The 72,089-nt window shown below is 37.9% G+C and overlaps 2 protein-coding genes across 17 annotated transcripts in view; both read left to right on the forward strand.

The window, feature by feature from the left end:
- Positions 1-160, forward strand: part of LOC135222681 (protein tweety-like) — a 241,845-nt gene extending 241,685 nt beyond the window's left edge. For all 12 annotated transcript variants that reach the window (XM_064260849.1, XM_064260857.1, XM_064260847.1 and 9 more), the window contains one exon: positions 1-160. This exon is cut by the window's left edge and continues 3,509 nt beyond it. The gene's annotated coding sequence lies outside the window, so the exon portion shown is untranslated.
- A 25,364-nt stretch (positions 161-25,524) lies between these two features.
- LOC135222684 (translin-associated factor X-interacting protein 1-like) lies at positions 25,525-47,793 on the forward strand. Of its 5 annotated transcripts, none has more exons than XM_064260862.1 (17): positions 25,525-25,655; positions 26,695-26,839; positions 28,372-28,524; positions 30,920-31,090; positions 32,007-32,159; positions 33,154-33,237; positions 33,596-33,664; positions 33,988-34,091; positions 34,610-34,785; positions 35,857-35,950; positions 36,660-36,800; positions 38,386-38,556; positions 40,840-40,918; positions 43,302-43,418; positions 46,079-46,231; positions 46,677-46,842; positions 47,267-47,793. In XM_064260862.1, the coding sequence occupies exons 2-17, from the start codon at positions 26,768-26,770 to the stop codon at positions 47,407-47,409; spliced, it is 2,046 nt and encodes a 681-aa protein (XP_064116932.1). In that variant the 5' UTR covers positions 25,525-25,655; positions 26,695-26,767; the 3' UTR covers positions 47,410-47,793. The 5 variants fall into 5 exon arrangements, with proteins under 5 accessions (XP_064116932.1, XP_064116936.1, XP_064116933.1 ...); XM_064260863.1 differs by having other exon boundaries at positions 25,593-25,655; positions 26,690-26,839; XM_064260864.1 differs by having other exon boundaries at positions 25,619-25,684; positions 26,690-26,839.
- Positions 47,794-72,089: the final 24,296 nt, after the last annotated feature.

Raw genomic sequence — 72,089 nt, forward strand, 5'->3', positions numbered from 1 at the left:
TTTTCATATATCCAATCAGAAAAATAAAAAAAAAGACTAAATACATAGACATTCCTTTGGAATAGTAAAAAAAATGTATAAAGCTCAATGTGCAAATTTCCACAGAATTTCTGGAAACTTTTATAATTAAATTGATTTGAAAATAAAGATAAACAGTAGATTTCACAATTTCATTCAACCTAACCTAAAAATAGGAATCAAATAAGGTCCAGGAAACAGGTTTTTGTAACAAAACACCAGTCAGTTTCTCAAGTTAAAGAAACGGGATTTAGATTTTATCTGTAGATTAACAGTATCAGTAGGACTGCCATACCTTAAATTAACACATTTTTGTTAGTTTACCAGCTTTACATTCTAATGTGATTGGAAATCAAGGTAGACATGATGACTGCTGATTCTTACTAGCTATGAACTGCTGTTCTGATCCTAATGAGAAGATCTTCATTCTCCAGATCCTTTTAAGGCCCCGTCCACACGGTCGAGCTTCGGTCGACGAACTTTGTTCTGTGACGTCAGAAGCGGAGAAACAGCGAGAAAAGTCAGAACCTCATCCCCTGTTTCTCCGCTTCTGACGTCATATCGAACAAAGTTCGTCGAGCAAAGCTCGGCCGTGTGGATGGGGCCTAAGACTAGATATGTGTGACCAAACATCTAAGCTTAAAAAAAAAAAAAAAAACAGACAAGAGGACTGGCAGTAAATGGGTGATATTCAATGCCACAGTCAATTTTCTCCTGACAATAAATCCATCACCTATTAATGGTAGGCTACCTATCATACAAGTACATATCGAAGTAGGAGGATAAGCAATCAAAGATTTTACATACACAGGCAGTCCCCGGTTTTATGGCATTTGTCTAGTGCCATAATGGGATAAGTGCCGGTTATCAGTGCCACAAGGGTTTTTATGGCACCAATAAGCAGTTATCAGCACCATAAGTGTTGCGCCACCTTATGGCACCATAAGGGTGCTTTTGGTGCTGATAACCGGTTATCAGCGCCATAAGTCACTGAGTTTCAGTTAATGGCTGTTTTTGCTTATCAGCACACCCCAGGGAACAGAAACCCCACCGATAACTGGGGACTGCCTGTAGCGCAAACTTCATTTAAAGGAGAGAACAATGATTGGAGTAAAGCTAGTTTTAATGTATGTACAGATTAAGTAAAAATGCAACCCTCTTGACTAAAGGCATTAAATGGGTTGATGGATGTATATACAATGCATGGTATATTCGAGGCATCATGGCTATACGTACCAAGAAAGATGGGGGTTTGGTAGGGGAAAAGATTATATGCCGACATTACCCTTGTATCAATCAATATATATGGAGGAAAATTTGAAAGTTAGCAACTGAAATAGTACCTATGTGATGCTTATCCCATTTTAGGTTAGTTCTACCAATGCTGCAAAGAAAACTTTTGTTTAATTGGACCCTAATGTTATGGAATGACAATTGTTCAATATTGGGCCTCTTTCATCAAATACACCATTCTTCTGTGGATGATGGTTTTGGACTAGTGCATACAGATATCTGTACATCAAAGAGCAGTCATAGGAACCCAAAATGTCTTTTAAGCAGTGAAAGCCCAGTACGTAAAGGACTCATATGCCATGACTGCATTATCACCACTTAAAGTAATCCTAAACCTATTTTGGACACCCAAGAAGGCTCCTTCCCTGGAGTATATGTTAAAACCAGGCCCAATATTGGTTGAGGCAATGAACTCATTCCAGTGGTTAGAATTGACGGTAAAGACTGTTCAGCAAAAAGTAATAAAAGATTATAGTATGTACTACTGGTTATCTCAAAAGGTTCGGAGCTCATTCCTCTAGCTCTGAACAGTAACTTCCTAAGTCTATTTATTTACATAAAATTAGGAACTGTTCAATCTTTGGATAATTGGGAAAAATGTCTAAACCAAAGAAATAGTTTATGTAGCGTGTAAGAAAAAATGGTCTACTCAGGAAAGGCAAATGCATGCCACAAGGACTTTTCAAAATTGTTCTGATGCTGTTTGATATGAGAGCACAAAGATGAGGCCTAGCCACTGTAAAGATTAATTAAACTGTCAAAACGTCCACAGGTGACGTTGTTGAAGGATCCTGAGAAACGGAAAGATCAATTATTTTCTTGGTAAGCTTAAGCACTGGTAGTCAAAGCTATTACTTGCTCCCTCATAGCTAAATGGAAACCATAATTACACAGGATAATAAAGAAATTGAAGCCCCCTGTAACTCTTAAGATTGTCAAGATCAATAGTTCATTAACTTATAACTGTACGATTATTGACTGATATTGTTTAAAGGCTATACAGTATTATTTAATGTACGGTAATAAATATTCTTAATACATACTGTATTAAAAGCAATAAGAAAAACTACATATAGTACTGTGGAGAAAGATGCTTCTGAAATACAGGAATATCCCTTATCAGTAGCAGATATGTTCCAGAACCAAGAACAGATAATAGAAAACAATAGGCAGACACACTATGTAACATATTACAGCATACAGTATGTTATGTATACCTCTCTCTCTTTGAAAGGAGAGGGATTAGCCAAATCCAAATAAGACTGTAGCAATGAAAGAAACACAATAAAGAACTTCTACAATCATCACCACTCTTACCGTTTTGTGTTGTTATTAGCGCCAAGATGCTGTTAAATAGCAAGACAACTTGACTCAGACAAGATGCCACTTATGTGGAAATTGGTATGCATGGGTATAATAATAAGGGGAAACAATTCATTTGCAGTATGGTGCTTGTTTAGCAGTGGCCCAACAATTTTCTTCATATGATCAATTATATCAAGAAATAAAATAGAAAGAAAGCAAAGAAAAGAATTTCTGGGTAGCCAAAGCAAGAAGCAAATACACAAAAGACAACTCACAGAAAGCAGTCATTAGCACAGATGGAAAAGTGATAAGGAAAGAGAAAGACATTACTAAGAGATGGAAAGAGTATTTTGAGAACTTCTAAATGAAGAAAATGAGATTTGTAAGGGGCAGATGTCTAATGAGAAACGAGTTAAGAGGTAAAGGAAGCTTTGAGGAAAATAAGGAGCTGTAAAGCTGCCCGGTCATATGGTATACCTGTTGAGGGTACGGCGCTGAATGGCCTTCTTGGCCCCAGTGCCTGGGCTTTAGCCCTGAATATCATACATCCATCCATACCTGTTGAGGCATGGAGGACGAAAGGTGAGGGCGGATTAGATAAGTGTAGGAGCAAATGAACAAAATTAAAGAAAATTATACGGGAAAAATGGAGAGACAGAGTCCGTACATACACTGATACCGATTTTCAAAGAGTTCGGAGACATGCAAAGTTATGTGAACTAGAAAAGAATTAAATCAATGGCCCAAATGCTACAAATAAATGGCAGAATTACGCACCATAGTATATCACAGACAAAGATAGGTGGTGAAGAACATACGACAGCAACTAGCTTTTATGAAAAGGATTGTTACAACCCATGGAGTATTCTCCTTATCTCATGTAATGGAGAAATACAGAGAGAATCAGAGGGTTCTACATATAATCTTTATTGACCCGGAAAAGTGATATCACTGAATACCTAGACAGGATGGGGAGAAGTTTGAGAGACAACAGAAAAAGAAGAGTAATTACTATAACATACACACATTACAACCATTATGAGACTTTATATATATATATATATATATATTATATATATATATATATATATATATATATATAAATATATATATATATATATATATATATATATATATATATATATATATATAACTAACACAGTTAAATGCTAATTTGGGATTATGTAAAACAGGTGAAATGCAGGTATTCTTGCTGATGTTAAATACAGCATTGTAGTAAACTCTATTCTACTCTAAACCTATTCATTTTTACTGAGATTTGTATTAAGCATGCAGTTTTGATCTCCATTCTTGTCGTTATTTATATTGGTGTGTACTATATGGTAATTTCCAGCACTGTAGCAGCAGCACTCCTATCAGCAGTAGAAGGAGTAGGAGGGGTAGGGGGAGGAGGAGTTGGAGTTGTAACTATACAGTAGTGTAGTAGTATCTGGAAAGGCCGAGGCATGTAGAGAGAGAGAGAGAGAGAGAGAGAGAGAGAGAGAGAGAGAGAGAGAGAGACTGATTGTTGTGTGGCAGTATAAGTTCTTGTCCGTGGAGTGAAGCACTGTGGCCAGAATAAGGCCTATTCAGCGTCGGGTGGAAAGGTTGAAACGCCTATTAGAAATAGTTCAAGTTTCTTTATTAGGATTGTATAGCATTATACGTATATGTTTTCAATTTCCGACGTCTTATAGGAAAACTAATTCATTCATATAGAAAATTGTTATATTTGATTATCTTTTTTCACGTTTCTTCTATTTTGAATAGTATTTTAGCTTTAAGATGCTTTAAGTGAAGACGATTATTGTTAAGCATTGTTCTTCAGCATTTTCCATTTTTGACTCTCCATTTTTGACATGGCAACTGTTTTGTCTCTCTCTCTCTCTCTCTCTCTCTCTTTCTCCAGATAAACCGAATAAGTTGTTTTGTCTACGCCAAATAATAAAAAGAATGGATAAGATAAAACCCGAGTTTGTAATACAAAGGATAGTATGATAATGGCAAATAAATTCTAGTAGAATAGATTTTACTAGATGATGCTGTATTTAAACATGCAGCTAGAAAATCTGCATTTCACTTGTTTTATCTTCTTCTTTCCCACCGCTATCCTTACATTAAGGGGTCGGTTGCCTGATGCGCCTTCTCCACTGTCTTCTATCAAAGGCATCATCCTCCACCAAACCTTTTCTCTCCATACCTTCCTTCACTTTATCTCGCCATCTAATTCTCTGTCTCCCTCTCGATCTTCTTCCTGTAACAGGTTCCTCCCAAGCCCTCTTCAGTCTCTCCTCGTCATCTGTCCTGAACATATGCCCATACCATTTCAATCACGACTCTCTTATCACCTCTGTAATTTTTACTAAGCCTGCCCTTCTTCATATTTCATAATTTTCCAATCTGTCAAGTAGCGATATTCCAACAATCCACTTCAGCTTTCTCATCTCTCTTCTCTCAAGTTTTACTTCCTCTTTCTACTTAGAGATCATGTTTCTGCTCCAAACATTAACACTAGTCTTATCACTGTGTTATATATCTTAACTTTTAGCTTGATTGGCATTTTCTTATCACATACCACTCCAGCTACCTCTCTCCACTTCCCCCATGCAGATTTTATCCTATTGTCAACTTCAGCCTCACATCCTCCCTCTTGGCTTAAAGTAGATCCTAATTATTTACACATTTCTGAGTAGAGGAAAAGACCCCATATAGACTCCACTTTTCTAGGCCCCGCCCCCCACCCCCCCAAGGGGCGTGGCTACCCCCCAACCCCCTCCCCCCTCCTGATTGGCTTATGTACGTACGTGAGGCCTTAAAAAGGGGCGGGGCAACCCCCAAAACCCCCCAAAAGGGGCGTGGCCACCTCGACCCCATATAGACTCCACTTGTCTGGGGGGGTGTGGCCACCCTGACCCCATATAGACTCCACTATTCTGGGGGGCGTGGCCACCCCTGACCCCAAATTGACTCCATTTGTATTATAAGCTCATGTACGTACATGAGCTCATAATTGACTCCATATGTATGATAAGTTCATGTACGTACATGAGCTCATAATTGACTCCATTTGTCTTACAAGCTCATGTACGTACATGAGCTCATATTAGGGGGGCGTGGCCTCCCCTAACCCCAAATCGACTCCACTTTTCTACCCCTGTGCGTCACATAAACTATAGGGAATAAAACCATCCTTTCAACCCTCCACTATTCTGGGGGTTGGGGGGCGTGGCCACCCCTGACCCCAAATTGACTCCATTTGTCTTACAAGCTCATGTACGTACATGAGCTCATATTAGGGGGGCGTGGCCTCCCCTAACCCCAAATCGACTCCACTTTTCTACCCCTGTGACGTCACATAACTATAAGGGAATAAAAAACCATCCTTTCAACCCTCCACTATTCTGGGGGGCGTGGCCACCCCTGACCCCAACATAATTGACTCCATTTGTCTAAAACAAGCTCATGTACATACATGAGCTCATATTAGGGGGGCGTGGCCTCCCCTAAAACCCCAAATCGACTCCACCTTTCCTACCCCTGTGACGTCACGTAACTCTAAGGGAATAAAACCATTCTTTCAACCCCTGACATACCCCCTGTGACGTCACGTAACTCTCCGGGAATAAAAACCGACATTTCAAGCCTTCACCCCAAATTGACTCCACCTTTCCTACCCCCTGTGACGTCACGTAACTCTCCGGGAATAAAAACCAACATTTCAACCCCTCACCCCAAATTGACTCCCACTATTCTACCCTGTGACGTCACATAACTCTCTGGGAATAAAACCATTCTTTCAACCCCTGACCCCAAATTGACTCCACCTTTCCTACCCCCTGTGACGTCACGTAACTCTACGGGAATAAAAACCAACATTTCAACCCCTCACCCCAAATTGACTCCACTATTCTACCACTGTGACGTCACGTAACTCTCTGGGAATAAAACCATTCTTTCAACCCCGACCCCAAATTGACTCCACCTTTCCTACCCCCTATGACGTCACGTAACTCTCCGGGAATAAAACCAACATTTAAACCCTCACCCCAAATTGACTCCACTTATCTACCCTGTGACGTCACATAACTCTTCTGGGAATAAAACCATTCTTTCAACCCCTGACCCCAAATTGACTCCACCTTTCCTACCCCCTGTGACGTCACGTAACTCTACGGGAATAAAAACCAACATTTCAACCCCTCACCCCAAATTGACTCCACTATTCTACCACTGTGACGTCACGTAACTCTCTGGGAATAAAACCATTCTTTCAACCCCCGACCCCAAATTGACTCCACCTTTCCTACCCCTGTGACGTCACGTAACTCTCCGGGAATAAAAACCAAACATTTCAACCCTCACCCCAAATTGACATCCACTATTCTACCCCTGTGACGTCACATAACTCTCTGGGAATAAAACCATTCTTTCAACCCCTGACCCCAAATTGACCACCTTTCCTACCCCCTGTGACGTCACATAACTCTCCGGGAATAAAAAACCAACATTTCAACCCCCAACCCAAATTGACACTTTTCTACCCCTGTGATGTCACGTAACTCTACGGGAATAAAACTTGACCCCACCCCGACCCCAAATAGACTCAGTTCACTGTTTTTTGTGACTCATGTCCCCTTTAATTGTTTTCAAAGTAACCGGGACGTTTTACCTCTCCTCCTCCTATAAAATCTCTAAATTTATATATGCACATTGCGAATATACTCTCTCTCCCTCCCTCGCTCCCTCCCTCGCTCCCTCCCTCACTCCCTCCCTCCCTCTCCCTCTCTCTCAGCCGTTACATTTTGTTTTATATATATATATACACAGCTGCTTAGATATTCAGAGTATCATGATAAAAGGATATTTGGCGACTGACTTCATCCACATGTGATATCTCCCCCAATAACCATATCAGAGTCAATGTTATCTGATGATGAATCACACACATATGAAGAAACGAGACCTTATCGCCATATTTGCCCAGCTGACTTCACGCCAACGTGAATTTTATTTTTCTCATGAATTTGAGTCATAATCTAGGTGGCGAACACAAGGACAAAGGTACACATTCAATTTTGTTTATTTATTATACCGAGTTTGAAAGAGGTTGAAAAATCAAATTACAGACGGAATTGTTATTTTATATTTATAACCAATCCTAAATACAGGGGAATGAATTAATATTCCATACAAATACATACATTAGAAAAAAACTGTACAAACACGAACGCGATAATATGCACATTCGCTTTTTCAAAAACAATACTTCAACGAAACATACTACGGCTACTATACATTTTCTAACCTGTTCCTTCACATCACAGCCCTTAGTATATACCACAAACATCTTCTCCAGCACTTTCCCCGACCGTGTATCGAAGACGACGACGTTTCATCTAAACACCTCAAAGCTTTTCCCAAATTTAGCTAACAAGTTTTTCACTTACTTGTACGAAGAGGTTGATGAAGCCATGGCGAGAGTTTCACGTCTTGATGTGACATCCTTCAAGTCATCCCCACATGACTCATTTTATCAAAATCAGTATCACGTGACTAAACAGCTCCGATATCATTGTTCCTAAAAATGTTAATAAGCCACCCACACACTCGCCATCTTGTTTTTCGCATGTCCCGCCCTCACCTTCCCACCCCCTCCTCCTCCTCCTCTTCCTCCTCCTCCTCCCTTTTTCCCCATATTTCGCCACGTTTCGATTTGCTTTTTAATGGCTATATTCCTTAACATCCAATCTTTAACCCCCGCCATTTCAATGAAGTTAGCGATAATTCGAAATATTATCAACGTGGGTTTTTTTATTCCCTTGAAATTCTCGAGCTATATCTAAAATATTATAACCTGCGAGCGGATGAGTTAAATCTCCTTCTTCATTCCATTCAACCGTGTTAGAATCTTGTAAGTGCTTAACAAAAGCCGTAACGTATGACTTTTGGGGTTCTTTAAAAAATATTGGAATAATACCTGTTAAATCGGGATTGCTCTTTTTGCGAGTCTGTCCCCTTTAATTGTTTTCAATGTAATGGGGGCGGTTTACCACCTCCTCCCCTCCAGTCACTGCACCTACATTTTCTATAGGAGGGGGAGGAGGAGGAGGAGGAGGAGGTCCGTGAGCGATATAGCCGGCATAGGTGGTTTTTGGATATTAGGGAGACGTGTCCGCTACTACTAACAGCTGCCGTATCCACTTGCCAGTACCCTCTAGGTTAATATCACCATCACAACCTCTTTTCTATTCATTAACCTCTCATAGGTAATGGCAGGGGATAAAAAAAAACGTAAAACTCCTTCATTTTCAATTTAAAAAGACTCCTACCAAACTCGCAGCAATAGGCAATAAAACCGATAGAATAGTCCCACCCCCCTTTACGACTTTTCAGTATATTTTCTTCTTAGATATGGACGTTGTTTTCAAGGACACAAGATGAATTTCTCGTCTACAATTTCTTAAGTGTTTAATAAACTTCTTATCTTGAGTTAGATTACCACAAAGAAAATTTCTAAAAATTTCCGAGAGAGTTTTTATTTTTACGTATTAAAGGTTGCTTACGGTTCATATCCGTACAATTTGAGATTCATCAACCCAGGAATTGAATTGACTCGGATAACCTTTCCAATGAACGTAATATTGAGTTTTATTATCCTCCTCCTTCCCAGAATAGTGATATCATACGTTTCTGGTAGATTTGTGCGAATTAATTCTTCACGATAAAATACGCCCTTTATTTCTTCACCCGCTAAATCTTCCAAGAAGTATACGACCGGATTTTGCCTTGTATCCACTTTTTCGGATTTTAAAAATTTCCAGAGTATTTTGAATTGTATATCCCCTCCTAAAAATTGCGTTGCGACGCTCATCGGCAATACGTACAACGTCCTCCAACATTCAAGAGCGGAAATGGCGGGGAGGATTAACGAGAACAGCCTTTTTATACATGCTCGAGAATTGGACGTTCAATGTCATCTCTATCCGTTAATGCGTGAACCTCTTGCGGGGTGCGACCCAAACTTCTATGGGGGGTATGATTATAACTCTGAACAATGTCGCGCAAGACGTTAATGTATTTTAAGGTATTCTTATGTGTGAGATATCTATATATACGACCCTTAATAGTCCTTATGACTCTTTCAGCTATAGAGGATTTTATTTCTCTCGAATAAACGCTATATAATTTTATATTTTTACTATCTAGATATTCTCTGACGTGTTTGTTATAATATTCCCTACCCTCATCGCTATTCAAACGTGAAATTCCCAAAAATTCGGGTAGATTCGATAACTTCTTCAAAGCGCGACGCATAGTAACACCATCCTTCTTTTTCAAGGGAACAACTTTGTAGATATCTGGAAAACACGTCAATAAAGACTAGCAAATATTTAAACCCATTATTATACCCGCCGAGCTAATTGGACATATCAGCTAAATCGGTGCTCGGCGATTACTCTCGGTTTAGTGACATGATTTTTCTTCTGGGGAATTTTTTTCGAGTGACTTTATGCAGTGTGTAAGACTTTTGTCCACGTAAGAATTCTTTAACATTTTCACGAGTAATTTTTGGGCTATTCAGATTTTTCGCTACTCTGAATAAAGAGTCCACACCGCTGAAACTACCCACACCCCGTGCATCTCCGTACAAAGTTTTTAGCAGTTTTATCCGTTTCTTTATCCATATTGGTAGCTATTTGATATTCCGTTTCACCCAGAATATTAGTTCGGAGCTGTAACACTTCAGGTGTTGACGGAGCGAAGTCTACTAACAAATAACCATAGCGGTTATGTGATAGGGCCTTTTTATATATGTCCGAAAAGCTTTTTGACGGCCAAATAACTGCCGACCTAAAGTTTCAATTTGACTAAAATCAACACGATTTTTCATTAGAATATAATGTGAGCAATTCAAGCTTATACTTCTACTAAACTTTCCTGAATGAAACATATTCTGCGTTATGAATATAACTGAAATAGATGAATGACGTCCGCTGTGAAGGCGTTAGTCACAATTTATTATCACTGGCCTCGAGGAAGCAATCATCGAGTATGAATAATAGACCTTTATTAACCTCCGTCTCCCTTTTCAGCGTAATCAAAGGGATTTAAAATTTCTTTGGATACTTTAAATTTGGGACCTATTTGAGGGATGCGTTTTCGAGGGGTGTTTCAGAATACCCCCGACAATATAAAATGTATTGGAAACGCGTTTCATAGAGTTCAATGATTTTTTGACATAGGACGGACTTGCCACTGTTACTAAACCCCGCGATGATAATACGAGCGGGATTAGCGAACGGGTCTAACAACTGCCCAGGGAAGGGACCTGTCGCGGCCATGATGTTAGCGCGTTTAAGACTATAGGTGTGTACTTTACGCGCTCCTTTTTATATACGTACAAGCCTTAATAATAATTAGGGTGAATGGAAGTTGACGGCAATAATATTTGTTTAATTTCCATAATGAAATACATACAGGTTTTTCCTACAATATAAAAATAGAATGTACGTAAAAATGCGAAGTATAATAAAAAATACAATATAATAATTCAAAATATAAAAAACTAACTGTGTATATGATTATAAAATAAAAATACACTTATATTACAATATAATATAATTAAAAATATATGAATATAAGATAAAATATATAGTAAAATATATAAACTATGACACCCGGTCAAGGTGTGATACGACCCCGTTTAACTGGAGGAGAGGGTGGAACCATTTCCCGTCGAGAAGTCAAAGACGTCGAAGAGAGAGAGGAATTAACATTGTATATTTTACTATTCTCTCTTCGACGTTTTGAACATCCTTTCACCCGTGGGAAATGATGTGATGGATGTAGGGTCGGAGGAATAGGAGGAGTAGGAATTCTCGAGGTGCTAGGAGCGGGAATATTTAAAATTGGAGAGATTGCCGCTACTACCGGCGCCACCACTACCCTCTCTAGCTCCTCCTCCTCCTCCTCCTCCGCTATACCCTCCTCCACCCCAATGTCTGGATGCCCATACGCCAACGATTTATAAGGTGTCACATAATATCTCTTGTCCTCTAAAGGACAGAGAGATACCTTTCGCTGGCTCGTATTGACACATCGTGCCTCCTACTCTTTGCAAATTGTTGCACACGAGTATAAGTAATCTCATTCTTTTCGATTACAGCTCGATACTGGTCAGTGGAATGGTCTTTTGCCGGCACCTTTGTACACCTTTCAAGGTGTTGCACGACTATTGTTTTCCGTCAGATACGAATAAACTTTAGGTTAACGCCGATGAATTCCCTCATGAGTTCAGCCCCCGTTTCAACCTTCACTAACCCGAGTTCCCCCTTACGTGACTCATCATACAATTCGTGAGTTTTGGGAAAATTACTCAAATCCATGTAGGGTTTGAGCGCACCCTTCAGTTCCCGATTGAGGTTATCAGTTCACCAGGGAAAAGATCAAGCTGTCAGTGTCTGGTATACAGGAGCTGAACTCGGTGTCCATACTGCTTTCGGAGAACGTCGTAATAGAACCGATACATCATATCCTTCGCCATGTCTAGTATACTGAAACCGATATAAATCGGGGATTCAGCCATAACAGACTCTTTGCAATGGTTTACAATGTACCTGTCGTTACCCAGTTTTTCCAAAGACTTGTACGTGTGTTTGGACACATTCCTGAGGAGAGAGGCTTCACCGGTGGTGACGACAGTTCGGGTAGAATAATTCAACGAATTTTTAATAGTAACACCGAAAAGACCGTTCATTATGATTTTGATTGTGTTCCTCTTGTCCGATCGGTCTCTTTAGCACGCCTTTCGGCATTCTCCAGAATATATTCCCTCAAATAAAAATCCTGTTTGAATTTGTACACTTTCCTTATTACATCAACTTCGAGACCGAGCCTTATCAACGTTTGTAATAAGGGAAGACAGATCAAGTGATTACGCATGGGTAAATGCGTACCCGTCAACTTGACATTTTTCTTGGGTAGCTTCACCTTGAACTTATTCATCAGGTTTTTACTATAGGGCGATAGATCCTGGTGAGTCACATTCATGTGATGAATGGCGAGAGGGAGATCATCCGTTTGTAGAGCAACATCCCGTCTAACTGGTTTGGTATCGAGCAGTATGAAATAACCGTATTCACCCTGTGAATCAATGGCGGTAATATCGCTAGCGACAAAACTTTCTAATTCGACAGGGGAAAGTTCAGTTATTTCACCCAAGGGCATTTTGTATTTACTCATAACTGTGGGATACAAACTGGTGAAATCAACGTATAATATATACGATTGAGGATCACCCACCCTAAAACTGGGATTTAACTCTGGATTATTAGCTACGCATTGCCTTCGAACTAGACTACAAAAAACCGCTGCGGATGTTTTACAAATTAATTGATAGAGTTCACCATTCGAAATGAGGGGGAGACGAATTTTAGAGGAATATAGGAAAGCATCGAGTGAGAGAGGTAGAAGTCAGGTAACGGGCGGGGTCTAGTCCGAATTGCGCCATGGCAGCCTTCCTCCAAGCTAAATAAACGTCGGCTAATAATCCCACATCCATTAACAAATACAAAATGGTGTAATCTAGAAGATTGGTGCAATTAGCGGTGTTCCAAACCTTGACCACGTGTGCATAGCCCCCGCTGGAAAGGGTTTCTCCCGTAAGTCCGAATCGAAAACACTCTAGAAAGGGAATATCTGGGCTTTCGCAGGATATTGAAACCCGTCACATAATCATAAGGGTAGTACTGTTTACCCGTACCCAAAACTAAATCGAGACAATCCCGAGAATACTGGATTAACAACTGACGTGCGATTTCGAGGGAACCTTTCTGTTTGATATGACTCGAGGCGAGACTAGAAAGGGTCCCCCTAATCACGTTGTTGCTATCCACGAATCTCAGATTGCCCGATCTGGCCGAGTAAAATTTACTACCCTCGCGTTTCAGAATTTCAAAATCATGCTGAGCCCCGCCTCTTTCAAGACCAGGGCGATGTCATATGACAAATTGTGTACGAACACTGTTAAAGTTGGCTCCTTAAATTGCATATTCAAATTACACTGTTGACACAGTGCACACACAAAGTTGTCCCGTGCCACAAAATGAGCGTGATGTCGCATTTTCGTGACTCCAGCCTTGAATTCGACGTTACATCCTTCGCAATGAGTGCTCGCTTCAAACTTATGGGTGGATTCAGGAGTCATATGTAAAGGATACGCATGCATTCGTTCACGCAATAACGCCCAGTCCCGGTTCATGTTCTGCAAACAATCATCAACGCATTTCTCTCCGTGACTTAGTCTATGGGTACAATATTCCCCCGTTCTACCGTCAACGATCACGTAGCAGTAAGCGAAAGCTTTCTGCCGAGATACTATTCTTGGATCGTCTTCTCCGGTCTTCGGTTGAATATTATACGCCTCAAAAATCCAGGAAGCCATGTGCGAGATTGGCAGCAGAGCTTTAACTTTAGTAAACTGTTTAATGGCCGGGTTCTGGGTATTCGACAGTGGTTCGAGCAGTACAGGCCTGTGTGTGTGCCTCACGGATGGTGGGACTATTAAAACAAAGTCAAAAACAATTGTAACACATACCACCCGCGTGCTCAATCCCCGCCCCTGCTTGAATCCGTGTCGGAACTTCTTCACGAATGCCAACTATCCTTAATCAACGCGACGTGGTCGTCAGTGATTAATAACAACGTGACCAAATGAGGGCTTTGGGGGGTTACCACCTTTCCTCGCCAGATGTACCGTCCAATGTTTTTTTCCGCTGTTTCCCATGACTAATTCACATAATTTATACAGATATATGTTGAGGTTATTCCCCTTTTCTAATGTTTGGAAGAGTCATGGGTCAACGGCATATGTGGCGAGTGTTTGATATTAAATTGTCCCCTCCCCATCCTCCTCATTAAGACACGAGGGAGGTTGTTAATACGTGTGGGAGGGTTATCCCGGAGTACAACGTACGCTTCTAACGCTGTAACGACACAGTTGTACCCGGACTGAATATTGATAACCTGATCACTACCGCGGACTCCCTTGGGATACACCTTGAAGTTATTAATATTCACTAACTCAACCCTATCCAGCGAGGTCATACACCAACCCGAACCCTCTGTACGGTTGAGTCTCTCTTCCAAGTTATTAGCTATAAACTCAATAGCCTCCTCCAGGGAGTCATAGATCGAGTCATCGTAGTGAGGGTGGTGGAGTACATACATAAAAGCACTTTTTTCATTCATGTCGCCTAGCATCCTCACGCTGGTGATAATAACGCACAAGTATAGCATAGCCGAGCGAATACCTCTTTCAAGGAAGTTACTGTGCACATCTTCGCGTAATCGGGCTATGCTACTACTTAACTTCATTGCCACGTCAATGTGTGACCCTACTGCAGCCGCATAATGAATGGTACTCACTACCTTATTACCCTCCGTTCTTTCCCTCGTGAGTGAAGATTCCCTTCTGGTTCCTACACCTCCACCAACGCGCGATGCTTCATTATTATTATTACTCCCCATCAAATCTTCATCTAATGGGAAGTCTTCAGCGAAGGGATCTGTAAAGATCATTTTAAATAAGCACCGGAGTGAACGTGTATGATAATAATAATAATAATAATAATAATAATAATAATAATAATAATAATAATAATAATAACAACTGCAAAAACCGCAATAATAATAATAATAATAATAATAATAATAATAATAATAATAATAATAATAATATTTTACCTGGATCGGAGGGTGGTGAGGATGATTCATCATGGCGGTTAGAGGCTTGGACATTTTCTTTAAGACGTGACAATCTGTGTGATAAATTTTTTATGAATATTGTTGTGGACATAAACATGAACGTGGGAGGTTTTTATGTACATATATTATAAACCCGATGCCCATTGTTAGTCATACAGTCTACATCAACATGTGCGCGCATCACATCATATACGTGAATAGCAATGCCTGTATAGTACATTTCCAGAAAATCGGGCGTGTAAATTTACCAAATAGGTTAGCCGTCCCTATATCATTACCGAAGGAGTGGAATATGAAGTGGGGCTAGTGGGAGTATCTCCCGAAATTATATTACGCTATTAAAACCAGGAGACGTTGATTTTTTTTTTTTTTTTTTTACTATTCATTTAACGCGATCCTATAAACGAGTCCGATGGGGAAACGCGTTTTTATACGTAATATATTTTGAAAGTCCATTTCGGGATTTGTTTGGGTGTGATATGAATGTCATGACTAGAGCGTTTAATACGCAAATTATTGAAACAATTATCTGAATTTTACGGTGAGCTATTCGCGGAGCTATCCGCAGGACGGTTTATTCTCATGGAATGATGACACGAAGAAAATGAGGGCATTCCACATATCGATGCAGGAGCGGCCAAAGTTGATATGATTGATTCCATTACGATTTAAACTTCCAGTGCTAAAGCAGCTAATATTTTGTTTGTTTCAATGAAAAAAGTCAGGTATTTATATACAGTTCGGGTGCGTTTTGAGACCTCATCACGGTAGAAAATAATTCCAGCAAGGCGTTGAATACGTTTACCTGTATTCGGGGTATCGTTCAACCTACCATCTTTGGGTGATAAAATGGTTAATCTCTTTAGACTGCTTCACGTTAGGATGTGCATGTGGTAAAGGTCCGCATAATGCCATTTATAAACCTTTAAATACCATTGAGTATTGGATTACATTACTACGATGTCTCGGATCAGAACGGTGAAAGAAATAAATGTTTACTGAAAATGGGGTTCTATCGTGCAGTCCTGCAGATAAGACCTAGATAAAACGCTATCGAACTTTTTCTTATAAATACCATACGTGACATATACCCGTCCATAGTATTTAACCGATATGGCTGGTGAACACACCATATATTTGAGCAGTCTCCGGCTGTTTAGACAAGTTTTATACCAAAATACACCTTCGAAATTTGCCAATAAAGATTACCTACACTATATTATTTACCTAATGGGGTTGAATATGAAGTAGGTTTAGCTTCGATCATGTTCCCGGGGAGTTATTACGCTATATTATCCAAGATGATTTATTCACTCTCGAATTTATTACAGGGGGGGGGGAGCGGCATAAACGTGATAGGCATACATATTTGTATAGACCAGAGAATAGCAATGTTAGCGGGGGATATGAAGAGACTCCGTGAGAGCTCTTAATAAGGACGTGCATGATTATTTGAAAGTTTATTACGGTGATAATTTCATAAATATTTAATAGTAAACGGGGTAAAGTTTTCATTGGGATGAAGATTTAAGGAGAATTAACTATACCACGTATCAAGAGAGAGAAATGAGAACGGGGGACGTTAAAAGTATATGTCAAATTTAGCGGAAAAGCCGCGAAATTATTAGGTTTTCATATTAATACCGGTTATGAAATATAGGCGGGCGTGAACTTGATGAACACATTTCCCTTGATTCTTCTACCTGATAATTGTGGGGTATTATATATATGTGTATACGGATATAGTCAACCGACAATTTTTGGCGGGGAGGACTAGTAAAATAATAATTGGACTGTTTTACTTTAGCAAGTGGTAGAGGAAAAAGGAATACATAATACAGTCTACAAATTGTTGAACACGACATCTGGATCAGATTTTCTATTCTTATCATGGATCAAAATGGTCACCTTTTACATTTCACTAAAGAATCGAGTGTTACTTGCCTGCTCCGTATAAAAACCTAGAGGAAAATTAGATGAATAGGTGCGTATATAATTCGATGTTCACCCTGGCATTCCTATATTCAGGATGAGCTGTGAGAATCATTCGATGACGTCGGTGTTAAACTGCTAAGACGTCTTAGTCGTTTCCTCTTAAACGTTTTTCGGCATATTCAGGTTAAAATAAGGATTTAACACGTGGAAGTTATATTGGGATGCGTGCTGAGACGGTCGACAGCGATTAGTGTATTGAATTTGTAAACTCTTTATGTGGTCAATAAATCCTTATGAATAATTATATAGGATGTTTTTTTACTATGCCCATAATGCATTTGAACGGAAAAACAGGGAAAACGGAGAAAAAGAGTGCGTGTTTCTATGGGAATCAGGAACTATTTTATAAATAAATATAAACACACTCGGTTTTTACATACCTTCACGGGGTTGCTCGTTTCCTTCAGTAGTGGGTGTGGCGAAAGTTGATCGGGGGGTTGCACTGTTGTGGGCTGCCAGTGGTAGTTGTGCATCTCCTGCTACTTCTTCTTCTTCTCCTGCTTTCATGGTCATGACCCGTTTTCACCCTTCCTAATAAATGAGTTTGGGGCTCCAACACCATAATAGTAATGGGTGGGGGTTGACTTGAGTGGCTACTTTCGTCGGCTGACAGTTCACTACTAGAGTTATTTCCCATATCATTAAAGGGAGGGAATAATGACTGTTTTATATATTCCGCTTCTTTCAACGGGTACATTATTTTATAAGATATCTATTCCATATACAGATGAATCTTATTGCTGTTTTTAATATTCTACTATACTATATGTTCAAGTAAATGGGAAAGTGTTTTTATATGCTACTTACTGAATAGTGACGGAGGGAAATGAACGTTTCGGTCAAGAGAAATACTTGCTAGGGACGGAGGGTCGGTGTGTGCACTACTCTATCACTTTGGGTAAGGAATAACATCATTTTCCCTTGTCGGGTTGTATTTATGGCGTCAGTTGGAAGTAATAATCAGGTGTGACATATGGTGTTTCGATGAAGTATTGTATTCCAAAGATGAAGTTCACGCCCTGTAGCGATAGAATTTATCCCCATTTGAGGAAAGATGTGTGGAAGTTTTTATATATGAGTTCATATGTGTGTGTGTGTGTGTGTGTGGACGGCGGCCTTTGTCGTGAGAAAATGATGAAGGCTTGTTTATTCGTGTCTGCGAGAAACATGACTGGAGTGATACTGATTTTGATAAAATGAGTCATGTGTGGATGACCTTTGGCGTGAAGGGAAATGATAAGACTGTTTTTTTTTTTTTTTATTCATGTTAGTCTGAATCATTGCTGGGAGAGGCTGATGCTTCGTCACAAACAGGTTTGTAATCAGTGATGATAAAGGGGGTCTTGGGTAGCGGGGCTTTCGTAGTCATTATCTCTTGAAGGATTGTCACATCAAGACGTGAACTCTCGCCATGGCTTCTCAGCCATCTTTTGCAAGTTAGTTTTTCGGGAACTTGTCGAAAATAAGTTCAGGAAGAGGAATATGTGTCTAGTAGTGGCCACTAAACTGTGTGACATGCAGGAAATTACGGTGTTGTGGCGGACGTTTTCATTCGAGCTTATCCATATGCCGAATTGGCAGGTCTTCGATATTCTCGCAATGGTGCATCATATGCCTGTCTTCGTGATAGGGGTATTGAAGGTTCCGCATTGTGAAAAGACCTGAAAATATCAACCATCTTGGGAATGCGACGAAGAAGTTGATCTACCCACCATAGCACTTATGAACACAATACGGTATTGGTGCCCCCCATTGAAGATAATGAATACGCGCAAAAGAGCGTGGCTTATTCCAAAGATGAAGATCACGCCGATCGTTTTGGGCAGAGATACCAAACAGATGAGTTCAATCACTTTTTTTTTCTTTTTTTTCGGTCAAGAAATTGAAGGAAGAATTATTTAATCACGTATGACTATGCAAATATGTTTATCTTTCCCCGATGGCATCGGTCAGAGCGGACTGGTTAATACGACTTGGTTGATCAATATTTACCTGTGTTAGCTACATTCATTGATTGAAATGAGCAAAATTGGTAAAATAGGCTGCGTGGCTATAATGAAAAAGAATTTATCCCTGTTGAGGAAAGGTGTGTGGAAGATTTATATATGAAAAAACCTTGTTAGCTAAAATTTAAAAGCTTTTGAGGTGTTAGATGAAACGTCGTCGTCTCGATACACGGTCGGAAAGTGCTGAGAAGATGTTTGTGGTATATACTAAGGGCTGTGATGTGAAGGAACGGTTAGAAATGTATAGTAGCCGTAGTATGTTTCGTTGAAGTATTGTTTTTTGAAAAAGCGAATGCGCATATTATCGCGTTCGTGTTTGTACAGTTTTTTTCTAATGTTATGTATTGTATGGAATATTAATTCATTCCCCTGACGGTTATTTAAGGATTGGTTATAAATATAAATAACAATTCCGTCTGTAATTTGATTTTTCAACCTCTTCAAACTCGGTATAAATAATAAACAAATTGAAATGTGTACCTTTGTCCTTGTGTTTCGCCACCTAGATTACCTCAAAATCTATGAAAATAAAAATTTCACGTTGGCGTGAAGTCCAGCTGGGCAAATATGGCGATACGTCTCGTTTCTTCATATGTGTGTGTGCTCGTGTGCGTGATCATCATCAGATAACATTGCTCTGATATGGTTATGGGGAGATATCAAAAAAACATGTGGATGAAGTCAGTCGCCAAATAGCCCTTTTATCATGAATACTCTGAATATCTAAGCAGCTGTGTATATATATATATAAAAAAAAATGTAACGCTGAGAGAGAGAGGGAGAGGGAGGGAGGGAGGGAGGGAGGGAGGGAGGAGGGAGGGAGGGAGAGAGTATATTCGCAATGTCATATATAAATTTAGAGATTTTATAGGAGGAGGGATGAGGTAAACGTCCCGGTTACTTTGAAAACAATTAAAAGGGGACCATGAGTCGCAAAAAACAGTGAACGAGTCTATTGGGGTTCGGGGTGGGGTACAAGTTTTATTTTCCCGTAGAGTTACGTGACATCACAGGGGTAGAAAAGTGGAGTCAATTGGGTTGGGGTTGAAATGTTTGGTTTTTTATTCCCGGCTGGAGAGTTATGTGACGTCACAGGGGGTAGAAAGGTGGAGTCAATTTGGGGTACAGGGGTTGAAAGAATGGTTTTTATTCCCAGAGAGTTATGTGACGTCACAGGGGTGAATAGTGGAGTCAATTTGGGGTGAGGGGTTGAAATGTTGGTTTTTATTCCGGAGAGTTACGTGACGTCACAGGGGTAGGAAAGGTGGAGTCAATTTTGGGGTCGGGGGTTGAAAGAATGGTTTTTATTCCCAGAGAGTTACGTGACGTCCACAGTGGTAGAATAGTGGAGTCAAATTTGGGTGAGGGGGTTTGAATGTTGGTTTTTATTCCCGTAGAGTTACGTGAACGTCACAGGGGGTAGGAAAGGTGGAGTCAATTTGGGGTCAGGGTTGAAAGAATGGTTTTATTCCCAGAGAGTTATGTGACGTCACAGGTAGAATAGTGGAGTCAATTTGGGGTGAGGGGTTTTAAATGTTGGAGTTTTTTTATTCCCGGAGAAGTTACGTGACGTCATAGGGGGTAGGAAAGTGGAGTCAATTTGGGGTCGGGGGTTGAAAGAAGGGTTTTAATTTTTTCCCAGAGAGTTACGTGACGTCACAGTGGGTTTAGAATAGTGGAGTCAATTTGGGGTGAGGGGTTGAAATGTTGGTTTTTTATTCCCGGTAGAGTTTTTAGTGACGTCACAGGGGGGTAGGAAAGGCTGGAGTCAATTTGGGTCAGGGGTTGAAAGAATGGTTTATTCCCAGAGAGTTACGTGACGTCACAGGGTAGAAAATATTTGGAGTCAATTTGGGTGAGGGGTTGAAATGTTGGTTTTTATTTTTTCCCGGAGAGTTTTTACCGTGAGTCACAGGGGTAGGAAAGGTGGGGAGTCAATTTGGGGTGAAGGCTTGAAAATGTCGGTTTTTATTCCCGGGAGAGTTACGTGACGTCACAGGGGGTATGTCAGGGGTTGAAAGAATGGTTTTATTCCCTTAGAGTTTACGGTGACGTCACAGGGGGTAGGAAAGGTGGAGGTCGAGATCGGGGTTTAGGGGGTAGGGGAGGCCACGCCCCCTAATATGAGCTCATGTACGTACATGAGCTTGTTAGACAAATGGAGTCAATTATGTTGGGGTCAGGGGTGGCCACGCCCCCCAGAATAAGGGAGGGTTTGAGAAAGGATGGTTTTATTCCTTATAGTTTATGTGACGTCACAGGGGTAGAAAAGTGGAGTCGATTTGGGGTTAGGGGAGGCCACGCCCCCTAATATGAGCTCATGTACGTACATGAGCTTGTAAGACAAATGGAGTCAATTGGGGTCAGTGGTGGCCACGCCCCCCGAATAGTGGAGGGTTGAAAGGATGGTTTTATTCCCTTATAGTTATGTGACGTCACAGGGGTAGAAAAGTGGAGTCGATTTGGGGTTAGGGGAGGCCACGCCCCCCCTAATATGAGCTCATGTACGTACATGAGCTTGTAAAGACAAATGGAGTCAATTATGAGCTCATGTTACGTACATGAACTTATCATACATATGGAGTCAATTATGAGCTCATGTACGTACATGAGCTTATAATACAAATGGAGTCAATTTGGGGTCAGGGGGTGGCCACGCCCCCCAGAAATAGTGGAAGTATATATGGGGTCAGGGTGGCCACACCCCCCAGACAAGTGGAGTATATGGGGTCGGGGTGGCCACGCCCCTTTTGGGGGTTGGGGGTTTTGGGGGTTGCCCCGCCCCTTTTTTAGGCCTCACGTACGTACATGAGCCAATCAGGAGGGGGGAGGGGGGTAGCCACGCCCCTTGGGGGGGTGGGGGGGTGGGGGGGCGGGGCTAGAAAAGTGGAGTCTATATGGGGTCTTTTCCTCTACTTTTCTGCCTGTTTTATAATCAAGCCTCTTCTTTCTTGTATTACTATTCTGTCTATCTTCCCTACTGCTCAGCAAAACCTCTGTTTTCTTCACAATCACCTCTAAGCCACCCCTCTCTAAAGACTCCTGCCACTCTCCAACCCTTCTCTATAGGTCCTCCTCATTTTCAGCAGTAATCACCACATCATTGGCGTACAACAACTCCCATCGCTCTTCATTCCTGATCTCTGCATTCAACACATCCATGACCAGCACAAACAAAAATGAGCTTAATGCTGACCACTGGTGTTAAATCCGACTCTAACTTCAAAGTTGTCTATTTCCCCCCAACTGCGGTTATAACTTTTGTGCGCATTCTTAGTATATATCATCTCGACCAGCCTAACCAACTTTCTGGGGACTTTCCTTTCCTTAAAAACACCAAACATCACTCTCGTGGATTTCTATCAAATGCTTTCTCTAGGTCTATAAATGCACAACAGAGCTGCTGGTTTCCCTCTAGCCTCTTTTCCTGTAGCTGTCTTACTATGTCTTACTGTTTTACCTAATCCCAAATTAGCATATTATTATGTTAGTTTTATATATATATATATATATATATATATATATATATATATATATATACATATATATATATATATTGTTGAAGCATTACATCTATCTACTGTACATGTACATCAACCCTGTGAATCTATCCAAGCATTACAAATGTGTGTTTGTTTGTATGGTGTTTTTACAGTGCATGGAACCAGTGGTTATTCAGCAACAGGACCAACGGCTTTACTTGACTTCCAAACCACGTCGAGAGTCAACTTCTATCACCAAAAATACACCTCTCTCACACCTCAGTGGAATGCCCAAGAATCGAACTCACGGCCACCAATGTGGTACGCCAACACTATACCGACCACACCACTGAGGCGCTACAAATGTGTGAAATGATTATATCATTGCATTTGTCAGATGGGAGTGGACAAAATATCATTATTATCATATGTTGAACCAGGCTTCTCAACTGGGAAGAATGAAAACGACCAGTCAAGTTCACCCTGGTGGTGGCGAGACTAGTGCCATCTATGGGCCGTTAAAATGATGACCAGGGAGTGTCGACGGACTTTTGAACTTGACTGTACATAAGAAGTGGTAAGGTCTGCTATGTTATATGGGCTAGGAGAGGCATCACTGAAGAAAACAGGACAAAACAATTCAAACGTCAGAAATAATGCTGCTCAGATAGATGAGTGGAGTAATGAGAAGAGAGGATGAAGAAAAGTCAATAAAGTATCAAAGAAAGTCAAGATTGAAATGGTTTGGGTACCTGATGAGAAGGGGTGAGGATGAGCAACATATTGCCAGTGAAACCATGGAAATGCATGCTTTACCTTAAACCTCATTAAAAACAGTTTGTTGAATTTCAGCAGTTAGGATTTCTTTTTCCTGTTAAATTTATGGCTGAGAAAGTCAGTATAAATCAAGCTGTTAATGAATAGTGTACAATGGTAAGGTCGGCAGTTATGAGTGGGTCCTTCGACAGCAACTTGTTGAATTTGAAAAAAAACTTTACCCCGAGCTTGTTAAATAGATTATTCTACTGCATAGGTTTTCTTAACCAAAGAATTTGCCATTAAGTGGGACTTGACAACATATATTTGAGATAACTCCAAGTTCATACACTTTTAAGGGCGACATGCAAACTGCACCCTGGGTAACACATAGTAACTAGTTTTTGACAATATTTGACACTATTTTCAAGGATATAAAAGGGAGCTTGGTGTCACAAGAATACCAAGAGCTGTCAAATGACAGAGTGATATATTACTTAACAGGGGCAAGTACAACAAATAGGACACAGCTGTTAGTACTGATAACTAAGTTTTATCCACCTCAGATTTTTCAAAGAGCCAGAAAAAAGGATTTTACTAATTTTCATTTATTTATGTACACAAATTTCTTTGCCATGACCTTTTCCCTATAAAAGGCGGTTTTCTGCAGACACTTACAGGATCAGGTTATAGCACCACACCTGGGCCGGGCGTGGATGCTCAAAGGAGTTACCGTACGTGCCGACGGTCTTTGGCTTTTCTTAGTGATTGACAAACCAAGTACTGACAGACGTAAAAAAAATTATATATTATATATATATATATATATATATATATATAATATATATACAGATATAGATTGATATATATATAGATATAATATATACATATATATAGAATATAGTATATACTAGACAGATAAATATAATATATATATATATTTAGTATTATATATATAGATATATATATAATATATATATATATATATATATATAAATATATATATATATATATATATATATATATATATATATAGATATATATATATATAATATATATATATATATATATAATATATATATATATATATATATATATATATATACATATATATATATAATAATGCTGTATATTATATATGCAACATATACATATATATATAATTACCCATATATCCATATATAATATATATATATATATATATATAATACACAAATATACATATACATATAATATGTATATATATATCTATATATTCTAATCTATATATATATACATATATATAATATATAGAATATATATATATACATATATACATATAATATATAATATATATACATAATATAGATATATAATATATATACATATATATATATATATATATATATATATATATATATTATATATATATTATACAAATATACATATCATATATATGTATATATATAATATATATATATACAGATTATATATATATATATATATATATATATATAATATATTTATATATATATATATATATATATATCATATAATATATATATACATATTATACATCTATATAATATATATATACATTATATATATATATATATATATATATATATATATATATATATATTACATATACATACATCATACATATAATACATGACATACATACACATACATATATATATATATATATACTATATATATATATATATATATATATATATATATATAATCGTGTAACTTGGCATTTACGAAAATATTGGTGGCGCAGTTGTTAGAATTGATCGCCTTAACAAAAGAAAGCACTAAAACAGAAGAAGCACCGCCTGCGCTTCCTTTCACAAGGAGAGCGCACTTTGTTGAAGAAACATCGTGACCTACACCCGACCCAACGATAACATCAAGGGTGTTTGTACAACAAATAGCCACCCGCCCCCAGCCTCCCCTTCCCTTCCTTCCTTTTGGCCATGCGCATGTACTGTGATCCAAGCTAGCTCGCAGTCAGGGAAGGCGCTGGTTCTCACACATTGTCTGAAAAAGCGTCAGTTTTACCATGAAAAGTTTTCTGTGGTGAAGAAGAATGTTAACTTCGACTTATATCAGCTTTTCAGAAACACTCCTGCCATCAAATAGTTTCAGTGTCTCTTTTTGTTAAAAAAAAAAATGAATACTGTAGTCAAGGTCCAAAGACCAACTAATTACACCAGGGCTACTTAAGAAGTGACGAATTTGTTAGGTTCACAAAGTGATGAAAAGGAATTTTTTTTTTAAATTCTGGTTACTGTTATACTGATTAACACGATACGGAAAAATAATCAGCGTTGATTGTTCTCCAGGATTCATTGACACTGAAAGTTAATTTACGTGATTTATGTGGTAGACAAACATACGAGAAAATGCTTGGTTAAGGAAAAAAGGATAAATCACTTTTCCTTGCATTTTTAAAGTGCAATCTTGGCAACGTAGGATAACTTCAGTGCGTTAATCACCAGAAGCATAAAAAAAAACTCCCGTATAAATCTACTATATATAAATCTACTATGAGTGTAAAGCTGTTGACGAAATATTTCATATATATGATTCTGGCTTATAAATTTTCCGTGTGCTATTCATTGTCAATGAATACACACACACACACACACACACACACACACACACACACACACATATATATATATATATATATATATATATATATATATATATATATATATATATATATATATATATATATATATATATAATATTATACAAGTGTTCAAAGATTATACTTCGATATATCTATTACATATATGTAGTATATCTTAAGTTCTTCAAATGAATTGAAAGTGTATTTCGAATAATAATAATAATAATAATAATAATAATAATAATAATAATAATAATAATAATAATAATAATAATAATAAATAATAATAATAATAATAACAACAGGCATCTGAAGACCTACACTTTAATGTCTACATCTATGGCCAACGAACCAGAAAAAATTTACTAAAGATATTTTTCGATCGTTCCAAATAAAAATAAAACACAAAATTCCTATTGAGCTTATAAGCACAATCTTCATCCCAGAACAGAAGAATGCGAGAAAACGCTAAAGAATAAAATCAACAGCAACGCCACTTATCTTCTATAACATCACTCTACTTCATGGAGAGAAACGCAACCAGGACGAAGACGACAAAGGAGATTCGTCTCATGAAATGTGAAGACGTTATTAAGGTAAAGAGAGAATTAAGAATTTCATTAAAAAATTTGCTTCAGGAATCTCAATCTTATAGAATATTTTTACTGAATGACTGAAGCCAACAAAGTTAAAGCGGGAACCAATGAATATTCGAACCAGGCATCTAAATAGCGTTCGGTGTCAAGCAAGGGACATTGCAGGCCACAGGCAAGGGCGCCCCATCCATGCTGTTTGCAGGGAGATAAGTTGAGCAAACTTTGGGGAACGACATCATCGATTTTCTCGTTAGCATCAGCCGACGGTTTCCATTTTCGTAAACACAGTTCCCTTATCTATTGCGAAGTAATGAGATGTCGTTCGCTATCGCGTTCAACCCACGAGAAAGGTTGACTTCTCCCTTAAAGTCTAACTTCTCCCTTAAAGTCTAATGAACTGATGTTTGTCATCCCGTTCGGCAATTATTTGGGCTTGAAAAAGGGCTTGGGGAGATCTTTCCAGAGTCTATCAATTATTGAAAAATTGAATTTTATGCTTTGGGGAAATAATATCCCTTCAGGTGACAGATCACTATTTTTTTCAATAGAGGAGAAATATACGGCAATATTACCCGACGATAACTAGATAAAACTGGATATTCTGAAAATAGGTGCAAATCGATTTTACAAACGCCAAAAATGTATTCCTAAAATGTACAGTTGCGCATTGTTTTGGACAGTTTCTTTGCATAATTTACTCATTTTGCTTTTTGAGAGAGAGAGGAGAGAGAGAGAGAGAGAGAGAGAGAGAGAGAGAGAATAGTGTAATAGTGTAAAACTCCCTGTACAGTAAGGACAATAGGCCCAATTACAGGTTTAATCAATTAAAGATCCACAACTAAAAATATCTTGAGCCAGAATGATTTTTTTTGAACAATGCATACAGAACCTATCCATTTTCAATATCAAACAGCATTCTGCGATTCATTTTTCAACTACGTAGATATTGGCTATCTTTATAAAATGACGAGTTCAAACAAACTTTGACACTAACGCTTGTAGTTCCTGTAACTAATTGTTTGGTGGTTTAAACATACACATTAGGAATTCTTGGGTACAAAGCAGAGGAAGGGAATGAAAGCAAAGTGACCATCTTATTGTGCAAACATATTTCTCCCAGAGAGACGTTTTAATTGGATCACGAACGTCAATAACCTCATTTTTAATTTCTTTCGAACTGTGTTCTATGAAGGTCTGCGAATAAATCCCTAAAAAAACTACCGCAGAAGAGAATGAAATCCTTTTACCATGAATGAAGTACACTTTGTCAAGAGGTTAGGAGAATTAGGGAAATGGAAAGAACGACTACAAGGAGACGACTGGGGCAAAGCTCACTCCCTCAATTTTTCTTGACTTACAAGAGCTACAACGAATACAAATTATTTCTTGTGTTTGGTTAATCTCAAAAAGCTTAATGACGGCAATCCTCAGAGAAGTCTGTCAAGAGCCTGCAAATACTACTACTACTACTATTATTAATATTCTCATTCTCACCATTATCGTTCCTAATCTTGATCTCGTTACTCAAACAGAGAGGGGCGACAGGGTCAGCTCAGCGATCGACTCCAAATGCCCTTTTGACACTTGAAGCCGATCTCCGGTCTATGTTACGCCAGACATTTTGTCATCCTCAGACTTCCCAGAATCACCTTGCGAGCCTTTTCAAAGCTATGGATACCGCCGAGGTAGGTTGGTTACACAGGAAACGCTATTTATTCACTTGTCTCCTCCCTATATTTAGTCCTTTTAATAGTTCACGTTTATATATATATATATATATATATATATATATATATATATATATATATATATATATATATTACACACACACACACACACATATATATATATATATATATATATATATATATATATATATATATATATATATATAATATTACACACACACACACACACACACACACACACACACACATATATATATATATATATATATATATATATATATATATATACACACATATATATATATATGATAGATAGATAGATACAGAAATCACAAGAACATGTGATGTTAACATTCAGAGTACTCACGCATGCGCAGGACTATATAATGCCATTCAATCAATTTTTGGCCTCACCTAAAGAGCATCAAAGAAGAAAGATAGGCTTCATATTATCAACTGATGTGTACAAGGGGAAATGATGCAGCAATTCAAATGCCCATTTGACAGCTTCTGACACTGGTGCCTGCTTTTGTGTGAACAAGGAGCACTGTCTGTACACCTAACTGTAGCTTTCCCGTGCATGCAATCTTTACTGTGTTCTTCATATATTGCAACTGTTGTTTAAGAGTGTCCTTTAATGATACGACTCTGCCAAGCTGTTTATTATATCATCCTCAAAACCCCAAAATATGGACGCTCATTTTGCTGACGGACATCATTATGTGTTTCTGGGGAGTGGAGATCCGACTTGTTTTCATTCCTTCCTTTGAATATTTAATTCAGGTTTAAAGTGGCTGAATTTTTGTTTTCTCTTCGGCTACTGATCTCCATTTGAAACTATCTAGACCAGCCTGGAAAAGTTAAAAGTGCCCTGGAAGTTCTTACGCCTTCAAAGTTTTGTTCTGGTACACATATTGCGGGAGGCTTAGTCATCCTCTACTTGTCGAGTCGAAGAATTATTCGTTGCCTATATATAGTCATTCATAACTATATATAGGCAATGAATAGCATCCACAAGTTTGTTACTGATCAATGGCTTAGAACGTTGCACTTAAGACAGTGGTCCTTATCCTTTTCATGACCACGCCTCCTCTAAGAGTAGGTCCTTTCTTTCACGCGGCCCCCCTCCCCTCTCCTCGCATCCATGAGTAAACTTCCTTACCAGATTTGAAAGAAAAAAAGAGAAAGCGAAGGGTTTCGATGGATAGGTAGGGAGGTCAATAATTACAAATCATGGTAAGCTTAACGAGCCTAACTAGAGTAGTAGATACGAAAGTAACATTATAAGGCGATACTTTTGCATTTTTTCATAAACTTCTGAATATTAGTTCCTCACTCTTATTAAGAGAATAACGAATATAATTAGAGATTTTTGTTTGATTTTTTTCCCAGGGATCTCGCCTCCCCTCGAAATTGCTGACGCCCCCCTAGGGGTCGCGCCGCCCCCCAGGTTAAGAACCACTGACTGAAGATCATCATTCGTGGTGTCACACCGCTTGAATTAAGGAGCCCAGGCTCAATCCAAAGATAGTTAAGGGATTTCACAAGTAACCTGACCAGTTTCCACTGAATATCCTGGGATCATATCCTTCTTTTGCAAATAATTGATAATGGGAGATCTTCTCTTTTCATTTATACAGTTTGAAAACTTGCTTTTATCTGCTGACTTCCAAAGGCCTTCATCTGTAACGTAACAAAGGCAGTCAGCAGAGTTCTCGTGAATGTCACTTGATGAGCTGTAGCATACTGTCAACCACAACTAAGTTTTAGTTACCCTTTCTCCCAGTCAGGATCCAGAACTTTTTGAATTACCTCGTGTAATGTGCGTATATCTACCTATCTATCTATATATAACTATATAAATATATATATATATATATATAATTACATAATTACTTATATCCTTTTGTGTGCAAATACAGTCACTTTACGTTATTTTTTCTAAATTTTTGCCAATTATCTAACTATCCCATCTTGTTAATTTAAGTGTTCATGTAAATATTAAGATAATATTTTCGAAGACGAGACCCAACATTTACGCTTTAACTATGAACAACTAGTCTCCCATAAAAAAAATTACACCCACTTGAAATTCCAATTTTTTTTTTCTGAAAAACTAAATACGAGTAATTTGAAGAAGAAGAAGCATCAGGTAAAATTGGCCAAAAATGAAAACTAATATCTCTACTGAAAAAAGTATTCCTACTCGTCCAGTTTTATGGACGACACCAGAAATCTGAGGAATAGAATCTATTGTGACAAGAATTCAAAATGAATTCTTCGACTGTGTATCGAGAGAGAATCCAATACTTTTGCTACTGCATTTAAAATTTGGATTATATCTTCCCGAATAATGATAATTTAATGCTTACGTAGTACCTCTTATATTCAGCAACCTACGACGGGCGACGGAGATCGTGTCATGATGGTCGTCGAAGCTACTTTAGTCCAGCTGGTACAGATGGTGCGACCTTACAACACCTTGCTCGCCCTCATTCACCACGGCTATCACCACATCCTGCACCACCTTCAGGCATACGTCAGAAAGCTGAAGATAACCGAGGTTCTGCGACTGATTTCATATTCTGATATTCACGCTGTCAAAAGTTCTTCTGCATCATAGATTGGCTGGTCTTTCAAATAGTTTTTTTTTTTATATAAGCTCTTATACCTTTTGTTTTGCTAAAAAGAAAGTCTTTCAAACTATTCTCTATATAAGTAGTCATACCTTTTTTTTTGCTATAAAAAAAGCCTTTCAAACCATTCTCTGTAAAAGCGGTCATACCTTTTGTTTTGCTAAAAAAAAAAAAAAAAAAAAAAAAAAAAAAAAAAAAAAAAAAAAAAAAAAAAAAATAAAAAAAAAAAAAAAAAAAAAAAAAAAAAAAAAAAAAAAAAAGGGAGCCTTACAAACAATTCTCTATATAAGCGGTTATACTTTTTGTTTTGCTAAAACAAATCTTACAAACCATTCTCTATATAAGCGATCATACCTTTTGTTTTGCTATAAAAAAGCATTTCAAACCATTCTCTGTATAAGCGGTCATAGCTTTTGTATAAGCAGTCATACCTTTTGTTTTGCTATAAAAAAAAAGCCTTTCAACCCATTCTCTGAATAAGCTGTCATACCTTTTGTTTTACTTAAAAAAAAAAAAAAAAAAAGTTAAAAAAAAAAAAAAAACAGCCCTTTCAAACCATTCTCTATATAAGCGGTCATACCTTTTGTTTTGCTATAAAAAAAAAACCTTTCAAACCATTCTATATAAGCTGTTATAACCTTTGTTTTGCTTAATAAAAGACAAAATACTTATATAAACTGTTATAAGGAATTGCTTATGAAAGAATCAAGTACCTATTTTCTCCAGGGGGTCGTTGTACCTTATAAGAAAATCCATTATCTGGATGAGAGCTAAGTGGGAACTGAAAACGTCTCAACCTTCCAAAGGCTCCTGCACTGATATGTTTGCATTCTTTCACTTTAGCTGATGCTTGACAAAACTGACAACCCTTATGGGAAAATGAGAGCTGAGGAACTTTGTCGCTTGAGAGAACTGGAATCCCTCACTAGTGAGCTGTCTACTGAACTTGAAAATGTTGCGAGTCAGAGAGACTATCTCAAAGAACAACTGTCGAAGGTAATATAAACTTGCCTGTTAACGGGACTTCCTATACTCGGTTTTTTTTTTCCATCTGTCCACCTGCCTGTGGTGCTCGCGCATGGTAACACTGCGTCCCGGGCTTTGAATAGTTACGCTATGTGTAAGTTTTAGGTGAATAAAAGGATATCTGGGTGTACATTTGCAACTGAAAAATATTTTAATAATTTACTGTATGCGAATTACACCGTTAATATTCGATTAAAACAATTTTCAGTTGCAATTTACACAAATGTCCTTTTATTTACCTAAAACTTACACATAGCGTAACTATTTAAAGCATGGGATGCAGTGTTACCATGCACGAGCACCACAGGCGGGTGGACAGATGGAAAAAACCGAGTATAATTTGTAGAAATGTCACATCTAATTGGAAAAGGTAAATTTATTCCGATATTTTCAGAAATGATATTTAGAAAATATGCAAATTTATTACGTCCAATCCTGACAAAATCTTTGTCTTAAAGAGGTAATCGCGCAAAAATAAAGTAAAATGAAAGACAGCCATGTACACAAGATGAAATGGCATTTTCTGAATAAACCCATGCCATAACACTATGCAAAGCACCGAGTACCTCTAAATTTAAATGTATATTCATTTTTGTATAAAAGATAATGAAATGATGCGCTGATCCATTTGGATATGACATACAAATAAAAGACCTGGTTAGCATTATGCAGTAATTATTTCGAGGCAATCCCAGCCAGGTATTTCAGCCATTCTGAAAACAAATTCTAGATAAAACAAGAGAAGAAATCTGAGACAGATGTTCATTATTTCAAAGCTGTTATTGTCTAGTTAGTTACTTGAATTGCTTTCCTATATTAATAAGATTCAATATGGACGTTGCATCAATGCCTTCAGAGATTTTGTACAGGTTATATTCGTTGGAATCTCCACCTCATTCTTAATATTAATTGAGGAAATAAGCTATGAAATTGCAATACGCCACTAATGAGAGAATTCCATCAGGCGGAGGGAGCCTTCGAGGAGGAACATCAGAAAGCAGTTTGCATGGCTGAGGAAAAGAAGAAACTGGAAGCCCATTTTCTTGAGGTCAGTGTTGTGGAAGTTTCTTAATTTATTTTTTATTCCTCATCTTTTGGTCCTCGAGTTGTACGTTTAAGATTTGAAAGTGGTACAAACAGCAACCGTTCGAGCTTGCTAACTAATTGCACGCACATCATGAGTAGTAATATCTGGAGCCATTTATTTAATGTATAAGACCCTTCTCTCGGATTCTGTGTGCTGGAGCAGTAAATCTCTAATGCGATTACCTAGCTGCACATGAGAGCAATGTCTTTTTATATTACATCACATGATTCTGGGATTAAGTTCCTTTACATTTTTTAAATATACTGTAATTAGGATCCAATTTTTTAAGGAGACTATTGAGTTGCAAATAACCTTTCAGAATTCAGCAAGTTGGGGATATGTGTTGGAAAGCTTTTATTTCAAGTCTCCCTGGGAAGAAGGCCTTTTTGTAAGTAACTGATGTACAAAAGAACAACTGTAAGGGTTGACAGCTGGTTTACATTCTGAAATTCTAACCTTGGAGAACACAACTTTTCCAAAGTTATGCGAGACCCTAATTCCCTCCAATATCTTTTCATTATTTGATTTATAATCCAAGTTGACTTTCCTTCCAAGACTGCATTGTAGTGAATGAACAACAGTACACGATAACGAAATTAAGTTAATATTTCTCAGACTAGAACTACAAAATTATGATATCTGTGTGACAAACACGTAGATTAGCTTGTGTACTTCACTGTTCTGAGTTTATTAACAAAATTACTCCAACAGGCTAAAGTAGAAGCAGGCGGGCTGAAGAAGAAATTAGAAAATTATTTAGGTGAAGGTCCAGGAAGTGACCCACTGCTGTTAAAAATCGCACTCAGTAAATGTAGGTACGTTGTTTATTTCTAATACTATATTATGACTTTGAGTTTCTGCATGTCATGCTTTACGGTTCATTCTCATGATTAATGTGTCAATTGACTATGTAAAAATATCTAGTAGAGTATTTTCATTACATTTTTTCATTATGCTGCCAGACAGCTAAAAAGTTGAAATATGACAGAATTACCCATTTTATCAAATAATGACATAACACACATGCACACGCACGTACACACACACACACAACTAAATGATTCTCCTTCGGTTAAACATATATGAAAATATATTAATTTCGAGGTAGAGCGAATTAGATATTAAAGGACATTTTTAGCCGCGTATATATATATATATATATATATATATATATATATATATATATATATATATATACATAAAAACATTCAGACAACACAAGTCATGCGAATTTCTTTATAGGAATTAAGTTCCGAGGAGACCTCTTTTATAAACATACTTCAACTCGCATTGTTATACTGCCACATCTTCTCAACTCGTATTCTCACACCAGGGAGGAACTGGCTTCCAAGGCACGCCTCCTACAGGACATGGAAAGACAGTATCGGGAGGTGGTCCCGAGGGCCGATTTCGATCGTCAGCAGCGTCGCCTGAATTCGCTCACCGCATCGCACAAGCAACTGAGCCACGTTCACGAGATGCTCAAAGAGCAACACGAAACGCTTCTGTGTGAGTTCTTTACGATTCTGCACGATTGCCGTCATATCCTGGTTCTTCTTTTTTTAATAGTTCGATTGTGTTTCCTTCTTTTGCTAATGTAATTCGTCATAAATTTTAAATCACTGCCGTTTTGTGAATGTTCGATTTTGACACGAACAGCAAAAATTCACGGATGTGTACTACATTTGAAATTAAGAATACTATATAAAGTTTGGAAATTGAAAACATAAAAAGATGCAAATTTAAAGCCAAATCTTTTCCTAATAGGCAAAGTCTATTAAAAAATAACATACCAGTAAGTGATAGTACTGGCTTAAAATATTTTAAGAATTAGAATAATAATAATAAAAAAACCGCTATCAAAACTTTAATAGTTTCCCCTCACTCGACATTGCAAAGATTCTAGCTGTAACAAGAAGCAAAAAATTAGTATTATTATTATTATTACTGTTGTTGTTGATGATGATGTTGTTGTTGTTGATAATGTTAGTAGCTGAAAATACAGCTAAGAACAGTCAGTCTCTGGCTTGCAGGGAACTGTGAATTCCATTACAAGAAGAATAGTGTTTGCGGCGATGTACAGTGAAGGTAAGCCACTTAAACATAGAAAACCCGTCAAACGCACAAGTTATTGCTGTCAAAAAATGTACGTCCACACAATACCGCACACACTTAAAATAAATTGGCATGTTTAAGAATCACAAGAAATTAAACTTAACTACAAGTTGCTGTCTTGGCTCTATGGGATGTTACTGCTTAGTATGTAACATTGTAAAGAAGAAAAAAATGAAAGTTTACTTATAACTAACCTTTAAAAAGGAAGCAAAGACTCATGGAACTGAAATGCAATTAAAATTTGAAGACCATCCATTTCTTCAACTATTCCCCGCATACTTATCAATTTGACTTGGTACATTTAGCCTTGTGACTCGGTCTATTTACCCCAGGGTTAAGCAAGGCTTCCAAGCGGCAATAATGATCAGCCATGGATGCAATCTAAAGCTATCTTACATATACTACTGACCATCTCGTTCGTGCTCTCTTTCTCACAGCGGAATTTAACACTCGATTCCTTTGCAGCTTCTTATGAACAGGTCGTAACTGAAAGGGACGGGTTAAGTGAGGAAAATCAAGCACTCAGAAGGGCAGCCACACCCAGACCTGAATGGAACAGGTATGCAAAAATGCAATGGTTCTCTCTCTCTCTCTCTCTTATTCATCAGAGGAAAATTGACACATTAACAGAAAAGTCGAACGGAATAAAACGGGCTGAAGTCCTTGTTTGAATATGATTAAAGTGTCTTATTTGCAATAAAATTTCGAGAGAAGTTCTACTCTAATGCTTTCTTGTTAGTACTATTTACACAGTGCTGCTCTCATGATAAGAATTAAGTATGTTTCTAATAACTAAAAAAAGAACAGAAACATTCATATCTACGTAAAATATTTTCAATTTCTCTCTGATCACCCTACCAAAGTCTATTTTCGATGTAAGCTCCACTTACGTCAAAAATATGTTTTGTGTCCCAACGGATAAATAATTAAATACATATACTTGGTTGCGTGTGTGTGTGTGTAAATTAGCTCGTAGCTTTATAGTAAGACTGAATATCACGAATGAAATCAACGGGGTACGAGAGCACCATCCACTCTAAGACCCAAATTGCACCGCTTTCTGCCTTTTACGTTTCATCCATTCCCTTTAGTCGCTGCTCTCTGCTCAACTTCTTCGACTTTGCCTAGTTCCAATATTCTCATCTCCCAAAATCTTGAGACAAATCCAGTGTCAGTCTAGAAACGAACACCAACGATCGCTCTAAGCTACTAGTATGGCACTAAGCCCTCTCCAAGAGACGATAACTTTCAGGAGTTCCGCTCTGCAGGGTCGCCGAGTACATAGAAGGCGGCATCAGCCGGTGGCGCGAGCTGTCCTTCGGCAAGACGAGCGACCAAACGGTGGACGTCCTGATATCCGAACTCACTGGTTCACAACTCACAACCACCAGTGAGTTCATCGATTGCAAGGTGAGGAGACGTTTTCTCGCTGAATAAATTCGTATCGTTACTAGGGAGAGGAAATATTCCGAGATTAGTGTAGTGTGACAGTTTCTTTTTGAGGATCTACTTCTCTGCAGGAATATTTTTCAGCCTCGCTTGAACCAGATGAAGTTAGTTCTCAGGAATCAATTAGTTACTTGACATGCTGATTTAAACGAAGATTAGAATGCTTGCTTTCTGGAGTACTTACTTTTCGACTGCCTAAATCCAGTCAAACTTTAGCTTAAAACTTCATTTTTTAAATTTATGAGTTACAACGTACTCTCACGCAGAAACAAAGGAATGAATGTGTGACTGAAATAATCATATATACGGTAAACTCGATATAATTCACTTTAAAATTAGGGACAGAAATTTTTTTCACAAAGTAAACAAACGCGTATACCTTTACCTTCATCAAGAAAACGCTAATTGGAAAACCATAAGCGTAAATAAATACAAAAAATCTTACTTCCCAGGACCATAGCACGATTTTATTAAAGTTTATTTTGTTTTTATTTGGTTTAACACGAACCAGATATCGACGTATCGAGATTACTCAATTGGTCTCTTAAACTTCCATTCTAGAGAACCTACCATCAAATTCCTTTGGTAACTTTTCGCCCCAAGATGTACATACTGAACCTAAGCTATTAAAAGATGCGAATGAATGTGCAGTTTTTTTACTATTTCTGGAGTAGTATTAAAGGTCCCCTTCGTATGTCATCAATACCTAAAGTTAGAAAAAGGTTTCCTGATAATTTGGCCCAAGATTCAGGGAAATATTAACCCCTTATTATCAACAGTGGCATAACAATACGTCACAAATATGGCATGACATCATCTATTTCATGATCACACTTACGAAAGACTGCTATGAATTCTATGAAATCGTCCAGAACGAGAGAAATGACAAAATAATATCATTCCAAATAAAATTCTTCACTGGTAAACATAAAAAAATCCAAGTTAAGAAAACACTTTAAAAGCATATTGTTATAAAGAAAACACACGATAATATATATATATAGATATATATATATATATATCCATACTATTTTATCCTAACCATATATATATATATATATATATATATATATTATATCTATATATATATATATATATATAAGATAAAATATATGAATATATATATATAATATATATATGATATATATATATATATATATATATATTTATAACTATATTATGTGAATATATATATTATATATATATATATATATATATACTATATATATATGAATATACATATATATATATATATATATATATATATATATATATATATGAATATATACTATATATATATATATCATATATATGATATATTATATATATATATATATATATATATATATATATATATATATATATATATACGTATATATATAACACTATTTTCTCAACAGAGAAAAGTAACCTGTGATGTCAAAGTATAACAATTAAGTAAAATCATCTGATAAAAGGTCCTGGAGCCGGGAAACAAATGAAATACAAACTTCCATTATTATATTCACGCCATTCAGAGTAACCCACTAAGATTCTCCGTTCCAGGGGGAACGAGCCAGGTGTGCCAGCTTACCTGAGATACGACGGGAGCGTCAGAAACCGTCGCCTCGGGAAGAGGGACCTGATGCTGATCGTTGATGACATCTGGAGCATCAAGAGGAAGTTGTGCAACAAGGATCCGATGGAACACTTTGTGGATCAGTACTTCAAAGAAAGGTACGGAGACACTCCTTGGCGCTGTATACCCTACAACAGAACGGATGAGTTACCCGGACCAATTACGGGACACTGGACAGATTCCGGTACTACCCGACAGACTGACTGGCTAAATTTTACTAAGTGGCGTCCAAGAATTATGATGATTTGAATACAGAATTTAGGCCAAAGGCCAAGCAGTGGGACCTATGAGGTCATTCAGCGCTGAAATGGAAATTGGCAGTAAAAGGTTTGAAAGTTGTAACTGGAGGAAAACCTCGCAGCTGCACTATGAATCAAGTGTTAGGAGAGCTCTGGTGGAGAGTAAGATGAACAAAGAGGATATGAAAGGAGGTACTACAGCAAAAGGAACGAAAGTAGTTGCAGCTAAGGGCCGAAGGCACGCTGCAAGGAACCTCAAGTAATGCCTATAGTGCACCACATGAGGTCCACTGACGGCATTAACCTCCTACGGGGTACAAGAATTATGGTCATCAGTGCTCGATGTTAATATTCAATAAATGCATGAGGAAAATTGACGAACCGGTAACCATCGAATGTGCTTGATTCACACTGCAAAGGGTGATTGGTCGTACTATTTGCCTTTATCCCTAATAGAAAGTCTCAAGCTGATAAACCCATGAACTGATTAGTTATAGCAGTACTAACAACATATTCCATAAAAACACGGCAACTACTACATTCCAAAAGTTGATAATTTTAAAGGATGCTATTCAAACTCCTCTGAATGCACGAACTCACTAAAATGAGTTTAGCATTACAAAAAGACACAAGCTATTTTTCGAATTCTTATGTGAATCCGAAGCTAAGTCACGTGGTTTGGCAGAGATATTCTGAGTATGGCTCTCAGAAAATGTTCCGTCTGTAGGATCAGGGACAAACTTCTTCCCTCTCCGGTTGTAATTCCAAGGATTAGAAATCAACTACGATTGTTAAAGGAGTTACTCGTTTGACAAGTCGGTTACCTGCTCGACTACTGATCTCAGGGTCCGGGTTCGATTCCCCGCTCTGCCAATGCGGAATCAGAGAAATTTATTTCTGGTGATAGAAATTAATTTCTCGAAGTGGTTCGGATCCCACAATAAACTGTAGGTCCCGTTGCTAAGTAACCCATTGGTTCCTAGCCACGTAAAAGTATCTAATCCTTCGGGCCAGCCCTAGGAAAGCTGTTAATCAGCTCAGTGGTCTTGTTAAAACTAAGATACTCTTAACTTTTCGACGGATCTTTAATCTCGATACAAAGCATATAAGATGTCTTACCGAAGTGCGACCATCACTAGTTTGTTTGTTTATTTCTCCTTCACATTTAGACACACAAAGAGATCAATAGAATTCAGGCTAAAAGCCAAGCGCTTGGACCTATGAGGTCATTCAGCGCTGGAATGGAAGGGTGTAACAGGAGGAAAACCTCGCAGCTGCACTATGAATCAATTGTCAGAGGAGTGTGGAAAGGAAAATGGAAGAAAGAGAATATGAACGAAGGTTCAGTAAAAGGAATGAAAAAGGTTGCAGCTAGGGGCGAAGGGACGTTGCAAAGAAGCTTAAGTTAAGTATATCTTAGTTTAACTAGACCACTGAGCTGATTAACAGCTCTCCTAGGGCTGGCCCGAAGGATTAGATATTTTTACGTGGCTAGGAACCAATTGGTTACCTAGCAACGGGACCTACAGCTTATTGTGGAATCCGAACCACATTACATCGAGAAGGGAATTTCTATCACCAGAAATAAACTCCTCTGATTTCGCGTTGGCCGAGCCGAGAATCGAACTCGGACCGCAAAGAAGCTTAAATAATGCCTATAGTGCATCACGTGAGGTGCACTGACGGAGCTAACCCATTACGGGGTTCTTCACATTTAGCTGTTTGTTTTGTTCGTATGGAGTTTTTACGTTGCATGGAACCACGACGAGAGTGAACTTCTATCACCAAAACTATACATCTCTCACCCCTCAGTGGAATGCCCGAGAATCAAACTCACGGCCACCGAGGTGGCACGCCACATACCGACCACGCCACTTTGGCGCTCTTCACATTTAGGCACCTAAAAACTAAAATTCAAATAGATTTACTTAGAAGGAAACTATATTTGAAACGGACAAAAATTCGTATAAAAATGGTAGTCCAAAACGTCACCAAATTATTTTTGAGATCAGTTTCTGAGCGCATCAGCTACGACCCTTTTCGACCTTATTAATCCCACTGTAGTATAGCAGGGTCGGCCGCTCGAGTCTACTTTCTCCATCTACGATCCTATCCTCACTAAACTTTGTGTTTACATTCTAGGTATCACTTGGAAGAGGTAAGAGCCGAATGGTGCTATTCCTTGGCCGATGGCTGTCAAAGGCTGGCACACGAAGAACAGGTAAATTTTGGTTTTGTAGTTAAAATTTACTTTCATTTCCGAGAATTGTTGTAATGCAATGAGAATAAGATGAATAAAAACGCTGAGAGAGAGAGAGAGAGAGAGGAGAGAGAGAGAGAGAGAGAGAGAGAGAGAGATTCATCTCGACCTTGAAATGATATATTGCAAAAAATACAAACATACCAAGCAGAGTAATGAATACAAATATGACTTTTTCTATTATTCGCCACACTTCAACGCGGTGCTAACGAACAAAGAAATTTAAAACAAATACTAATAATATAAACTTTCAGGTATTCAACTGCTTCATTTGTATTATTATTATATATTGCTACTTTCAAAATGCATATATTCCCTCTTAGACTGTATGAAATGTTATGTTAGAATTGTGCAAAATTTTTTCAGATTCCTAGATAGCTTAGAGATAGGGATGTTTTAAAATGTGTGTCCAGATTTCACATAACATAATGTAAAAGAAATATATATATATTGTAGAATGTAAAAAGAGAGAGATTTTCTTTGTCCGTTCGAAACTACGATTGTTCCCTTTTATGTCAACACTGTGAGATTGGAGGGTCTGCGAGATCCGTTTGCTTTCCTAATCTGTCAATGCGTTTGATAAGCGAGCTCAGATCTTCACTTATGTTTAATGAATTTGTCATCGTATGTAATAAGCCTTCCGCTCCGTGTCGTTTCGAGACGAATACTTGTCTTTTTTTTGAACAGACTGGTCTTGTACATGTATGTCTTTGTCAAAGCCACGTGCAGTTACACATTTTGTGAGTGAAGTTGCGTAAGATTTCGAAGCTTCTAGAAGAATTATTGTCTCAAAACGTTTTGTCATCTCCTCTGTCCAGTTTCCGCAAGGGAAGAGAATTCATTATATCCTAGAACCGCGAGGCGTTAACATCTCCCTCTCTCTCTCTCTCTCCCGCGACATCCTTGAGATTATATTAGCGTAACGTAAATTGGTCACTCGTAACTTAGAATTTCATATCTGATATTTTCCTTTCTTAGAGTTTGTTTAGTGTTATTTAGTGTTTTTTTATGGAAATCTGAACAAACATTGTTTCGTAACGGCGCCTGGTGGTTTTTTGGTAAAGAGAAACAAGCCTGCAGCAAAGAAAGAAGTTTGGATATACCAATGTAAAGTGTGTTTATATTTTTATTAGTTTGCAACTCAATAATTTCACGATAGGAACAATGTGGTTAACTAATAACTGATAGGAACAGTGGTTAACTAATAACAGATGGTTACGAAGGTTTGGTAAAAACTGATGGTTACAATGTTTTGAGTGAAAAAGAGTTTACACTTTTTACACATTGCATATTTTTGTGGTTGTTCCATTGTTTGTGCACTTGTTCATTTTCTTATTGAAGTGTGCCTTTTTATTTTATATTTTCATTTGCATTCACAGTTTAATTGACTTAGTTATTTTCATTGCTTAATCATTGCACATTTAATTAAATTTAACATTTGTGAATTAATTTGCATTTACTTAGAATTCTTTTCAAGTTTTATTATTGTTTAGCACTTGTGAATTAATTTCAAATTTTCAATTATTGCCTAACACTTTTGAATTTCAATTGAATTAATTTTCCTGAATTTTGTGATAAATTAATTTTGATTTAATTTTACTTAATTTAATTCAAGAATTAAATTAAACTTTACTTTGTTTTCAAGTAACAGTAATTTTTCCTGATACTGTGAATTTCACTTATAAATGTTGAATTTAATAATAAATTTTTGTATTTAAAATTTTTATTTTTAAGTTTTTTATAATACTTCATTTCTAACCAGTATATTTGCATTTGATTATATTGATGTTAGGTAGAAACATAGAGTGGTAATTGATTTGCTTTCCTTCAATTTACTTGAAGTGACTTAGAACCAGGGAAGTACTTAAGACTTCTGAAATCAGGGAAATACTTAGATTTTTAAAGTTGTTGATGGAGTGATGCCCTTTGATTAATTTAATTACTTACAAGATTACCTTACACCTGTTTTGATGAACTTAGTGATGTTTTCTGCATACTGGTAAGTGTTAAGGGATCACTGTTGCCTTTAGAGTATTCAGTCGTTTAGTACCTGTTATGAGGGTTCAGGTGTCTGGCTTTTGGTGAGGTAATAATTGATGAATAGTAACCAGATACTTGGCACTTCGCAACAATATGAAGTGACATAACCTTTCAATATCCTTCCACTTCTCGATCATTAATCGTCCCTCATGTCTCTTGACTAACTTCAAATCTTAAACATACTCTTAAAAATTTAAGTCAGTAACAGTATACCTAAACTGCGTTGCCACACAATTTACGCTAGGATAGTGATGACCATCTGCTGGAACTAATGAAAGAATTTATTATCTTGAATGAATTACAGATTGGATTATTTTGGGGCATTTTATGTGGCCAAGTACAGGAGCAAGTTTACCACTATCAAGTCGACATCGTCAACAATTTATACAACATACTGAAATCCAAGGACTCATCGGAAAAGGTGTGCATTTTTTCCTACAGTAAACCTCACCCCTTTTTGAGTTACCCGAAGGGAGATCGATCTCAGGTCTCTTGCTCCATGCTTATGAATATTAAAAAAAACTTATCGCGAACCTGGCTGAGCCCTTGAATCCAACTCCAAAGGCGACAAAATATTTATTAGCGACAATAAATTATGCTATATTGACGTAGATGAGAATGCTTTTAAAAACTAAGAGAAAATGGTTGATTTTTGTATACTTTCATTTCTATATAATTGTAATCTAATGCTTTGGAATACTATCTGAAAACCTAACCCGAATCAAACCTTTGCAACACATTACGGTAGAAATGTTATAATGCGTCTATTTCTTACAAAGCTACAAGAGGAGTTCCGCTGTGTATAATGCTAAGGTCACACATTCACGTATCAACGCACGCACGCCCACGCATGAGCGGAGAAAGTTGGTAGTTGGCAACAGCTCACGTCAGTAAACCGTAAATGTAACGTAAAACACACGTAAAATCGTAAACGTACGGCGACGTGTCGTCCGGGTGCTAAGCTCCCGCCCATAGGGCGCCGTAGCCCACTCCAGTTTTGAAATGTTCAAAACAGTCGTGGGTGGTCACGCCAAATGTCTCCTGACGTAAGCTCCAGGCCATTGCACGTGGGAGGCCACGGTGGGACTGCTGCGGGGGTAAGCGCTAGGGTCACCTGCATTGTTCGCCGTCGTTGTTTTTCTTTCCGCCGCGAAGCACGTGGGCCTCCTAATTGCGCTGTAGCCTACGGCGACCGATTCACACATTTACAACCCTGTACGACATGGCAACGCTGTAGCGTGGTATATGAAGGGGTCAGGTCGGCGCCCTCGGGTCATCTGTTGGAAAATCAACTTGAAAATATGGCCACAGGATTATCCTCCAAGGACCTGACGGTCTCAGTTATTTCTTTCATTGACAATGGCGGATTTGGAATAATCCTTCAGCACTGGCTCCTAATACGATTTCACTTTCTCCTGACTTTTGTTTTGACCGCTATCATTCAATCAAACAATGAATTGGAATCTGTCAGAGGGATACAGGGTAATCCCAGGCTCTATTCCCAAGGTAGTATTCCAGCGTTCCGGTACACAAATCTCAACCAGAAATCAACAACCGGGTCATTTTCGTCAACAGGATCCGGCTCTACCGCCTATCGTCGTCTGTCACACCTGCTCCAGTAAGAAATTAATTTATGATTAGCAACGCAGGAACAGTAGAGGAGTTGGGGGCCTGGTGTTATTGGTAAGGTTTCTTTAGGCCATGAATAATCCCGGGTTGGACGAGTACTTATATGGACCCATGCAGTGCGAACCATTTGTGTGGGAGCATGACTAATGGCTTCATAGCCCAGGGGCTGTTTCTCTGTGTCTCAGGTGGCTGATCACGATTCAGAATATGGAGACAAGGTTTCAATAAAAGGCGAGTGGGAAATGGATAACGAATATAAAAATACTGGGGAAATTTCTGACGAAGACAATTGTTAGGATGTCTAGTAGTCCTTTTTGAAATAACCTTTACTGCTTAAGCCAAAAATAACAAAAGACTTCACTTGTAGACAGCAAACATATAGTATAATCTGCTAGAATAACTTTCACACAGACACACGCACACGAACACTTTCCCGGTAACACGGTATTCTCAGATTATGGAAGTGTCGAAGATATTTATTTCTTCTGAATAGCAGTCTTACAATAATGGTGTAACAAATAATGTAAATATCTAAGAGGAATTCTATATACATCTAAAAAAATATTATCTTGAATAGGTAGAATTCCTATTTATTTTTAAGAATGTTTGATAAGTTATTAGATGTTATTCTATATCGCTTAAAAATATAAATCGCCCATAGTCAACAGTTTTTATAAGTCTAAGTGTATGTCTGAGTGGTAAATCGAAGCAAGACAATTCTAGTGCTAATCTTATATAAGAGCTCCCAAAGCGTTCATAAATCATAATTCCTAAAACTACGTATTGTATTCCTTGTCGACTGGTTACTTGGTTATTGCTATAAATATTCATTCAGAAATGGGGTTAATATATAATCAGTGATGTGCTCATTTACAACCATTATTCTAATTGCGTCTACTGAAATGTTTTGTTGTACAATTAGAAAGTATATATCTTGGTAAATCCTTAAACTCTCTCTCTCTCTCTCTCTCTCGCTCTCTCTCTCTCTCTCTCTTCTCTCAATGATATAAATCTCGATTTTGTGTGCATATATAATTTTCAACTGTAATATTCAGCTGTGTTGTAGATGTCTTTCGCGGATTCAAACAGTATAAAAATAAAAAAATAAATAGAACTGTAGTAATGTGCTCATACCCCTGGCAACAGCACAGCCCCACAACGGTGGGCGTGGTCTTGACGTGAAGTTGATCGGCGTAAGTTCCAGGTAGACGTCCGACCTTGCTTTCTTTGCGCGTACATTTGCGGCGCAATTTACGTCGCTGGCTTTACGTTCCGGTAGCCCGTGTCCTGTTTACCAGCTGTTCAAGGTCATTTCACCGCGATGATGCCCAAGATCCACATACGTGGGCATACGCCGTCGTGATACGTTGAATGTGTGACCCCAGCATAACAGCGCTGTACCGGTCAAGAATTCCACAAACTATCTAATTGTACTGTCTCGATGTACTTCAGGACTTGATCAATCGCTCAACGTTCCTCGAATGCATCAAGGAAGTATTTCCTTTGAAGACAGATGACCACATTCAGGTTCTGATGGACATTGCAGCCAGGGCGGCATCGTTGAAAGACCCTTCTTTCATCAAGTACCATAACTTATTCCCGCAGGTAAGTGATACCTTAGGTAATATGAGCTATCAGTTGGTCGGAAAATCGCATTGGACTTCCTGACAAAATCAGGGGTTGGTATGGAAAACATCAATCAGTGAGCTTATTTTTCCAAACGATTTCACATTATCGAAAGTATTACACACAACCCATTTACGGTATTTTGGCATTTCAAGTTACTGACGAAGGAACATCTATGAAAATTGCCCTTTACTAAAAACTGAGTAGCTTACTGCAGCTCTTTCATAATGCAGAGACAGACGGGAGTGGCAATCAAATGCTCTTGCCTAACCCAGGACGGGTGGAGAAAGGAAAGCGGCTGTTGTAAATTTTGATAGGAATAGGACAACAGAAGCAAGCAAAGCGAATTCATAACTTGACAGTGAAAGGCAAAACAATAAATGACGTGAAAACTGAAATAACTAGACACAACTCTCTGTAACAGGGAAGTGGCACTGAGAGAACTACGTTGGTGAACGAGATCGTCCAGCAAGCCAGAGATGAACAAGACGTCTACATCCAAGAAGTATTAGACGAGCTGGGTTACGCAGCCATGGATGTCGCAGTCCACGAACTTAGCCGAGCTCTTACTATTGTGGATCCTCGGATAGGTTAGTAATCTTCCTACCAAGATTACATTCCATGCAGTGGTTCCCGAAACGACTAACATAGCCCATGTCACTTCCAGAGGAAATTTTGATTAGTGCCTCTGATGATTCGTCCATATTTACATGTTGAACATATCCTCTAAATTTCTAAAATTTCTAATGCTACGGCTATGATAGCTAAGAAATGTTGTGGTTTAATTCCGTGCAATGGTTCATGAAATCATTAACCAGGCCTATATCACTCTGACAGATGATTTTTTCACTAGTGTCTTGCGAGTTCAAAAATTTCTAGTACAAAAGATTCGTCGGCAATTATATATTGAAACTTTCCTCTATAATATTGCTAAGAATATGACAGCTAAGTCAGCAACTGGGAAATAATAAATAATATTATATCACAGTCAATATAACCGTTCCTCTTTTCCAGAGCAACGTGACCTGGATGCCTACCTGGAGTGGGTCTTCAACACGACTAGGGACCAGCTCAAGAAGACTCCACCCATCCCTCTGCCCCTGCTGGCTGCAAGGCTGCAAACTGGTCACATTGTGAGGGTTGGCGCCAAGACTTAAAGAAGCAGATTCCATGTCTCACGACCTACCTATGAGAAATATTAGATACATATGATACTCCAAAGATGTCGTCTCCCTTATAGTTACGGGCCCCCCTCCCCCATGACTATCCAACAAGTAAATAGTAATTATCATCACCAAACTATCGAGTTAGATGGAAATCTTGGAAGGATTGTAGAAGGGACAGGGACCAAGGAACCTGAAGCAGTGGCCAAGGTCTAGACCTAGGCACTTGCTATGTATTTGTACATTTCAGTTTGTTTCCGTTACTTCAGTACCTTAACTGTAGGTAAATTCGATGTTTTAGTGACCAAGTCCACAGAATATAAACGAACGGTATAAAAAAAAAGTGTGTTATTTGTGAAATATACCCATACTTTGGAACTTTTATTTATTCATTTATTTTTTTCTTTTTTCCTTTTTTAATGTTACTGTGGATTTCAAGGAAGTACGACACTGAGCTTATTTGCACCACTGGACTCCACTCGAAAGACTGGGATTTATATCTGTGAAACACGTTTCCATGTGTTTATTATATATATATATATATATATATAATATATATATATATATATATATATATATATATATTATGTGTTTGTGTATATGTATGTGTGCGCATGTGCATGTATATCAAATTACAAAATGTGTAACCAATTTTTTTTTGGGGGGTTGGTAAACCCCTCATGGAAAAGCATCCACACAATTACCTGGATAATCAGTGAACGAAACTGGAATGTGATTTCCTTCACCTATCCACAAAGGTATCGATGCAAAAGAAGTCCTGACATCTATCAAAGTTTAAGAACGCAGATTTAGCTATTCTTGAAAAGTGCATGTGCTCACTGAGACTGACATTGATGAAGGTGTACGTTTATCATTAATTGTTGGTTCGAAATATATGATAGTAAATTAATCTTGCTCGATAATCCCCATCCCCTTACAGCTCTCTCTCTCTCTCTCTCTCTCTCTCTCTCTCTCTCTCTCTCTCTCAGACGAGGACCCTTTTGGCTACTTTTTACTAACTTGTTTAAAAATTCAAATAAGTGAATTTTACTTTTTAAATATGCTAAGTAGAACTCACTTCTTAACATGCTATGCAAAAGATAATAAAATTACGCTATTGGTAGCAAAATCGTATTCTAGCTCTCCCTTAGTATAAAAGCAATGTGGAGGGGTAGTGGAGGGAGGAAGGGTATTGGAGCAGGGGTAGTGGGGGGGAGGAGGGGTAGTGGGGGAGGATGGGGAGGGGGGAGGGGAGGGGGAGGAGGAGGAGGGGGAGGGGAGGAGGGGAGGAGGAGGAGAGTGAAGCGGAATCACAGAAGCTAACAGTTAATCCTAACGGACTAGAGCACATGGTGCAAAATGACGCACACAAAATCACCATAAAATTCCTAATAACATTTATATGGATAATTCAGTAGAGAGATCTTATAATTTCTGATCGAACACATAGATTTGTAGGATGAGATTTCCTGGCTGTGGATGGCTTAACGCAACACATCTAAGTTTGTAAGCCAAATAGTTTACACATGACTGAACTAGCAAAATTAAGTACGAGTACACACACACTGAGATTCAAGACATTAAATATTTTAGGGTCATACTGTAAGGTAATTTCAAGTTAAAAAATAATAACGCTATATACCATGCTGAAATAACCACTCTATGACAGGAATTAGGACCTTATGCAAGAATGACAAGACTTCAATCATAAAAGCATTGCTACGGGTGAATCGAATAAGCAGTTCATAAGAACGGGGAAGGGGGGCTCAAGGAATACGACAATTGGTAGTTTCAATCTTTCAAACATCAGAAGCACAAGACTTTCTGCATCATGTGTACGCGTGCATTGTTTTCATAAGAAAGACGTACACTGAGCACTGTTAAGATATAGCGATGTTACCCATTTACGCTGAAACAAAATGAATCGTTTTCTACATAGTTTCTTCAGCCGTTTTCTTTAACATCTTGCATCAATCCAGCACAGTATATGGAAACGTGAAATAACGTTTACATAATAACTAGTATACTAGCTTACAACACTATAGGGGTTTAGGTTTGAGCTGACAGATCAAAGTCTTACGTTTTCAACGTTTATGATCAAAGGTAAGTGTGGGTCTTCAAATGTAAGAATGATCGGTGTATTTTAGACTTTGTGTTCCTGCCATACATTTTTTGGAAACATTAAAATTTCTTCATTGACATCATAAAGGTTTTTTGCTGATTAAATTTCGTCCCTCTCTTACAGCTAAAATTTCAATGGGTATTAAATTCAACATCGAATCTGAAGGAACATCGGAGAGCTAGAAGCCTTCAAAATACGCCTGAGTCGTCAACGCGAGACCCATCCTGATTTTGGGTCGACTGATAAGACCAACTGCAAAAACTATCTGCAGTAGCCCGACGCAGTTAACTAGACTATGAAAGAGGAAGTTCTCGTAGGGTAAAAAAATTTCAAGAATATGACCATCAAGAGCCTCCAGTAGAAGCTTTCACACGCACAATTTTGTCCGGCATAGCTACTCTGCATGTTCCAGAAAAGTAAGAGGAATCGCCATATAAGAACTGATCCCTGAATATATCAGAGTATATCCACTGGCCATCGAGCCCTCGCTGGTGGCATCTTTTACCAGATGTGCTCTACCAACTCGGCCAACTACCAGTATTATGAGTTGAATATAGAATTAAGGCCAAAGGCCAACTTCAGCGCTGGAATTGAAAGTGACAGTAAAAGGTTTGAAAGGTGTAACAGGAGGAAAACCTCAAAGCAGTTGCACTATTAATCAAGTGTTAGGAGAGGTTGGGAAATAAGATGCAGAAATGGAATATGAAAGAAGGTGGTTGCAGCTAGGGGCCGAAGGCACGCTGCACAGAACCTTAAGTAATACCTACAGTGCACCGCTTGAGGTCCCCTGACAGCACTTCTATACCCCTTACGGAGAGCCACCAGTATAAAACAAGGTCAACTTCCACATATCCAAACTTCCTTAATATGAGGAACTGAAAAGTTGGAAGGGGGAAGTGACAGGTGGGGCCACTAGAGAGTTAGGGTGGGCGATCACCCAACTGTTACCCATTGTAAGGTGATGGTCCTTAAAGAATGCAAAGGTCGTCAACAAAAGTCGAAAGCTGAAAGAATTTCCTGCAGTTCCTCCATGATTTGAAAGTTTGGGCTGTTGGAAGTTAAGATGGGGAGAAAGGTAATAAGATATGAAGGAGGCTGAAACAATACTGAGACTAAGGAGAAGAGAGAGAGGGGCATTTTGAATTAAGGTGGGGGGGGGGGGGGGAGTGGGGGAACGATTTTCTCCTACTTCGAGAGCCTTTTTGCCTCTCACATGGCTACAACACGTAACGAAAAGTTTCCCGTTGAAGTCATGTGACTTCGTCACGGCATTCTCCCATCAAGGAGGCCAAGTCGGTCGTTCAGCGCCTCCTTTTATTTAAGACTTTAAGGAATCAAGGAGCTTTAGGCTTTTCTTTATGGGCATAAATACAATAAATAATGTATATGTAAATATAATTCGTAAAAAATGTTGGCATCTCTTATATGTCCAATGTTATCTACGTCAATATTGTCAATGAACATATCTGGAATATGCTTTCCACTAAATGGTATTTATTCCTTAAAGGTCACACTAATCACAATGTACCAAAATGTACTACTACTACTACTACTACTAAAGAGAGAGAGAGAGAGAGGAGAGAGAGAGAGAGAGAGAGAGAGAAACAGCTCCTCCTAAAATGAAATTAAGGGTTCATATTGAGTATTTACTAAGAAGTGTCAGATTGACTTCAAACATTCTGTTAGGCTACGTCGTCAGCCTCTCTAGAAGCCTATTTATCCTCGACTCTTATAGTTTTCGCTTACCCGGGGAGTAAGCCTACAAACTACTTTATTGCTGTTGTTTTTGGGGGTTTAGGAAAGGTCTGAAAAAGGTATTTCACGACGAGTAAAAGGTACAGGAATTTTAGGATAGGATATCTATGATTTATTTATTGGGATGAAAATTTTAAAAAATCAATTATGTGCATGTTAAACAGTATAGAAAATTTGTTGTTAATAACATATAATGTATTTATTTTTTCGTTGGTGAAACAACGGGCTATCTGACCGTACATTTTAGCACGTTTTAATTTATTTGATATACTGAATTTAGAGGCTATATTCCCGTTCATTTATTTTGTATTTCCACTTATAACTGAGCCTTAACGAATGTGTTTAATTTGTCTCCTTTTTATTTGATCCTTGTTGTTAATTGGTTGGCGTGACGACCATTTTCATGAATTTTCTTCTATGACAATGGGGGATTATTAAAATTCGAAATTTGCGTGTTGTTATTTTATGAATATGACATGTACCAAGCCCAGCCACTATTGCCTGATTTGGAATATCATTGCAGACTGCACTTGATAAATTCCAGAATGGTAGACTGTGCCTCTCTTTAGTTATGGTTAACTGCTGCTATTAGAAGCAAATTATTCTGCAGTCAGGCATCACTGAGACTGCTGTAAGGTTATTGTCATAGGTGTTTATCGGTAGATCTTATGAAGTTCCTTCACAACGACAGATTGTTTCCAATTACTTACTTATACAATTTCCGACAAAAAAAATAATGAATAAATAAATAATTGGAGTCTGACAACTAGATTAGTGTTGGATAACACGATGACTATTCACTCATTTTCATATCAGAGTTCTTAAATCGCGATTAAAAAAAATATTTAGTAAAATATTTGGAGATGAAATACAAGAACATTAGTTCTAAAGACTAAGATAAGTCCAGAATATCTGCTGAGAGTTTACACTAGTACTAGTTAGCACTTTCTACAATATGTTAACTAGTATGATTTATGAGCATTGCTGCTCCTCATGACGTGTACTTTGAATACAGTGACAAAATGGGGCCGTCCAAAAGAAAAGAAAACAAGGCATGATCCGACCTCCAGCTTGCTCAGGATGTGTGCAAGATTTTCCCTTCACGCAAGGTTGTAAACATTGTATTCCTAACTTTTAATGTAAATTAAAACTTGCTAAACTCAACAGTCAAATAGAGCCTTGTTTCATCAACGCCAGTTAAAATAAATACGATATATTTTATTACAAATAATTTTTCTGTACTGTATAATATGCATATTTTTTATTTTTTACATTTTCATTCTAATAAATAAATCATAACTGTCCTATCCTAAAATTTAAGTATCTTTAAATCAACGCGAAACACCTTTTCAGACCTAGGCTCTTCCATAGACCTTTCCTACCCCCAAGCAACAACAACAACAAAATACTTTGTAGGCTTAGTCCTTGAGTAAATGAAAAGAGTAAAAGCTATCTAATTAACATAAACGACAAAAAAAAAGGATTGTAAGTTTTCCGACATTACCTACATATTCATGCAATGAGTGTATAAATACAGGCTAAATTGTACATGAGTTTTCAAGATTCGCTTTAGTCAGCCAATGGAAAGTCCACCAACTAGCAATTATGCCTTTATAAATGAATTCACTCCTCCTGTCATTCCATCCCATAAACAATGTCTAATAAGACTCTTCATGTAGGTACCAGATCATTGGACGCGGAAAACTGCTGTCAGTTCCTCCTACCAACTGACAGGATATCAGTCCACCAAATTTCTTTCTCCTTCTACGTCTTCTTCTTCTTCTTCATCGTCGTCTTCTTTTTTTCTTCCCTCCAGAGCAAACCGTGGTAACATAATTTGCTCCTAAAGTGAATCATGGTCTATCACATGAAGGCATCCAGCCGAGTTCAACAGATTTGGTGCAACCATCTGCACCGAATTGAAGCGACCTCCCAGGATGATCGGAATTCACAAATTCTACGTACGAGGGGATCCGCAAACAACAATTCTGATCGCGTCTGTACTAAACAATCCATTGTGTACACAATCACACGTGCTTACAAGAGAGAGAGGGAAAGGTAGTGGAAAGGAAGCCCTTGCCCAGACTCTCTCTCTCTCTCTCTCTCTCTCTCTCTCTCTCTCTCTCTCTCTCTCACCAACCCGCCTTTAACTTGGAAGTTTGCCAAGGCTGGTTAGAGGCGGCGGGGAGTAGGGTTGGTAGAGGATGGAGATGGAGATGGAGAGGGAGAGGGAGGGGAGAGGGAGGGGGAGAAAGAAAGCTGGAGTGAAAACGGGTGGATAAAGGTTCTGGAGGAGAGGGGAGATGTAAAATAGCAGCCCACATCCGTACAAGGAACCTTGGGGTTGTTGGGGGTGGGGTAGGGGAAGGGGGGGAGGAGAGGTTCAGCTTGATCTGGTAAGAATTAATTTGTTACTAAAAATAGACCCGTCCAAAACGAGTGGCACGGAAGCCGAAATACAGCAATCGGGTACTAGGTATTTGTTTCTGCTTATATATATATATATATATATATATATATATATATATATATATATATATATAATATATATATATATATATATATGTGTGTGTGTGTGTGTGTGTGTCTGTGTGTGTGTGTATACACACCCATTGTGGACAGTGAAAAATTATAAATGTTCTACCGCTACAGATCATTTAAACAACTAACGAAGGATAATTGGTTTTCAAAACGAGATTGCTTTTGTCATGCTTGTTCCGTATGGTAATTCAATTCTCTGATGTCGAAATGTGAACTGGCCAAACGAAATAAACTGAAATAGAGAAAATAATGATAATTATTACCTGAACGTTCAAGGCAGTACGTTCTTAAGTACTATGACATAGAACATAACAGGATACGTTTCACCTTAAAGATACTTTGCAGCGGCAGACGTAGTCGTTTAAAATGAAAAAAAAATTCACCTTCTCAGTCATCATTTCAAGTCCTCCTTTAGTGCCTATTTTCAGAGAGGAAACACTCAACTGAAATAGGAATTACCGCCAAGCGCCACCGAGTAAGAAAGAGCGTCTTGTTACCAACAGAATTCATTCCATTCTAAGGTTGAATTCACACAAGAGTTCTTCGTTTCCATACCGTAGTCGAGGTTCGTTCATTTATGGGAATTCACTTTGCTGTACACTTGCAACACTTTTCGTTGTTATTATTGACTGTATTTCGGGTATTGTGATTACTGAATGAACCATTCACACTCTTTCTACATATCTTTTAGGGGTCATATCTGAGAAAACAACACAATTCTGAATTTCAAGTACCTATTCTTGTCTGTTACATACATACACTTATACCTCCTGTATAATATATATATATATAATATATATATATATATATATATAATATATATATATATAATACTAGCTGACTAACCCAGTGCTACCCGGGAAAACTCTGAATGACAACTGCTAAACTCTCTCTCTCTCTCTCTCTCTTCCTCTCCCTTTTACTCTTTCTCTTTTGCACTCTCTCTTCCTCTTCCTCTTACTCTTTCTCTTTCTCACTCTCTCCCTTCCCTGTTGAGATAGTTGCTTAAGTTACATTGTCTAGCATTTTTGACATTTTATATTTCACCACTTCTCACCCGCCATTCCTATTGGGGCTGAACTTGGACTTGATGGGCATTGGGAGTGTCTCTATTCATCCCGGTGACCTCAATAACTAGGGATTAGGCACAAATATCCATCATTTTTGACATTTTATTTTCTACTCCTCACCCCACCCCCATTTCCTATTGGGGCTGAACTTGGACTCAAAGGGCAGCTGGAGTGTCACTTTCATTTCAGGCATCTAAAAAACTATGGATTAGGCACTAATGTCTGTAGTTTTTGGTTATTTTTACATGTTTCCCCCCTTCCCATCCCTTCTCACCCCCGCTTCTCCCTATTGTGGCTGAACTTGGACTTGAAGGGCATCAGGAGTGTCACTATACATCTCACCTACCTCGAAAACTACAGATTAGACACTTATATCGGTCGCTTTCCACTATTTTTACTTGTCACCCCATTCAAACCCCTATTCACCCCCCTCCATCAGGACTGAACTTCGACTTGAAGGGCATCAGGCGTGTCACTATTTTTCTCAGCGACCTCGAAAACTAAGGATTAGACACTAATATCTGAGGTTTTTTTAATTTTCTTTTTCATCACGACCTTCCCGGGTTTGATATAGACTTATATTTAAAATCTCACCAAAATTGGTCAAGAAATGTGGATTTGTAGAGCATTCATACAAACAGACATTTTCCGGTTTATACATACAAATATATATATATTTCATCAACTATTATTGTACACGAGGCATCTACAATTCTATGGCACAATTACTACTACTCACAGTTCTTGTTATATGCAAGGCCAAAGATTTGATGGTACAAACAAAAACTGCTATTCAGTTTTTTCCGTTGATTTAAGCCAACAGCTGTTTCAGCCATCAACTAATGGCTATCCTCAGGGCTACCCAGGCCTACATTGGAATTGCACCTCGAAATTAACGCGAACACATCTAAAACTCTCTCTCTCTCTCTCTGGGTATAGATATATTTTCATATGAGAGAGAGAGAGAGCGGGAGAGAAATCTTTCGTAAAACATTTAAAAAAACATCCTGTTCTTTTTACATCCTCTTCGATCCATTCGCTTCCTCACTCCCCGCTGTCTAATTCATCATTCTTAACCCAACAACGTCTTATCCTAAGCCATCAACCCGTCCACCTCCCCCTTACATCGCCGGTCATCAATAACTTTCACTGATGACTGGCCTAATCTTTCGGATGTTTCATCTTCCAATTGTTGTTGTCAGTGTGGACGCACGAACCGCTTTCAACCTTCTGTTCCATTTGATCTGTTCGATTGTTTTGTTTTGCTCGACGAAGGGTCTGGAAACAAACAGGTACATACATACACACACACACACACACACACGACTACTATATATATATATATATATATATATATATATATATATATATATATAAAGACATTTGATAAGAGTACGAGCATCTTATCAATATTATCCTCATTATCGCATCCAACTTCGTGCAACGTAAAGGAACTGTTTTTTACCTTCTACGAATCTGAATAGAATATCGAATCCAGGCCAAAGGCCTAGCGCTGGGACCTATGAGGCCATTCGGCACTGAGAGGGAAATTGACAATAAGAATGTTTGAAAGGTGTTCCAGGAGGAAAGCCTCGCAGTTGCACTTTTAAACAATTGTTAGGAGAGGGTGGAAAATCAGATGGAAGAAAGAATATGAACGGAGGTACAGTAAAGGGACTGAAAGAAGCTTCAGCTAAAGGCCAAAAGGACGCTGCAAAGACCCTTATGTAATGCCTATGGATCTACATATCTGAAATCACCTCTATCCTATACCATCAGGTACCTGTCACTCAAGTAGATCTAGGTCTTCCAATTCTTCTGATGCTCACAGGGGGGGTGGGGGAGGGGGTTGCGAAGGACATGTCCGTGCCATCTCTGTTTCCACTTCTTCAATATCGGCCTAGACGTATGGAACTTCGTAACTTCCCTATTAAAATTATTCTTTAAGTTTTATTCTCAATTACGAAAAAATCTTTTATATATATAGTTTCATTGTCATATCAACAAGTTGTACTGTAATGCGGCCGTTTGAAAGCACAAATTGTCATAGATAATATATATTACTGTACTATGCAATGTCAGTGCATTGAAATATCAAATCTTATTCAGCCTACCCATTATTCCATTCAACCTTTTGAGTCTTTCAGTAGAGTCCAGCTTAAGAGAATCAGTACTTGACATCATTGCTAATAAATATATGAAAGATTCAACATCATTAATCCTTATTCCATCCTAAGGTATTTCATCACTTTGTGCAAAATCTGTCGGCTTTATCGTCGAGTCCCACATCTCTAAATATGTAATATGCTCTATTTAGCAAGATTTGTGAATCTTGTGTTGTGCTACTCATTAAAACGAGTCATCCAGTTACGAGTATTCGAGGTCTATCAGGTTTCGAGCGCTACAGCAAACTAAGCCGTCTCTTTCATCTCCAACCACTTTTTTTATTATAAAATCCGTAAGATGGACAAAGGGCATAGGTTACATCAAACTTATTATTCGATAGCGCCCACTATTTAATGGAAAAGACACAGTATATACATTTGTGTGTGTATACAATATCAGTAATATACATATATATGTATATGTAACACACACACATATACTTATATATATACTATATATATATATATATATATATATATATATATATATATATATATATATATATGTACATGTAACATACACACACTATATAATATAGTATATATATATATATATATATATATATCATATATATATATATATATCATATATAATATATGTAACACGCACACATTATATTTACATATATATATATATATAATATGATATATATATATATATATATATCTATATATATTATACATTTTTCATCCATGAACTAAAGATTTAAGAATGGACCCTTTACACAGAAGCCCTCGTCAACATTTAATGCTTAAAATCCCTACACAGAAAACTCATCAGCGGCGCGTTCAACACACCAGAGGCGTTCAGTCTTCCTTATTCCACCGTATACTTCACACTGTTCGCCTTTTTTTATTTTTCTTCATCTGCATTCAACATTCGCATTTCAATACGGTAAGGAAAGTTATCCATACTTCCACCATCACTCTACCATCAGTTCTAACTTTATTCCGTTACAAACACTCTCTTCACGATATCATTTTGTATCACAGAGCTTCGCAACTACAAGCTATAGCAATTTAGTAAGCTAAGGTATATATATATTTTTATATATATATATATTATATATATATATATATATATATATATATATATACATAATATATATAAATATATATATATATATATATATATATAACACATATATATATATATAAAATATCAGATAGACAGATAGATAAATTCCTCATTCGAACAAGAACTAATTAAGAACAGGAGATTCGAAAGGATACGACTCTGTTACAACCGGTGTTGGCTTAAGAAACGGGAATGACGTCAGCGAAAACTATCGACCTTTGAGTTAATCCTCATTAAGTACAGATTCCAAAATCCTTGGCCTTCATTCCAGCTCTGGAATTCCAATTATCTCAATTTGACGTCTTTTTTTTTTTCATTCAACGAACTCGACAACTTTGAAACCCGTTTTAAGTTCGTTTAATTACTTCAGCGTTTAATATGATGGAAGAGCAAAGGATTTTGAAGAAGAAGAAGAAGAAGAAAAGTCTTCAATCAGTTCTGATTTATGACGACCGACAACGAATCTGAAGTTGCAGTTAACTGGCGCAATAGAAATTCGAAACCTTTATGTCGTTGTTGAAGGTTAAGCTGGCCTTATGCCAGCACGGGTTCTTGCTCATAGAGCAGCCAGTAGGGGATTTTATGCAGTACAAAAATGATTGAAGTACACAAACCGGACAAGCTACGAAACGCCCTTTGCTAAAATTAGAAGGCGAAGAGCAACATTTTACCACAGGTAACTTTGAGTCCACTTGTGCGCTCTGAAATACTTGTCACGAGATGTACAAGATCGCCAGGCCCCATCAGCAACTCGACGTAACCTTCGAGAATTTTGTCACATAGGAGAAACACGACGCCCGCGCTTCAAGGTTAATCGTTTCCCTGTAATACAACCACAACGGTGGCAATATGCAATTTCGTGCTGATTTCTACAAACTTTTTGCTTCATCATTCGGCATAATTTTCAGTGATACGCGATCTAAGAGGTCAGTAAGTGGTAAAATGTAAAATAAGAACCAAGGCCCAGTGGCGCATTTAACGCGAGGGGTGTTGGTCACGTGCGCCCTCTCTTTGGATATGAATGCTAGAACATTGTTTTCTCTCAGCAATTCATTATTAGTAGCAAATATTCGCTTGATTAACGATTATTTCAACAACAACAACAACTGTCTCGGATGACGTTGATTCGGTCCAGGCTGTTTTAATAGGTTATGACCTAATCAGGATGTCTTGGTGGAAGTATACTTTCCCACTGTATCTTAGTGGTTGCGCTAGCAACCACCCGTTGTTACACAACGCAACCTTGCTCTTACTTTTTGGTCGACATGTTAATGAAAACTAGTTTTTGGGGCCATTTCTTCAATAACCTCCAAAACTTTTGAAACGAACCATTCATGCTGCCAAATCACGGTTAATTTCAGGTATATAAGAACTGCATAAAAAACCTACTTATCGGCAAGGAAGAACGGTTACATCTGGTACAGAGACAGAAGGCGATTGTGGCAAAAAAGGTCACATACCGGAGGACTTGAGCCCCCGAAGGCTTTGAACTGTATATAGTTGGAGAGAGATAATCCGATACTCGATCTGCCCATGAATATTAAAGGACCATCTGTAACCTAAAGGAAATGAACCTATTGATTTGGGATATTACAATACTGCAGTAATGCTACACCGTCAGAATTTGAAGATTTTTTTTTTACCGGTGCCTTTAGCGTAATTATTTGAGAAGTAATTAACGTATAATCTCACTTTTTATTTATTTATTTATTATTTTTTTTGCGATCTTATAATGTTAGTGATCGTCACAACGACAATATTCCTTATTTTTTCCATACAAAACCACTTAGGAAAAGCTTTATAAAATGTAGAATAATTACAATTCAATGAATCCGTTTAAAAAAAATATTTCTATGTACAATGATTACAATTCAATGAATGTTTAAAAATGAAGTCAAAGACAAAAGCAGAGTATCTAAATGTCACCACTGCGGAGAAGCGGTTACTTTGAACCTCCAGTAACTATTATCATATTTATTATTTATTCGTTCCTCACCTGCCTTCGCTTTAATATAAATTTGCTTCCATGTAAAGTTTCCTGCTACCGTTAAATCAACGAGGAATCTAGGTGTATCTTTTTAATCATCCCCTCTGAAATATATATATATATATATATATATATATATATATATATATATATATATATATATATATATATATATATATAATGGATTTGTTCTTCACAAATCTCCACTCACTCCCAGCCTCCCTCACGGGTTCCATTCAAGTAGGTCTGGGTTTTCCCACTCTCTCGGTGCCTAAAGGAACCCAGCTGACACTCAGAAGTACTATATTATCCCGGATGTTGTGTGAATAATACCCAGGTCATTTCCATCTCCCTTTCATCATTATCTCATCTGCATATGGAGCCTGCCAACTGACTCCTGATATTCTTCTTAAATGTTTTAGTCTCAAATCGAGAAAATCTTTTTGATCTGTTTCCCTTGGCATAGCATGATTCACGTCTGTGTAGCAATATATGTATATACCCCTACAAGAAATTTGCAGAAATTTTTGTTTTAATTTTAGTGTACAGTGTACTTGATTTGCAGATTTGATTTACCTGCTAACTGTTTGGTTTGTCCTTTTTTTCTATCTCTCACTAAACCTCTAAAGAGAATTTTTACTACATATAATTATTCCCTTAATTACTGGACATCAGCCCTCATTAAGCCATTCTTCATCCCCTTGTGTATACTACAGCTTCATTACTCCTGTTTTACTCGAGATTTATTTTGGGTCCCCATACCCCTACTCTCATCTACTCTACTCTCTCTCTCTCTACTCTCTCACCTCTACTCTTTCACTGTATAAATTTACATACTACATCCATCTATCCATTCGTACATACACACATATGTTACATAAAAGAGGGATTTGCTAAGATATGTTTAATACACCATTGCAATGTAATATGCTGTGACATTTCTTAGAATGTGGAGTCATCATTTAAGACAGTGGTCCGAGTGACAAGCCTTGGGAATGCTGATGTATCTTCACTGGGGTGGTGTGATCAAAATTGCTGTCTTAGCAAATCAGTGCCTGTTCTGTTGCTATGAGCGCTTGATGCAGAGGTGACCTTTGAAACTGGTTACAGGCAGTTCATGGGTGTGGGCAGTGTGTGTGAGTTCGCACGTGCTTGCGAGCTTTTTCATACATATGAGAATGTAGGCTTACTGTGGTGATAGATCTGTACAAGAGAGGCAAGGAACCAAGATGGCTTCTTCAAATAGTGTCTTTGTTATTAAGTGATAGTGTATATTGTGTTGAATGGGTAAGCATATTTACTTTTGGCCAAAAGATGTGGCTGGATTGTATTTGAATATTTATTTCAGAGATGCTCTATTTATATGATCTTTTGATTTTAATCTTATGCTTATCGAGATGTTCTCCTGTCTTCTAACAGGCGATTCTGGACTAGGGGAATTGGTTCTGGACAAGGGGAATTGATCTGGAGAAAGGGGAACTGACTTCAATAATGTGTCATGGTGCTACTATGGACTGCTGCGACTTTTCCAGTTTCATGACTAAATGATGTTGGTTATTTTGGAGTAGGAATATGGAGTGGGGTTATCTGAGTTCAATCATTCATTTAATCTTTTTGTTAAGAACCTGAGTTTATTTAGCTAACACTTTGCTTTTAAGTAAATGTATATTTTTGTAAGTTCCGTGTCTGATTTGATGACCTTAGATAATGGAGGGGGGAGGTGTGTCGTGTAGAGAGAGAGAGAGAGAGAGAGAGAGAGAGAGAGAGAGAGAGAGAGAGGCGGGGGCTGGGGGGTGTTACTAGTTGCTTTAGACGCACGGGTCCATTGCTACCTTTTTAATAAATACCGAGATTAGATTCTAATCTTCGGTGTTTTCACATACATACATACACATATATATAATGTGATAAATTTAACCGCCAAATAAACTATCTGCCTGTTCTGGATCAGTATATACTTTTCTACCTGACCCAGGTGCAAATGGGTACTGGCGCTTCAAGCGTGACCCCTAAGCCACCTGATGATAAGGAACTGACTTCTACTCCTCTAACTACGTGTGTAATACCACCTCGAGGTGCAGGAGAATGGGCCAATATTAAAAGCACTGGAAAATAACAGCATGGAAAAACGATCCATTTAAGCTTGTTGTTTCCAGAGGTAACAGATCAACTTCCCAACCACTAATGATAAGTTTTGTGTCACAATGAAACTCGCTGCAAGACCAATACTAGTAAAAACGAAGTTTTCCTTACTCTTTTTTGCACCCAAATATTTTCTTGATTATGATATCAATGATACATATCCAAATGCCCAAAGCCTGATAAAACAGCGACTTACATTCGGTGTTCTCGGTGACCTAAGGAGGCTAAGGAAGGGAATCACTGTTACGAAATCAGGAAACTAGCCAATTAAATCATCTAAACTGAATAAATTTCATCGGCCAAAACAACAGAAACTTGAAGTGTTCATATCATGTGATTGCAACAAATGTTACCTGTCCCGTTAACCTTATCTCCAGAGAGAGAGAGAGAGAGAGAGAGAGAGAGAGAGAGAGAGAGAGAGAGAGAGAGAGAGAGAGAGAGAGAGAGAGAGAGTATTAACGCCGTGACAGTGAGCGAGAACAACAATAGCTGTTTACCAAGGGGATGTTTAGCGAGGTGGAAAAAGTCTAGAGGACAGAGAAACGATTCAAAGGGACACACAATCAGCAACAGGGGGATAACATCGAACACGACCGTTATTAAGCGGAGAAAGAAAACTCTCGAGAAGAAAAATATCCCTGCGCAAAGGGCAGAACAGCCGTAGCTGGACAGCCAAATTTGCAGAGCTCTGTGTCAACTCCCACAGAATGGCAATGAAACGCTGAGAGGAAAATGTCTCTGCATTGGAACTCAAAATTTCTGTAATGGTGAGAGAGCAGTGGCACAGAAATTCCTCTAATGAAGAAATTCATCTGTAACGTAACTCAAAATTTTACAACAAAATTGATGATATATAACATATGGATCTTCACGGAGTCGTGCTTCAGAGCAGACTGAACAGGAACTATAGGTACTGACAACTTCTGTTACTCTTATACTTTTTGGCCCTCATCTAAGTCCTTTGTGCTTCCGCACTGAAATACGGAATAGGAAGGATATTGCACACTACCGAAAAGTATAAATAGTAATCAACCTTAAAAGTCTCAGCAGTACGGAAAAAAAAGAGAAAATATCTCCCGAAACTCGGCATTGCTACGTTAGCATCTGTATATTCACTGGAGTGACAGAAATATTTTGGGGGCCTTTATTACGTCCAAAGTTATAAAAACTTTGCTTGAGAGAGAGAGAGAGAGAGAGAGAGAGAGAATCTGCTACAAAGAGTGGGACTCATACCATTTCTCTCTCTCTCTCTCTCTCTCTCTCTCTCTCTGATACTTTGAAAGCTCCAAATGTCTGGCATTGACGTGAAAGGTGAACGTTCCTTGGAACGTTGTAGTCATAACATACAAACTGACATTTCCGGGAAAGGACAGGCCTATTTACAGAGCTCGATATCGAAATAATTAAATAGTTAACAATCGTCACAGAAGACGCCGCTTTTCGTCACACCCTGTACGTATTTTTTTTTCTCTCACTCAGTAATATATTCGTGTTATTTCCTATAAAGCAACAGAACAAATTCTTCTCATTTTAGAGTCACTGTAATGCCTAATTCGTCATCCACTGATGTGATTTTTTTTCCTTGGTCTCTGAGCTGTTCTAGTTCTAGAGACGACTAAATTTAGTGCAATAAACATATATATATATATATATATATATATATATATATATATATATATATATATATATATATATATATCACTTACGCAATTGTTCTATGCGTTATTGCAGGGCCTCGGCGGTAGTGGATGGTATCTAGCGGTGACTCTTATTAAAAAAAAATTATGAAGCTTTCCAGGACTTGACAATGAGAACTGTCAGTCCTAGAAGCTTTTAACTTTTTTTTTATTATATATCTCCGTTAGATACCATCCTGTTAGATATATATATATATATATATATATATATATATATATATATATATATATATATATATATATATATTTTTTCAACAAAATTCATTTTTAGAATCATCAACAAACTTTTAACTGATTATTTTCATCCTGCCACACCGGTTTTTTAATGTTCCGAAAAAACTTATGTATGCTTCAATCCCTTATATTTTTAACTCCAAATTTTCGCATAAACTGAAACGAATTATTGAAACTGAAATACCGTGTATTAATTTAAAATTAATATCAAACAATCCCAGTAAAATTGGCTCCTTGTTTGGCTTCAAGGACCATCTGCAGCCCTTCATGAGATCCAATGTGGTCTATAAGTTTACATGCCCAGGATGTCCTGGTACTTATATTGGATCGACGAAGAGGTTGTTGCAGATGCGTTATTATAGTCACTTAGGGTTGAGTTTTAGAACGGGACAAAGATTGAGCAGACCAGAACATTCAAATATAAAAAATCATGCTATCAATTGTAAAATTGAGGTTAAGAAGCAGCACTTCTCCATATTAGCGTATTCTAAGGATGCAGATTATCTGACGACCTTAGAGTCATTATATATCAAAAGACTCGTTTCCATCGTTAAACGGTGCTGCTCCTCTGCTCAACTATATCTGGGCTAGTCGTCTTTGGAGTTTTGTTTGTTCCCTCTTTTGTCATTCTATCTTCTTCCTCTGTACCTAAAGGTTGGTGTAACAGCAGTTGTTTTTACTTTGCTTCTTACTTTTAGTCTTTTAATGTTTTTAATTGTCATTTTAAGAATCCTGTGTATTTTTAGTATTTTTAATGTTATTATTTTGTCATTTTTCAGACTGATGATGCACATAGTCATGTGCGAAACGTTTCTCTATGAATAAATCTTTTAAAACATCCATGTGTCTTCGGCATTCCTGAATGCTGTTTGAGGATCATACTGCAGATAGATATATATATATATATACACATACACACCCCTGGCTCACTGGTCAACAATCTTTCCTCACCAGCACGAAAGCCATCTGCCCTGATAGTTAGTTAACTGTGCTGCTTCGTGGCCAAGATGAAGAAGGGCATAAAAACAATACCCTCGCTGCCAAGTCTTCCAAAGAACCGGGAGGTTAACAATTTCAGGCGCACTAACCTACGCTCTCTCTCTCTCTCTCTCTCTCCCTATATACATACATACATACATACATACAACATACACACATGCGCACATATGTGGAGAGAAGAGGTCTGGTGGAGGATGACGCATTTAATAGAAGGACATTGGAGCAAGCGCATCAGGCAACCGACCCCATAATGTAGGGATAACGGTGAAAGAAAGACATAATATATATATAAATAATATATATATATATATTATATATATATAATATATATATATATATATTATATATATATATATATATATATATATATATATATATATATATATATATATATATCATATATATATATATATATATATATATATATATAGATATATATATATACATATATATATATATATATATATATATATATATATATATATATATATTATATATATATATATATATATATAATATATTTGTATGCAGGTATACAAATCACAAATAGCTCTCCCCCTGATATACAATGCCATCGAATTTCGAGAGTCCAACCAGCGACCAAAGTCGTTTCAAAACAGGCATCAATGTCGGCGCTGCTTTTGGGTCTATTTAGCGAGGAAACTACGTCGTAGGCTGATTACTATGGAGATGAACTCGAGATCGAACGACCCCAGGGAGATGTAATCTTGTACGTTAGCCAATGAATCTAATTTGGGCGGGAAAAATTAAAATCGTTAGTATCAGCTCTGGCAAAATGTTGGCCCCACGGCGGTTACGTTTTCAAACCCGGTTAATTCGTTTAATACGCCATTACTGTAAATTAACGCCATTAGTGTAGATTACGATGATAATCCGAAATAGGAATTAATTTTAGGCTCGTGTATTACTTCACTCAGGATATGTACACGGTATTTCTTTTGTTTTTTTCTTAAATATTCATACCCTTAATTTTGAAATATCTGTCGGCAGTTCAACCTATGCGTACACAAATTTCTCATTATGACACATAATTCATGCTACGTAGAAATACATATCCTTATAACACACACAATACAATTACCGCAGACTTTTATGACCTCATAAGGGGAAACTTAAGACAGATGTGCACCACTGTTGCCTAATACGCTTCTTCGAGTGAAGAGGTCATCATGAAACTCTCCAGTCTCGTTAGCATTCTAACCTTGCAGTATTATCTGGGCAAGGACCTGACTATACGTGTATCGAGAGCCTTGAGGAAATCTTGGTTTCGATAAAAACGCCGTCCATCGCTTTATGCTGTTAGTACCACCACGATCTCTTCTTTTGTACTGATGAATAAAAAAGGGAAGAGTTAAGTACATCTTCATTTTAACAGAGGCGCAGCAGCTGCCTCATCGAATGCCTTTGAAAGCACGCAGTAATCGTGGAATGGAAAGGACCTATGACGTCATTCAACGTTCAAAGGCAACGTGAGAGTAGAAAGGTTTTCAATTTGTAAAATTAAGTCTATATTAATTTAACCAGACCACTGACCTGATTAACAGCTCTCCTAGGGCCGGCCCGAAAGATTCGATTTTCTTTTACGTGGCTACGAACCAATTGGTTTCTTAGCAACGGGACCTACAGCATATTGTGGGATCCGAACCACATTATGTGGAGAAATGGATTTCTGATCACCCTTCATAAATTCCTCCGATTCCTAAGTGAGAGACCGCGGGACGAGAACTCGAGTTACCAGATTGATAGTCGAGCACGGAACCCACTCGTCCAGTGATGAACAAGGAAGGGAAGAAATACTCCACCTTTTGGAAATCTCGTCAAAAGGCTGGGGTTTAAAATCCCATTTTACGTCTTCGTGATGCTCACAAAACCTATTAGAGTGAAAATCCTCGTTGCTCATGTTTCTAAGGCTTTTTGGGAACTCTGTATTTCACTCATTCTTCACTCCACTCGGAGGGGATGGGGGGGGGGAGGTAGGATAAAACCCCATTATAAATAGTTTCATTGCCCATCGGACCCGCCGTTTGGCCGTGATTGAATGACAGACGGACGGACAGACATTTGTAGATCACCCGGATCTTCCCATATAAATAGCACTACTGATGATGCACTCCAGAGTAAGTCCTTTTAACGGCTTTATTTGGAAACATGCTCTAAGACTTTTACTCCCTGTCTTTAGTATGCATCTTATCGAGAGGTCAAGCTAAAACTCCCCAAGCCCCTTTTTCTTAAATGCTATGAAAGGAAGCAAGACTTAATGTCATTTGAGACTGTCTAGGCTTCTTCTACTCGTAGAAGTTAATGTCTCTCTCTCTCTCTCTCAAATAACAGAGTGTAGCATTTTGAACTAGAAATACGTGTGTGTTGTGTGTGTGTGTGTGGTTCGTTTCCTAGGTCACAGTAAATTTTGGTCAAAACAAATAAGTAACTTGATACATCACAAATAAGTAACTTGATACATCACCAAAATAGTTACTTTGAATTAAAAAATCATTATTTTCCTCAGTAAGTACTATATTTCCTCATTATAAGTAACTTCGCTCCACGAGAAAGTTCCTGCTCCGCTTTTGCAGAAAATGAGAACTTAAACTAAAGAAATCTTCTTTAAAATGGAATTCGACAGTGCGCTCTGTTGCCCTGTTACCTCGCAAGATGAAATATACAAACATGACTTAATTAGCAACAGTAATTACGGATCAATACTGTGTGTGTGTGTGTGTGTGTATGTCTTTGTGTGTGTGACGCAAAACGATGTTGCTCATTTGGCCTGCAATACCTTCAAAAAAAAGCTGATAATGGCCACTTAATGACTAATTACACGACGGTTAATCTATCTGGTAAAGATACAAATCTGTCCTTAATTACTATTTCCAGAGGCTTCTCCCGAAAACGTGGTAAATTGGTTCTAGCTAGTATTTGTTTTCTTACATAATCTTTTATTTATTTTCTGAAGAATGACATCTTCATTTTAGTCATACCTACAAAGCAGAAGAGTTTATCTATTACACACATTTTCTATATATCTATCTCTACCTACACATGCTTAACATATGTATGTATATATACATTATATATGAATATTATCATAATATAGTTATTAATATAGTATATTGAAGTAGTTATAGGATATTTTTAATATGTTTAAGGAGTAAAACCACCAAGGGCTATGGAAAACTATTTACGCACTTCTTTCGGCAGGCTGGAATACGCAGTACTAAACATTGTTTTGCCTGATGGTATCTTACCACGAAGCAACACATCACCGCTACTATTCTGGCGACCGAGAAGGACTCAGTGAAGGACTCAGAATTTTCATGACCTACTGAAGCACAGCAAACTCAAAGCAGCTTCGGGTTGCTATGCTTCAGTTAGAAATTGTTTGGGAATGGAATAAGCCTAAGTATGCGTTAGTTTAATCAGACCACAGCTGACCCGATGGATTAGATTTTGTTTTTTTACGTGGCTAGCAACCAATTGTTTACTTAGCAACGGGACATACAGCTTATTGTGGGATCCGAAGCACATTATACCGAGAAAAGTTAAGTATATCTTAGTTTCACCAGACCAATAAGTTGATTAACAGCTCTCCTAGGGCTGGCCCGAAGGATGAGATTTTTTTTTTACGTGGCTAGGAACCAATTAGTTTCTTAGCAACGGGACCTACTGTGGGATCCGAACCATATAATCGAGAAATGAATTTCTAATCACCAGAAATAAATTCCTCTGATTCTACCCTGACTACGGCGGGAAGCCAACTCGGGTCACCAGATTGATAGTCGAGTACGGAACTCACTCGTCTGGTGAGCAACTATTATATTGAGAAATGAATTTCTAACACTAGGAATAAATTCCTCTGGTTTTGCATTAGCAGCAGCGGGGAGCGAACTTGAGCTACCAAACTGATAGTCGGGTACGCAACCCACTCGTCCAATGAAGAATTTGGGAATGGAATAGAAAATGGAATTTTGGCCAAGGCCACACGTTGGGACCCATGAATCAGTCAGCTCTGAAATGGAAATTGACAGTCGAAAGGTTTTCAAGGTGTAACAGGGGGAAAGCCTCGCAGTTGCACTATGAAACGACTGTTATAGTAGATTCACATCAACCATGCATCTGATGTCTAGGCCAGTCCCTTACGACGCTCCTGGTTGGCTGTTAAGCCAATCACAGGGATGGAAAGTATCCCTCAGGAGAAGCGGGACATACATCCTGCCTATGTGAACTCTCTCTCGAGACAGAGTTTCCAGCCCTGTGATTGGCTTCTCAACAGCCAATCAGGAGCGTCGTAAGGGACTGGCCTAGACATCATATGCACGGTTGATGTGAATCTAGTTTAGGAGAGGGTGGAGATTAAGATGGAAGTAAGAGACTATATGAACAGAGGTACAGTAATAGGAATGAAAGAGGTCACAGCTAGGGGTCGGAAGGACGCTGCCAATACCCTTAAGTAATACCTACAGGTTACTATTTGGTGGTTGCTGATACTCAGGAGGTAAACAAAAAGACGAATCGTACCTCTCTGAGAATTGAACACGTTCTCTAAGTACTTGTGAGGGTAAAATGTTCAGACATACAATACTGAAGGCATGCATGAGTATTTCTTTCATAAGAAAATCACGCAATATGAAGAACTAGCATTAAATTTCTATTAAATAAATTATAATAAATAGAAAATAAAAACAATAAAAAACGAAGTCTGCGATGTTACGATTTTTAAAACTTCCATCAAGATTTTTATCTTGGAACTGATTTATCTGAGTAAATCGCACTAAATCATTACATTACGCAGCGTCCATCAATAACTCGAACATTCCTATCAAACCTTTCCCAGATTCTCTGACTAAATCTAATAGGAGGTCTTAGTTTCAGTAACAGGACCTTAAAAGTGACTAGCAATGAATCTCTTTCTTTCCTGTTCTAACAACATATTTGGCAGTAAATCCACGTTTATGTCCCTAGACGGTTCTTAGGAAGTAATTATCCTCACAATTAACACAGGCAAGAAGTATTTTCTCCATTATGATTCACTTAAGCCCTACCTGTGAAAAATAAGTAATGAACAATTCCTCAATAAAATACTTACGTTTAAAATAATTAACAGTTCCTCAATAAAATACTTAACAGTTTAAAATAATCAACGGTTCCTCAATAAAATAATTAACAGTTCCTCAATGAAATACTTAACAGTTTAAAATAAATAACAGTTCCTCAATAAAATAATTAAGAGTTCCTTAATGAAGTACTTGACAGTTTACAATAATTAACAGTTCCTCAATAAAATACTTACCAGTTTAAAATAATTAACAGAGTAATAAAATAATTAACGGTTTAAGAAATAATTAACAGTTCCTCAATAAAATAATTCACAGTTCAGTTAAATAATTAAGTTCCTCAATATAATATTTTTGTTGTACCAAATCACCCCATGGCAAAAGAAACATCTAAAACAAACTGCAACATACAGCTCAGTGGGACGCCTTGTTTAGTACTAGCCCCTCGGGGATCAAAGATATCGTTTATTTATATGATCATTTGTCGACCACACAACATAGAAATGGGTTTATATAACACTTTGATCACCGAGTGGCTAGTACTAAACACTGACATTCAGAAAGGATGAATTCACACTTCCGCAAAGACAAAATGCAAGGACACACGATAACGCAATGAACGTCACACACACAGCGCCGAACAATGGCGATTCCCTTCCATTTTGCGTCACTTCGACTTCATCCGAAAGCTATCGAGGACAGAAGATACAAAAGCCTAAAAGACACTCGACGGCTTTTATAAGATCCTCACTCAGCAGATACTTCTGGAGAGAGGGAAAGAGAGGGAGAGGTAATCCAGAGATTCTCTCCGAGTTTTCCATCTCCTCCTCCTCCTCCTCCCCCTCCTCGGGTCAAAATAGAGTTGAACGAGAAGGGGAAGGGTGCCACTTTGCTTTATCTACGCGTCACTTCCAAAGTGCTATAGTAGATTCACATCAAGCGTACATCTGATGTCTAAGCCAGTCCCTTACGGAGCTCCTGATTGGCTGTGAATCTACTATAGTACTAGACATGGCGGAAGCTTAATTTTACTACTAGCCACTGGGATCAAAGTGTTATATAAAATTTCCCCATTTCTACATTGTGTGGTCGACAAATTATTGCATTAATAAACGATATCTTTGATCCCCGAGGGGCTAGTACTAAACAAGGCATCCCACTGAGCTGCCGCCATTTTTAGTACAATGATATAGCACATCAGAGGTGACACGTAGTGAACAGGCCAAAGTAGCACCAGGGTCCTACAAGGAGAATCCTCTTAAAAACGAGGTACAGCAACTGACCTCAGCAGGACTGGCAGGGACCATCTTAATTTTGTCATAACTTGGTCTTTGATTGAAATTTTCCTTTTGATGGTGTCACGTAAAACAGCTATTTCAATTTAGTTCCTTGCGAGCTGCAGCTTCAAAGTTATAAATGAACAGTGATCTAGTTTCAAACGATTATTCAATTACAAAAGTATACTGAAGACAATGGCAACTGATACTCCAAAAAACCACCTCACACTCGTGTAAAAAGGTAAGATGATTAAAACACAAGTCCAAATAGATCTGAAATGGGAATAAATGAAAGAAAAGGAGCGAGAGCTACGAGAGAGATAATCCCTCGGTGCGGATTACTCTCGGAAAAGAGACACTTTTCATATTCAACAGCGTCAACTGTATGTTGTTAAGCCGGCATGTGTCACAAGTCGGTTTAAGACGACACTTCACGCGTGAAGACAGTATTTATTGCGGGAAAATCATTTCTACATCTTTCATCTGGTCTAAGTGAAGCCGCATTCAGTTACTATGTTATGTCTACGTATTTTTC

The sequence above is a fragment of the Macrobrachium nipponense genome, chromosome 8, assembly GCF_015104395.2.
Source record: "Macrobrachium nipponense isolate FS-2020 chromosome 8, ASM1510439v2, whole genome shotgun sequence".
NCBI classification, from domain to species: Eukaryota; Metazoa; Arthropoda; class Malacostraca; order Decapoda; family Palaemonidae; genus Macrobrachium; species Macrobrachium nipponense.

What these genes read in the sequence shown, in the direction of transcription:
- LOC135222684 (XM_064260862.1), top strand. Translation starts at nt 26,768, where the DNA reads ATGGAGAGAAACGCAACCAGGACGAAGACGACAAAGGAGATTCGTCTC. An exon ending in AATGTGAAGACGTTATTAAG is followed by an intron (nt 26,840 to 28,371) that starts GTAAAGAGAGAA and finishes TTACTCAAACAG; the next exon opens with AGAGGGGCGACAGGGTCAGC. An exon ending in GGCTGGCACACGAAGAACAG is followed by an intron (nt 40,919 to 43,301) that starts GTAAATTTTGGT and finishes AATGAATTACAG; the next exon opens with ATTGGATTATTTTGGGGCAT.